The sequence below is a fragment of the Carex rostrata genome, chromosome 16 (assembly GCF_964058835.1).
Source record: "Carex rostrata chromosome 16, lpCarRost1.2, whole genome shotgun sequence".
NCBI classification, from domain to species: domain Eukaryota; kingdom Viridiplantae; phylum Streptophyta; class Magnoliopsida; order Poales; family Cyperaceae; genus Carex; species Carex rostrata.
This window is the reverse complement of record NC_135933.1, coordinates 6,951,672-7,023,760: the sequence shown is the minus strand read 5'-3', so window position 1 is coordinate 7,023,760 and position 72,089 is coordinate 6,951,672. Positions and strand designations below refer to the sequence as shown.

Below are 72,089 nucleotides of genomic sequence, written 5' to 3'. Positions count from 1 at the left end.
GAGCTACACGGACGTTTAATAAAGAGCCGTGTATAAAGGTAGAAATTGTACACGGTTTTATTTGGTTTAAATAACAGTGTAGAAAACCTTGAGAGAGCTACACAGACATTTAATAAAGAGCCGTATAGAAAAGTTATTTTAGGGTTTTGGTTATATAAAATGCCTTCTCCTTTCAGCGCCGTTTTGATCAATTAATACTCTCTCTCTCTGTTGGTTTGATTTTTGTGCACAAAGAGGCCAGATCTGAGATTTTTAAAGTTAATTTGTATCTCTCCTCTCTATCTTGCTAAGGTTTTCTTGGTAAGGTTAGTCGTGTATATATATACTTCTCTCTTTTTTTGTGCCGAATTCTCATATTGGCACAAAGTGTTTTTTAGTTAAAAAAAAATATATAATTTGTAATAGTTCTTCAGGTTTTTTGACTTATTGCCGAACCAAAGTCAAAGTAGGTTCAACTTCATCTTTCATCTGCGGTGTGGATTTTCTTGCTTCGGAGAAAAAGATAGCGAAGTTGGTCTTGCCCGCTGGCTTCGAGTGTCCATACCTTCCTATTGGTGATACTTTTGAATAGGAATAGCGAACAACTTAATTCTAAGAGCAGCAGGAGTGGAAAAAAATGAATATATCTCGGCAAGCAAAAAAATTATTTTCTTTTGGTGCCGAATTCTCATCTCGGCACAAACATTAAAAAAAAATTGATTTTCTTTGGTGCCGAATTGTGCCGAGAAGAAGAAAAAAAAATTGATTCTTGGTGCCGAATTCTTATCTTGGCACAAGCAAAAAGAAAAAAAAAATTGATTTTCTTTGGTGCCCAATTCTCATCTCGGCACAAGAAGAAGGAAAAAAAATTGATTGCCGAATTCTCATCTTGGCACAAGAAAAAAGAAAAAAAAATGATTTTTTTGGTGCCGAATTCTCATCTCGGCACAAGAAAAAGAAAAAATTGGAAAAAAAATAATTCTACACAGATATATAACTAAAGTTCGTGCATGAAGAGTTATAAAATAATAATACAAGAGAGCTACACGGATATTTAACTAAAAGTCCGTATAGCTCAGTCATATGGAGAGCGACACTGGCAATCAATCGTACACGGTTGTTTATGTAATAATCCGTGTAGCTATCTTATAATCGCACACGGGTAAATATCCGTGTGTATTTATTGAATGATTTCTACACCCTCACAGTGTACACGACAGGAAATCCGTGTAGCTCCTCCATTTATGTCCGTGTACAATCTCTTATTTTGTAGTAGTGGTTGTAGCTGAAATAGCGCATTTTTATTATATAGCTTAGCGTTCAATGTCTGAAAATACTATAGCATGTGCTATTGCGTGCGCGCTATTTAGAACGCTGATATTATCATAGCCTTAGTGGAGCATATATATACAAAATATGAGCCCAATGAATATCGTACAATGGGAGATCGAGGAGCCAACAAGTACAAAGGGGGGCATCAACAGTTGTGTTGTTTTAGACCTAACTCGCCCGGCGCATGATCTTTCTTTCTGTGATCGGGGCTTCATGACAAAAAAAACAACTGATCCAAAACCTTCTCGGAATACAACCTTTGAAAGACTCCCAGTACAAAGCAAAAGATGAATGCCACGTGATTTCATGTATGCAATTACTGTAATAGGACGGCTTCTAAAAAATATATACTGCACAGAGTTGTGATGTATATAGTCTTTATTCGATGCAAGTTATATATAACAAAGATTTAAATAACTTTTATTATGTCATAGCAATATCAGGTTAAAAAATTGTGTTATGTCGACATTGCATTGTTATATAGTGCCGATAGCGCCATGTCTTTTATGGTAAAAAGCACTGTGACACCGCTATAGCGTCTTATTTAGAATTTGAGTTAGAATATATATGTCTACGTGTGTCTATTTAAGACTCCATTCTTATAATTATAAAAAAAAAAAAATTATGTATTATACATGAGAAGGATTCAAATGTCTTTATTTTTTGTGCCTCCATCGTGCCTTCATTTTTAAAAACTTTAATAGTTGAATATTCAAAACTTAAAAATAAAAATAAAATCGTTGGATGTGATCTATGTTATTTTCTCTCTGCCCTCACAAAAAATCATCATATTTCAATTTTGTTTTTATGTAAATCAATAAGTTGAAAAATCAACGTCTCTAAATTATCCACATTAATACTTTTTTTTTACAAACTCTTGATGACAACCAAAATAAAGTTAGAATGCCATAATTTTTTTACACGTGTATTGATAAAATGATATACATCATATCCAATAATTTTATTTTGACTCTTAATTAAGTTTTAGATTTCAAAATTATTAAAACTTTTTAAAATAGAGGTATGATGCAGGCACAAAAAATAAAAACATTTGAACCCTCCTCATTATACATATATTAACAATTTAATACTTTTCTTTCACATCAATTTGAGAATATTTTCATTCCGGTAACTTTAATTTTGCTGACGTGGCATTTTTTTTTTTAAATTGTAAAGAGAACAATCTTTTACAATTGGAAGAATGGAGATGCTCATACATTTTGCATGGTAACTAAAAAAAAATATGTAACACCTTCAGATTAACTTAATTGCTAATTTAATAATCATACAACGGGCAAAAATAATTATAGAAACTTGAGTAACATTCTCGGATAAATGACTAATTTATCTAGTGTTGAACGTTTTTATAAATGAAATTGCAAGGCCACAAATTTCAGCATATACATTATGTATTGTCATGGAATTATAATATAGTGGCTCGGCAATGTACCGGTTAGTTTAATAATCCAAACAAAAGCTTTAGATATGTCAAGTTAATCATGTAATAAACGTTTCAGGGGCGGAGCCACAAATGAAGTCAGAATGGACGCTTTGTGACTTGTCTCCTGACTACGGGTGAAAACTGTATGGATAATATATATTCGATTCATATTCGATCCGTATTTGAAAACTTAGATGTGGATATTCGATATTTGAATATCCTTGTAGATAAAGATACTGATATGGTTTTATGTTTCAATTATCCGTATTCGAATAGTAGATATATATCATATATTTTAATATATATTATGAATTTTTTTAGGGTAATTATAATATCTCCACCTATCCATCTCCCATTTATCCCTCAACTAACTAACTTTCTATTTTAATTATAATTATCATTTTTAACAACATTTTATTTCTTTCCTCTTCCACCTCCATCTTTTTCTCCCACCTCCCTCTCCCACCTCCACCTCCGCCTCCCTCTCCCACCTATGCCTCCGCCTTTCTCTCCTACCTCTGCCTCCGTCTCTCCCACCAACGCCTCTACCTCCCTCTCTCACCTCCGCCTCCGCCTCCGTTTTTCCATCGATAAGCTCTCTCCGTCTCCCACCTCCCACCCTCTCCCACCTCGAAATAGTAAATACGATAAGCTCTCTCCCTCTCATACCTCTACCTCCGCCTCCATTTTTTTCCATCTATGCTTGCAGCTCCCGCTCCAACAGATGTTCTGCCGGAGATCATCCGTCATTCCATCCCAATCAAGCACGCCTCTGCCGGGATTGAATACTTCAACATGTATATATGAATTAATACTTCAACGTGTATGAATGAATACTTGAGCACGCCTCTACCGGGTCAGATCCACCACTGTCGACCGTATCAAAATATTTTTTTATCTGTGGATGTAATTAATCCCTTTCATATCTATGTTCTCTTTCCTTATAAAGTAGAGAGTTATTTGCAAAGAACAAAGCTTTATTAATGATGAATTAAGCCACTGTGTACTAAGAAATAATATAAAAAAATTGAAAAAAAATAGAGGTATACGAATGAATAATTGATGTCTTAGAATGAATACTTAATATCTTAGGTATGAATATTTGCGTCACAAGATATGAATACTTGTGCAACAAATAACTCGAAAGTATGTTATCATGTATCTCATTTTAAAGATAAAATTGTGTAGAAAGCATTCGTGATTTTAGATTTGCAAAATCCTCACAAATTGTCAGAAATATTGTTTAAATTGAACAGAGAATAAAAAATCATCTCTAAAAACGTGTAAAAGATGGATGAGTGATGTGTCCAGTTTTTGTATTTACACTTGCACGACGATGATGAATACTTTCACAATTAGATATGAATATTTGCGTGATGAGATATGAATACTTGTGCAACGGACAACTTGAAAGTATGTCATCATGGATCTCATTTGAAAGATAAAATTATGTAAAAAATATTCGTGGTTTTAAATTTGCAAAATTCCTCACAGATCGTCAGAAATATTGGTTAGATTGAACGGAGAAAAAAAATCACCTCTAAAAACATGTAAAAAATGGATGAGTTATGTATTAAGTTTTTATATTTGCACTTGCACAATGAGGATGAATACTTTCTCGATGATGATGAATACTTGTGCAACGGACAACTCGAAGTATATCATTATGGATCTCATTTGAAAAATAAAATTATCTAGAAAACATTCGTGGTTTTAGATTTGCAAAATTACTCACCGATCATTAGAAATATTGATTACATTGAACGGAGAAAAACAATCACCTCTAAAAACGTGTCCAATTTTTTTTTTAAAAATACTTGATATCTTAGGCATGAATACTTGATATGTTATAGATGAATACTTGCGTGCGCCAATTGTAAAATCTTTCAAATATTAGATGGTTCTCAAATAGTAAATTGTCTCCTAGGTAGTTAGTAGTTATTCAAGTAGTTAATTACTGGGGAATAAATGAGGGATTGTTACGAGGGGATAGTTAGGTGCTCCCATTTTTTTTTATATTATTCATTATTATAATTAGATAAATATTGTGAAATTTAATATTTTTTATCTTATTTTATTAAATATCTGATTTGATCTGAATCCGTATTTGTATCATTTGATATGTCTGATATCTGCTCCGTATCCGTATCCAGAAAATGAAAAAAAAAAAACGAAAGATGTGAGTATGGTTTTACCACTATCCACTCCGTTTTCACCTCTTCCTGACTCAAAATTATTTCAAAAATTATTTCTATTTTGTTGCGTTTTAAAAAATTTATAAAAAATACTTGATATTAAAAAAATTATAAAATTATCTCTCGTTCTATATTTCTCCTCAAAATACGTCTTTTCTCTTCGCTTTTCTCCTCAAAAATATATTTAATATTTAAAATAATTAGAAAATTATGAGTTATACTAAAAATTTGTACCACTCTATTGCTCTGGCCTATTGATTGAAGCTAAAAAGGATATAGTGGCTCCTTTCAAATCAAAACCATCCATGGTGCGCGCGTTGAGGCACCAGCCTGTAGAGCAATAAAATTTGTGGCGAGTAGAGACCGTACACGTCCATTTTGTGGTGCACATATTTATTTATTGTTGGCGCCAAATAGAAAGTCAAGTGTGTATGCGGTTTTATTTTTCTTGTGTTCACCTACCAAGAGGCCGTTGCTTTGTGCTTTTTATCCATGCATGTGTTCCACGCCTAAAGATGGAGAGATCAAAACACTAGTTTTAATTTGTTATTCAAGATAGGAATTCAGATAATGATCCATGGCATGCATTTCAAGTAGGACATATCAAGGTGCAATAATTTTTTTGATCACTACTACAGAATAAGTGATTGTACATGGATATAAATAGGAGAACTCACGGATTTTCTGCCGTGTGAAATGTGAGGGTGTAGAAATATCTGAATATTTATACACATATATTTACCCGTGTGCGATTATTGAGAGCTACACGGATTATTACATAAACAGCCATGTATGATTACTCTTTCTACACGGACATTTAGCTAAATGTCCGTGTACGATTACTCTTTCTACACGGATATTTAGCTAAACGTCCATGTAGCTCTCTTATTTATTTATTTTTTTATGTTTAAATACCTTTCTATACGAACTTTAGTTAAATGTCCGTGTATAATTGTTTTTTTTTTTCAATTTTTTTTTAATGTTTAAATAAACTTTCTACACGAACTTTAGTTAAATGTCCGTGTAGAATTGTTTTTTTTTTCCAATTTTTTAATGTTTAAATATCTTTCTACATTGACTTTAGTTAAATGTCCGTGCAGAATTGTTTTTTTTTTCCCTTTTTTTTGTAGCTAGCCTTCAATTTTGCTAGCCATTTAAAATTAGAATTCCAAAACAAAGAAACATTAAACAGAGGCCTTTTAAACTCAAAATTCCAAAACTATACAACAGTATAAATAATTCATGTACACTAAATTATACAAAATTATACAAATCCATATTGAGCATTACAAAATTTAAATTGAAACCACCTTGCCCACATACATCTGACATCGTCGATCTGCACCTTGGTGTAACACTTTTGCTTTAGTCCATACTACAATTATAATTTGGTATTAGTTAGTAACAAGAAAAGGTAGATGCAAGACACTCGCAAATATCAATTTCTATTAATAAAATGAAAGTATAAGTAAGCACAATATGAAAACCATAGAAAATACTAACATATTACAATTGGTGCAACATATATATATATATACATAGCCTTTTGTACATGCAATCCCATGTGATAAAACATAACATATACTCTTCAGGATCCAATACAATATTTGTATAAAAGTTTTATCTTTACCACTTAGTAACCATGTGATCAAGGTTTGGCCCAAAATTCGTGTTGCCAAAACGCTTGGTTATGATCTAGTTTGGACCATAATTTCATACAAAACTAAGGCGTATTAGATCCAACATATCAAAAAAGGAGCTCCCATGTGATCCTGTTGGGTTTTGCCAGGTGCTGTAACCGGAAACCCGTTTAGGCTTAAGTTGCGGAATGACCGTAGAACAAAAATTTCTACAGCCAACTTCAGCTCAGGATTAAACGGGGTATGTCAGGAAACTTTCCAAGGCGGTCCACCTTCAGTATTCCTTTGGCATCAAAACCCAATTTAATCCTTTTACAGATCTACTCCTTGATTGATTTCTAAAACTTTAATCTACTTACCAATTAAATAGATTAATATAACATATTTATACCTTGTTTCCAAATCACAGTTGGAATGCAGACCGAGCGAGTAGATCCCCACCAGGGAAGGAATCGACTCGGAGTATCACACGTGTGATACCTCTATCGGTTATCCACCAGGACTAACCAGAGAGCGGTTTGTTTCTTCTGCCAGAAATACCGTAAACCGCGGAATTCTGCAAAAACACTATTCACGGGGAAAAGACGAAAACTCGTAAACACGAATTTTCGGTTGCTCAGTTTCATCAATATGCAAAACTGACATACCGCTAAATTCGGTAAAACACTATTCATCGATCCCGTAAATATTCTCCACAACAACCCGCAAGATTATACGTCAACTACGTATAACTTTCTTTTCTCAACCGAAACACTATTTGGGAGAGAAACCGAGAAAGAGAGAAAATACCGATTCGATTCTGCACAAAACGATACAAGTGAATTAGTGAATTTCTCTCTACATGCACCCCTCTATTTATAGGCTTTTGAGGAGGTTTGCAAAAGACCGAAATACCCCTCAACTTATGCCTATTTACAAGATATGCCATTGAATGGATAAGGATGACATGTCATGTGGATAAGATCGATGACGTGTCATCTGGATAGGATCGATGACATGTCATGCGGATAAGCACGAATCTGAAAAGACCCGAATGCCCTCGGCCCGAACACAAATAATGTTTGTATAATTATTCTGAACAATTATATATATTTTTCTGCGGTTGTTTGTTTCGGTATCGATGACGTGTCATCTGGATAGGATCGATGACATGTCATGTGGATAAGACAAATCTGAAAAGACCCGAATGCCCTCGGCCCGAATACAAATAATATTCGTATAATTATTCTGAACAATTATATATATTTTCTTGCGGTTGTTGTTTCGGTAATTTATACAACGTGTCCTGCACATTTATAAATTAACCGGTTAACTTTTATACAACGTGTCACACACGTTTATAAATTAACCAATGTTTTTGCTTGTTATTTTTACATAACATTTATAATTTAATTATAACACGTATAATTAATTATAACCATCTTACTATTGATCATAACCAATTTATAATCAATCACAATAAGATTCTCCGATTAACTCCTATATGGTGTGACCCAATAGGATCTGTGTTATGTTGGTAAATAGAGTTAAAACTGTTTTAACTTCTATAATCATGGGTGGCATCTGGCAACACATCATGACCATCCAATTACACAGATGATGCTGTACAGTACAATATCACGATCTAGTAAACAATTTACTTGTGTCTGTTATTCTGTCTCATAGCTATCAGATTAGTTTCAAGGTAGATGTGTGTCATCCTTGCTAACTGAATCTTTTCTTGATCTTGAGCAGATTATCAAATATAATTACTCTTGTAATTATACCGCTAGCAGATAATCTTACTCTATCAAGGGGCCCAGTGACTCCATAGCTCATATAGAGATACGAGGGACAAATAGTATTCTTGGTAAACTATCACTTCCTCAGCTAAGCTATACATATGGAAAAGCTACCGTTATGACTGTTTTTTACGGACAGCGGTAGATAACAATCACACATACATATTTCTCAGTGGGAACAATAAATACCTCATACTGTAGAACGTGACACTGAATGAAAACATAAATGACACGAACACAATTCTATTTAATGTTTCATTCAGGGTCTGTCAAATACCATGTTCCTAGAACATGTATCTATGTGATTAAAATGACATCTCGTGTCAGGTGGTTTGTAAAACTTAACCATCTTTCAATCCACATACTAACCTTATCGCGGTAATTAGTGTTCCTGCTAATTACCTTGGTCAGTGACTTTTTAAGAGTATATATTATCTATATTATGGAGTTTCACAATTTCAGTCATGAACTCGAAATGATCCATAAATTCAATAATACTCAAGGCAACAAAATGATATTAATCATCCAATTCATGAACAAAGCTTTATGATAAATTATCGTATTATTGACTTTTAGATTATTACACTAACAGATCCACGACATGATGCCTCTTGGTTAAAGATCTCCAACATATTGCATCTCCAATAAGAATCCATTCATCAACATATATATGTGCATACATAATAGGGAATAAAAATTGTCCTTTAAAATTTTCATCCAAAATTGTAAGAAAATATTTATATATAAAATTAGTTGAATCTGTATAGCTTTTATACGAACCATTGAAAATCAATTTCGTAAATCCAAAATAAAATAGCAAAATAATTTAAATCTTATAGTTCTGAAGTGCAGACATATATCTTTAGGCGGAAGCGTTAATACTGATATTCAACGGTTTTCCTCAGATCTGATGATGGAGACCTTAGGCGTTTTCTTTACTTCTCACTTTCAAAAAATGGTCCACAATACACTAATTATTTACATTATCTTAACAAATCAAGCATGCATGCACTAATTAATAATTAACCTAAATAAGCAATAATAAGTAACATAAAATTAGAGGAAGAAAAGAGAAATATATATATATAGGGATGGGCTACGGTGAGCCATGAAGTAAAACGCGTTGGTGATCCATGGCACTATATTTTTATTTTGAAAATCCAAATGACCGATCCGAACCGCTCAACATGATCTCCATATTGAAATGTGCTTGGAGACCAAATTTTACATTTTTTGGAATTTGTTTACTATTTATTAAGCATTTTTTAAAATTCCTGATCCAATAGTCCAGAAAATTTTACTGTTCACAGCAAAACCGTAATTTTCAAAAATGCTTAATAAATAGTAAAAAAATTTCAAAAAATGTAAAATTTAGTCTCCAAGCACATTTCAATATAGAGATCACATTTAACGGTTCGGATCGATCATTTGGATTTTCAAAATGAAAATACGGCGTGTAGTACAAACGTGTTTTACTCCATGGCTCACCGTAGCCCATCCCTATATATATATAGGTTGACTTAGGTGAGCCATGGCTCACGAAGCGTTTGTACTTCACGCCGTATTTTCATTTTGAAAGTCCAAATGACCGATCCGAACCGTTAGATGTGATCTCCATATTGAAATGTGCTTGGAAACCAAATTTTATATTTTTTGGAATTGTTTTACTATTTATTAAGCAATTTTGAAAACTATTGTTTTGCTATGAACAGTAAAAACAGTAAAAATTTCTGGACCATCAGATTAGCGATTTTTAAAATTACTTAATAAATAGTAAAAAAAATGTAAAATTTGATCTCCAAGCACATTTCAATATGGAGATCATGTTGAACAGTTCGGATTGGTTATTTGAATTTTCAAATCACAAAATATGAGTGTGAAGTAAAATAGTCGCTTTACTTCGCAACTCACCGTAGTCCATCTCTCTCTCTCTCTATATATATATCTATAGAGAGAGACTAATATGCATTCGAATGTATATGGGCCGAAATACATACGGTCCAAATTCGACTTTTCAAAATTCAAACGGTCGATCTGAATCGTTCATCTTGTTCTCCATATTAATATGTGCTTGGAGATCAAATTTTACATTTTTTTTGAATTTTTTTACTATTTATTAAGTATTTTACAAAATTGTTGATCCAACGGTGGCTTAACAAAACAGTAAAATCAGCAGCCACCGTTGGATCAACAATTTTGTAAAATACTAAATAAATAGTAAAATAATTCAAAAAAATGTAAAATTTGGTCTCCAAGCACATATTAATATGGAGAACAAGATGAACGGTTCGGATCGACCGTTTGAATTTTGAAAAGTCGAATTTGGACCGTATGTATTTCGGCCCATATACATTCGAATGCACATTATTCTCTCTCTCTCTCTATATATATATATATATATATATATATATAGGGATGGGCTACGCTACTCCATAGAGTAAAATGATTTGGTGCTCTACGCCGCCATATTTTTATTTTGAAAATCCAAACGATCGATCTGAACCGTTAGATGTAATCTCCATATTGAAATGTGCTTGGAGACCAAATTTTACATTTTTTGAAATTTTTTTACTATTTATTAAGCATTTTTTAAAATTATTGATCCGATGGTCCAGAAAATTTTACTGTTTTTTATTGTTCACAGCAAAACAGAAATTTTGAAAAATGCTTAATAAATAGTAAAAAAATTCCAAAAAATGTAAAATTTGGTCTCCAAGCACATTTCAATATGGAGATCACATCTAACAGTTCAGATCGATCGTTTGGATTTTCAAAATGAAAATACGGCGTGGAGTACAAACGCGTTTTACTCCATGGAGTAGCGTAGCCCATCCCATATATATATAACCTTAACAAGATAGAGAGGAGAAATACAAATTAACTTCAAAGATCTCAAATCCGGACTCCTTGTGCGCAGAAATCAGACCAACATTTAATACAGAGAGAGAGTATTAATTGATCAAAACGGTGCTGGAAGGAGAAGGCATTTTATATAACCAAAACCCTACAATAACATTTATATACGAATTTTTAAGTATAAATCCGTGTAACTCTCTCAAGGCTTTCTACACTGTTATTTAATTAAACATTCGTGTACAATTTCTAATAAATGTCCGTGTAGCTCTCTCAAGGCTTTCTACATTGATTCTTTAATAAATATCCATGTTGAGATCCCACAGATATTTCAGGCTTCTAAAAAATTACAATTTCTACACGGTTTTTATATAAAATTATCAAATTCGTGTACAATATGTAGTGTACAATGACTATTTTTGTAGTAGTGGATGCTATTCATTCTCTGAGCAATGAACTTGATAAGTACGTAGTTTCTATTTGTTTCAAGAAGCATGCCATCTCTTAAATTTAGAAGACAATAGTGTTTTTTTTTTTTTCTAATTCCTCCCTTTATATAGGTTATTTTGCACACAGATTCACAAACTCGAGACAGTCAATTCATGCCAAGAGGTTACAAACAAGCCTAAGGATATCCAGCTCACTAGGAGGATCAGAGGTGAGAGAGTTTTGATCATGTACATTGTTTGTCTGAGTAGAGAGATCTGTTTGGTAGTGGGTTGGGTTTGTGCAAGATCTGTTATTGGATTAGTATTTGCTTAATTTCATCTTACTATTTAGACTTTGGATGTTATAGGCCGGTGACATAAATATATAATTGAATGATATATGTATGTTTTTTTTTCCTTTTTTGAAGTAAAATCTTGTATTTATTTGATTGATGAAATGGATCTAGTCTTTTTTATTGAAATATAATATTTTAATTGAAGTGGTGTTTTGATTATGTTTTAGTATGCAATAAACATTCTACAAAAGAAAATAAAAATAAAAATATTAACACCAACTGTTCATTAAGTTTTCCAACCGATGGTAAAGATAGTCAATATTATCTGATGTTTAGTTTTTCAATCGATGATAAAGATAGTCAACATTATATGTTGTTAAGTGTTTCAACCGATGGTGAAGTGACCAACACTATCGGTTTTTAACCGATGGCATATGTACATACTTTTTCTATCGGAACGATAGCCAACGGTTCAACAACAGATGGTAAAGTGTAATTTGAACTGATGGTGAATGTCTTTTTTGTAATAGTGTACCTGAGTTTAGCTAGATGTAATTTTATTTAAAGAAAAGATTGCAAAATAGGAGTGGGGCCGTCAGGGCGGTCTGATTTGGACGCAGTTATTCGATCTGCATCAAAATAATCAAGATTCATGTCGACAATATGTTTCACATGAATATTTTAGATTATTCATACAAATTTTAATGTGAATCCGACGGTTCCAATCAAATATCATATCAAATTTGATCCAATGATCGAACCGTCCCTATTCCCCCAAAATAATGGAGCACTGTGCTGTGTGAACTTAATTGACGGATGCTATATATTTGTCCACAAAACCACGCAACAGCAAAGTAATGAAAAAAAATGAATAAAGGCACTCATCAGATCCAACGAACCAAAGACTCTCTTGTTCTCCAGTGGTTTGGATTCAACGGTTAAAAGCGCGCCATTTTTCTATTTTTCACTATGAGACGCTTCGTTGTCGCGCCGCAAGAGTAGGCCCCACCAAGTTGTCCATTTTTAGTAAAGATTTTATTTCAGCTCTTTTTTCTTTCCTTCGTGAATTCTGAGGGTTTGCGGTTTAACATTTCTTTCTGCATATATACCCCTGCCAAACTTTTATCGAAGAATGAAACAAATTTTCATGAAATGTCCTTTGTTCCTCCTCCCCCTGTTTCTTACATATAATTGAAAAATATTTTTCAATATTGAAAAATAAAGGAGATCTCAGATTTAATTAATCATTATTGATCTAAGGTCATGATTTAATCAAGTGGATGAAAACATCTGTTCCTTTTGTTACTTGAAATAAATAGAAAATAAACGATACACTACTGTGCACAAGAAGCTACCCAGAAAATTAGAATTAGAAATCAGTACTGCCTTCCAGCAGCTTCCGCTTCATTTAATTGAACGGCTCTATTTGAAGCTTGTAATATAAATAGATACTTCGAACACTTGTCAATAATTTTTTCTCTCCTCAAAACTCAATATTTTCAACATTAAAGATTACATTTATAGATTATAATTTTGACATCAGTGCCCATCCGAAAACCACCAAGACTTTGGGAAAGGAACAAATTAAGAAGGGGACCAATGACGCTTGTATATTGAAATATAGATAATTTATTAACTTTTACTTTTATGCAGCTGATATTCTAAATTCCACGTATCGCTGCGGTACAGGATATATAATGCAGAAAATTTTGGTTGAAAATTTAGAATGCGTCAGATGCATGTCTCCTATATACATATATATACGTACTGCATTATAGAATTACACAAACTCACCGTTGAACTATTCAGGGAATATATAGACAGATGATACTGATATAGCATTACACACTACTTTACAATAATTAATATTAGGTAAGATAATTACACAGCTCCAAACTGTCCAAACTGACAAAACAACCTCTTTTATTCTTTCTAATCTCATGATATGAAATATCTCCACTTATTTACTTCTATCAATTATATATTTATTAGCCTGTAACATGAATTATAAGGTTTTATACTTTCATGCAGTATGTGCAAATACATTATCCACATTATAGGTTTATAATATCTCAAGGATGGCCTCCAGCACCACTGCCATACCCGGATCCATAACCTGATCCGTACCCTGATCCAGAACCTGATCCATATCCTTCACCGCCGCCGCCACCACCACCGCCACCTCTACCATATCCTTCTGCATTGCCACCACCTTCCCCATATCCAGATCCATAACCCGATCCATAGCCCGACCCACTACCACCACCACTTCCGCCGCCTCCACCAGAGGCACCGCCACCCACACCATACCCTGATCCAGATCCGTTCCCACTTCCGGATCCATAACCATCACCATGACCTTCGCCACCACCTCCACCACCACCGCCGCCGCCGCCTCTACCATATCCACCTGCGGCTCCTCCTGAGCCCCCGCCTTCTCCATAGCCCGAGCCAGAGCCATAGCCAGAACCACCATTATGGCCATAACCACCACCGCCTCCACCTCCACCTCCACCACCACCTCCACCACCACCTGAAATTCCTAATCTAGCTGCATTGGACAAGCCTATGCAAAAAAGAGCTATCAAGGCAATAGCTACAACTTTAGTGTAAGCCATTTGTGCTTGGTTTAGCTAGTGAGGACTGTGGAATAAGTGTGCTTAATTTGCTTGATGGTTGTGAGTTGAAGCAACGCAAGGTATTTATAGAGGTTTAGCTAGGACCATGCAAATAGTAGGTGAAAAATAATTGGTGGTGTGAATGGTGTGACTTGTTAATGATAGATAGTGCCTTATCTTGACTAAAGTTGCCACAATCCCTCCAGGTGTTAAAAAATAGTTGTTTATTGCTGCTTTGTTTTTTAAACACAATTGGTGTTACATCAGTGATATTAGTGACAAACAAACAATCTAATATACTGTTGTATTGGAGTTCAATATATTGGTTTGATTATTCTATATTTAGCAAACTGTTGTCCAATTAATTAAGTAATTTGTGTAAGCTTTAATTGACATAAATTAATTGAGACGACATTAATTTTCACTAAACTCATGGGGTGCGTGACAGTATATAATGAGCTACTTACTCTTGTATATATTCAAATCATGGTGATTGGTTATTGGGAGAGAGAAGAGGAATTTTTTTTTCTAACTTTTCTAAGAAATAAAATCAACTACTTTGGACACTATTTTAAAGGGAAAATGTCATTTAACTACGATATGTTAATATTTTTGTTGGCTAAAATATATTTCATATATATTGTTTAGTGTTTACTGTCCTGTGTACATTAATTATATAAGGTACTTGTCAATAAATTTGATTCTCAGAAAAAGAGAGAGAGAGTTAATTTATAGGTATACACTAAAAATATTTAGAATTTAATATTCTTATTCAAATTATATATGAATCAAATTACTACACCACCCTCCTTGCATTGACCCTCTAAACAGAGTGGTCTAAAATAAAATCCCTTAGGCTGTGTTTCAGAAGTTTAAGTAGAGGGGGAAGGGAGGGGAGGGGAGGGGAGAGGACGGGAAGGGAGAAGACGGGAGGGAGAGGGGAAATTTTAAGATGTTTACTTGCTCCAGAAAAGCATATCGAGAAAAGGGAGGAACTGGATATTTTTTTTAATTTAACTTATATTTTACCTAAAATTACTAATTTACCCTCACATCAACAAAATTCGACGGAGGCAGGAAGGATATTACTGGTAGATACGCTGGTGGGGCCCCTTTTCCCTCTGCTACTCCCCGATTTGGGAGGGACGAAATTAATGGGTCTAGAGTAATAAAGTTCCTCTGCCTCGTTACTTTCCTCTTCCGTGTTTTTTCTTGTGGAGCGAGTAACATGTCAATATTTCCCCCACCTTCCTCTTCCTTTCCCTCCACTTCCTTCTTCTGGAGCTGACCCTTAACGGATGGACCGGTGCAACGAACCATCTCAGCCACTTATTGTGATCTTCATATCAAAATTTTGTAGAGATCAAATTTTATATTTATTAACAAAAAATTACTGTCTTTTGGCTATGAAGAAAACATTGTTATTGGATTGTGTAGAATCCTTAGATTAATTGATTTCCTTCCTTTAATGTAAAATTTCAAAATATATATCTAGAAAGAGAAAATGCTGGATAAATTTCGGTATTTATGAAGACAAAATTTAAAATCCCAAATCATATACATTTTTGATTGAGCAAAAAAAAAGGAAAAATGAGGGCCTTGATTTGAAAGTCCAGTCCTTTTCTCGAAGTCCGTGTTATCGTAAGCCAAGGATCGTGATCTCAAAGTCCGGTCCTTTTCTTTATTTATTTTTTTTAAAAGAAAAGAAAAAATTAACCTTTTGAGTTGTGACGGGATTAAAAAGTCATGTTTTTCTTAGAAACGGGATTTGAAAATCCAATCCATTCTCTCTTTTTTTTTTCTTGTTTGTGTCAGAAAAAAGAAGGTTATTATCGAGATATTATTATATTATGCTTCTCAAATTTCACAATTGTTTAACGTTTTTTACAAGTTCAATCTCTAATTTTATATTTATTACATAAAAAAAGTCAGCTTGAGCTGATCAATTTACCCATGCATGCTCTAGAGATGAAGGCCCGTCTTCTTTTAGGGGGAATTTCACGTATATCCCTCAAAAACTTCAGAATTACATATTTTTCTCTCTAAACTTTAAAATTACATATTCCCCCTTTAAACTTCAAAAACTTACAAATTTACTCATTTATTGTCTTTTATGTAAAAACTCATTTTACCCTGTAACATTATGCAAAATGCGTATAAAAAATTAATAATTGAAAGAAATATACAAAAAAAATTGAATGTATCTTTTAATCATAGGTAACATGTAACGAACAAATAGTATTTTATGAATAGACGAGCAAGATAATTAAATAAAATTAAAGTGAAATGTGATAAATAGATTATCTGAAAATATATATAACTGAGATAAATTAAATATGTATAATGAAATATTTAGAAACAAATATTTGAAATTTAGAATTGGTACGAGATAGATATAATAGGAAGCTAATATTTGAAAATACTTATAATCTTCTTTTATGTAATTGAGCTAATTTGCCAAGTTTGAAAATTTATAGGATTATTATGAGAAAATGAAAAATTAACACACACAAAAAACAAATTGGGTAACGTGGCATTAAAGCCACGCGTGAGCCGCTGGTTGACACCCCCATCTTAATTCCTCTTGATTAAATGGTCTTACTCTTTCTCTCTTTTAAACTAGCTAGCCACTTTCATTTATATTTTTATTTGTTTTTTTTTTTTTCCGTGAGGCAACAGAGAAGAATCTATCGATTTGAACTAGCCACCTGAAAAACTTAGTAATTGGATTGGTTTTTCAATCTTTGTTCTTCTTGGAAATTAAAGTTGGCACTAGGTAGTTCTTGTCTTCCACTATATATATTGTTCTTCTTTAATCCGAATTAGGATTTTGATCAAATCTGAAAATCAACAAGTAAACTTGCTAAAGAAATTAAAAGGATCATTGGGTTAATAACTATATAATATATATTTCAAGGAATATTGATTTAACAGAATGGATAAAACAAGCTAAAATTTTGTGGGAATTTAGTTAAAAACTTGTTTATTAGTGTATTCCAATCAAATTGCTTAAGGCCTCTATTTTTCTCCTATGCTCTTTAATTAAATCAATAACTGATAATTATTGTATTGACTTGATTCCCGGACTTGGGTTTAGAGGTCAACTGTAACCGTATATTTTTGGTATCGAACTGTGGTTTAAATTGCTTCCTAATGTCTTGCTAAGTGGTTTGCGGAATGTTCGATATAATCTGAAAAAATAGTATTTATCTGTATCAGATGAATTCAGTTACTGGTATATCTATATAATTTTCAGGGTGATTGTAAAGAAAATTGGAAATTCATTTGAACTGGGATTTAGGCTCGGCTAAATAAGACATAATTGGATTTAAATATTATAACACGTATATTGTTATGTTATAATAAATTGTTATATGGATTGACTAAAATATATGTACTATTCTGAATAGGAAATAATTACAATAAAGACATATAAGATTGAATGTTCAGGACGAACAGACTGATAGCGACTTCGCTTGATTGCCCTACGATATCAAGTGCGAGGTTATTGGATTAGTCTGAGATTCATGACTAGGAATTAAATCGTAACTCGCTATGCATTTTGAATATTTGATTGACTGCATTGATTAAACTGTTGCATCATATGCATAGTCCAATACAATTGAAACTGAATTACAGGTAAGTCTGTTGACTGTCATGTTGATATTATTTATCGATTGGATAATTCTTATTGCAAATGATTGATTGAGACCACAGTGATTGAATATTTAATACTGTAATCCTTGAACCTCCATATAGTGGAGAAAAAGGATTAATATATCGTAAAGTCTAGTAAGCTACTAGACTTTACTCCAGGACCCTTATGCGCATATGGTGAATGGCCCCAACTGAACCCAGTACTGATTGGGTAGGGGATATTGAATAAATTGTGAATTGTGACAGTGAGACTAATAAACTGTGGTAACTGTCTTATCATTGATTTTCTTTCTGATAATGACAGTATTGTGATATTGATTTTGTATTGTTTCTGTTAACAAGTTGTCAGGATAGTTAAAACGGTATAAGCTCTGACACGACAAGTACATGTTATGGTATCTATCAGTGTTACAGGACTAGAAATTGTAAAGTTAAGGAATCAAACATTACCAGAGTTAGTGGTTGTAAAGATTAGATTCTAAACATTACCAGATTTAAAAGAATTAAAAGATTTTGATCCAAACTATTTATTCTGATAAGATTCTTAGACTTCTAATTTATTTATGTATTTTTTGTTGTTCAATTTGATACTGTTATTGAACATTTGCATTCGTCATTATGAAATAAACTGTTTATTTCTCGTGCGGTGATTTCATTCTGAATATGGATTTCCTTCGAATCCAATAATCTAAGTGACAATCAGCACTGAGAAATAATTTATTATTTCTCACTTGTTTCCCCTTGTGGGTTACAGGTTTATTATACAAAGATAAAGAGCGTTTCTGGGTAATTGACAGTAGGGCCACCTAAAGATATGGGATTTGGGTTTATTATATCTGACAGGTTGCAGAGAGTATATCTCTAGTATCATCCACTATAAAATATCAGATAATTATTGTTAATTATTTGGGATGTGGCAAATTTATAATGGATGCTATTGGCAATGCATAAAAAGATCCATGTCTTGTGTTACGTAAATTGTTATGGAAAATAGAAGCGGTAGGATCGTCGCACCTCCTGATCGGGGGTGTGACATACCCTTTATTAAAAGCATAAAAAAAATGTTGCATGTTTAAGAAAAATGTCGATCTTAGATTTGATCGGTCTTTTAGGACAAATGGTTCATTTTTTTTTTTACTTTTAAGTTTTAGCGTATATGTGGTGACATTTTGATATACCCTTATATATGTATCATAAGTTGAGAAATGAACTATTTGTCCTGGGAAATTAATCAATTATAAGACCGACATTTTTCTTAAACATACTACATATTTTTTTATGTTATTGATAAATGATAAAAGGTGTATTTCATAAATTTAAAATAAGTTTATTATAAAAGAAAATAAAATGGATCAATGAGTTTTTGAAGTTTATAGAGGGGTATACGTGCAATTCACCCTTTTTTAACATGAGAAAACAGGTGAAATACACGAAGAAAAGAAGAAGCAATACTTCAATATATTATTCTGTAATCAGATTTGCGTGTGGAACTCGAGTGTTCTTAAGTTCATCAAGAAATTTGGTGAGTATAATTTCAAAAATTATGGAATTGATTTCATATAATAAATTTAAATTATTGAGACTAACCTATGTACTTCACAAGTGATGTGTTTGCATATAAAAATTACAAATTTTGAATTAATTTAGTATAAAGTCAAGCAATAAAAAAAAATATTTAAATTAATTTTAACACATCCATGAGTTTTTTATTATTTTTTATCATTTGATTTTATACTGAATTAATCCGAAAATTTATAAAAATTACATGTAAACCTACAACTTATGATATAGATCGGTTTAAGGAGCTTGAATTTTTTGTTTGAAGTCAATCTAATAACTTTAAGAATTAAGTGCAGTCAGAATTGAACTTGAAAATACTCTAATATTACTTCAAGTCATGACTACATAACAATGGCTCTTTGTGATCTCCCATCCCCCAACCTTTTATGCGCCAATAGAACCTCCCTCTTGTTTGGTCATGTTGAAAATAATAAAAAATCTATTCCCTCCTAGCAAACGGATAAATGAGTCAATTTAAAATTTTAAAAATAATAATGATATTTTAATGAAGAGAAATAAACAACAGAAAAATGCCGAATTTTAATGAGCAACTTTGTTTTAACGTTTTGATGAAAAGAATAAGAAGTTTGCAAATTTTAATGAATATGATAGCAATTAACTTATAAAAGTTTCTTTACCTTCTTAGGTCATTTGCACTACCTAACAAACACGCACATGTAATCCGTGGCCACATTAATTATTTTATAAACTTATAAATCATTCCATCATATATATCAGCATAATTGGTAAATATATATATATGCAACCTTAAATGTAAAATTATGTCATCGACCATATGAGATTGCTTGGTGGGAACTCCACCAATATAATTATTTTTATAATTCAAGTCGCAATTGATTGGATCCGAATTTGGCGCGCTGAGACTCTGCGCTTTGTGTCAATCTAAGAATTGAAATGGTACAAGCTCAAGGAGGCATGATGTTCAAGGAATGGATGGCTACATTCATTTGCACGGCTTGGCACATCTGGAAGTACAGAAATGAGGTTATTTTCAGGGATGCAGTTTCGAGACCAGACTCGATTGCTTACAGAGTATTGCATGATAGGAGGTTATGGCTAAAATACTGCTAATAGTATTTCTTTAATCTCTGGCTAAGAATTCGGACCTATCTCTAATCTAAATGGTCCAAAAACAATGTATGTGTAAATATTTCATTCAATAAAGCACATGGCAGCTACTGCCAGGTTTTCAAAAAAAAAAAGACATTTCGTATATTCTCTGGTCGTCTAGTCAATTTTCAAACCTAGCTACGTGGAGTACAAATTTTCATTTACAGGAATTTATTAAAAATAATATCGAAAATGGCTTGATTGTTTGAGAATTTCGATCTCACAATCAATTTTGAAGAAACATTTTAGAAATAAGAGGAGGGTTGTGAGGATTATTATGGGAGGACCTTTTTTTTTTTTTTTTTTTTGAAAAACATGGTAGTAGCTTCCAGTTGGTAACTCCTGCATCACTATTTTATTATCTCTTCTACATAATTTAAAGGTATGATTCATTCATAATCCTTCTACAAAACAACTCAGTTTTTAGATAAGATCATGAGAAGATACATTAAAGGAACTGAATTATTTATTTAGTTTTTAGAAGTATTTAAAGAAATCAAGTTAATGATTCAGTTCTTTATATGGTGTTAAATACTGCCGTTGTTTATTCATTTTTTATATATTTTTATTAATTTTATAAATTTAAAATTCTCTACGTGAAGGCGAGGTAAAGTAAATATGACCTCTGTCAAAAGAATAAATAAAGTTGCTAATTACTTTACCCAGTGCTAGAGTTTGTCAACGGGAGATTTGGACAGTCACTTTCTCTTCAAAACTTTTTTTTTTCTTATAACTTTATCTTCAGAATTAGTTGTACCAACTTTACTACGTACTTCCGCGTGATACGCGTCGTTGCATAATTTAATCTTTCCTTGATAAGCTGGTCCATAAATTATACACATGGAGCTCGTTCAGCAACCTCCACTGAGGGATTGAGAATTAAGAAATTCATATTGGTACCAACATTTGGATGAAACAAGAAATAGAGGACGAATAGAATTAATCTCAAGTTTAAAAATAGTAGCTAACTTAATTTTTGATTGAATTAGTATAATAGTGAGTTAACTTATATAAGACAAATAAAGAATAGTGAGTTAGTACTATTTTTGATCCAGTCAAATATCTAATAGTTCAAAAGAATAATGTTATTCTTGAGTTATATGAAATCACGAAATATCTTGTAGCGGAAGACTCTTGGATTGAAATGATTGTTTTCATGTTAATTTGTTGAATATATACGTTCACTAACTTGAAACGTACTTTTTCAGATCACTGTCTGAAAATAGACTATGACTATATCAAACAATTCAAGTTTTTTAATAAGCAAACTTAATTACAAATTTTCAAACAAAAATAATTTAATATGTAAAAAATACAAATTAAAATCTTTCTAATAGGATGAAATATGAATTCTACAGAAGTCCAACAGTTCTATGTATTATGGACTAAATGAATATACTGACTGAAAACTGCGCATGAAACAGTTAGGACCATACTCTAATCATACACGTGTAGGATTCAGCATAACCCATTTTGCCCACGCTATCTGACCCGCCAGCGCCCAGAAACATCGATACTTAGGGATCCGCTACCATCCGGAAGGGAGCTAATAGGTCCTCTGTTTTTCTTCTGCGATTCTTATTTTAGTCGCATTTTTTTCCAGTTTTAGGTTCAATTTGACCCGTTTCTGAACCGTATCGATCTATTCTCAATGTATAAGATCAATATATATTCCATTACTCAATAATTTCATTGTCACATATTTTTCTTTTATTTTAATCCCATCAGTATGTATATATAATATACTAAGAGAAAGTTAGATTTTTGTGTTTGTGTATTTTTTATGTGAATTTTACTATACTTCCAATTTATTCTAAAGTAATTAGAAAAGTTTCTCTATTAGTTATTTTAATTAATCATTTATTGGATTAATTAAATGAACTAGTTTAATGATGATGCAGGCGGAACTGCTTCTTCCATTTTCTGTCTTAACTCTTAAGGGATTAAGAATTAAGCAGAAACCTGAAAACTCTAAGTTTGATTTAACAGTAGTCATAAAGGGAAAAAAATATATGTTTAATAATTATTTTGCAGCGTTGATTTTGTCAAAGAGCATACCAGAGCATTAATCTAATAACTTTATGCTTCGGAGTGAAGTAAAAACAAAAGAAAAAACCCAAAAAAAAACAAATACTAACCCAAAAAACAAACAGAGACAAAATTTGGGCCAACTATGCGCGGCCCATTGACTGGGTCATTGGGCCTAGGGCTGTGCAGAAAATGGGTCATTATTTTACGAAAATTGCGATATTGAAAGTGTTCGTGTGGTTTGCAATTTTCTTAATTAATAAAATGATTATGTTACTTTTCAATTTTTCATTGATGACGGAGGCCCGATAACAAGCCGTATCTACAGGTGTACTGCGAGAATTGATACGTAAACATTTGGCAGTTAGTTATACACATATAATATCGTTGATTTGCTCGTTTGAAATACTCAAAGCAGGGGAAAATTAAGAAAAAAAATTGTGTTATTATCGATTTCCGTATAATTGATTCCGACGGGATGTATTATTGATTTCAATTTGTTTAAGCGAAAGTATAATGCTTTGGTTGAGTTGGCGGACGCTGGGTAAAAGACGAAAGATAATTGATCAGTAAGTCATCAAATTGGCAACGGATGCCTCTAATTTGGGTTTCCTGTGGCAGATGCCACAAGCAACACTGTGCGGTATAAAACTGCTGGATGCGCTGATCAATTCATAAGCTTATGAATGGCGTTCAAGCAAATTAAATGAGGTGTATGAATTCCAGAATACTTGTCATGATCTCACACATGAAACGCCACGGTTGAAAACTGTCACAGAATATCCAAACTTCAAAAATTCAAACTTGACTTAGAAAATTCAGAGTGCCAGGTTATATCATCCGTGACGATTTATTAGCAACTAATAAATCTGTTTCTACATAACACCAATCATTATAGCTCCATTAACACCAACAAATTCTTAAAGTAACGCTCCAAAACCGATAAAATGGCAACAGATACTTCTCACCTGGTTGCTAAGCCACTTGAAAACCGCATCGCAGTTGTAACCGGCGCATCACGTGGCATTGGCCGGGAAATCTCCATGCACCTGGCATCCATCGGTGCACGCCTGGTCCTTAATTATGCATCCAACTCTGCCCAGGCTGATAGCCTAGCAGCAGAGCTCAATTCCCACTACAGCGGTTCAACTGACACGCCTTGCGCCGTTACTGTTCAAGGTGACGTTTCGGATCCAGATGCTGTTCGGGCCATGTTTGACAGAGCTGAACAGGCATTCGGAAGCCAAGCCCACATACTCGTTGCATGTGCTGGTATTTTAAACCCTAAATATCCGTTAATTGCCGATACAACTATTGAAGACTTTGATGAGATGTTTCGTGTTAATGCGCGTGGCACCTTTCTGTTGTGTCGGGAGGCAGCTAAACGGTTGCCGAGTAACGGCTGGGGTCGAATTGTGACCTTTTCGTCATCTATCATGGGAACATTGCTCCCTGGATATGGTGCATATACGGCCACAAATGCAGCAGTAGAGACAATGACAAAGATCCTTGCCAAGGAGTTACAAGGGACAGGTGTCACAGCAAATGTCGTGGCACCTGGCCCCGTAAAGACAGATTTGTTTTTTGGGGGGAAGGATGAGGATTTTGTGAAAAAAGTGACTGAGAGGAGCTCAGGCCGAATTGGCGAGACCACCGACATTGCGCCGGTTGTTGGGTTTCTGGTGAGCGAGGCGGCTGGATGGGTCAATGGTCAGGTTATACGAGTCAACGGTGGTTTTGTTTGAGCAACTTGATGATGTTGGATGAATGCTGAACTTTAAATTATATGAATATGTTGTTTTCTTTTATTTTGTAAAATAGAATAAAAAAATTATTCAGAGATTAGTCGATATAAGTTCCATAGTATGCGCAGGCTGATTTGAAGAATATCTATTTACTTTCATGCTTTGCAATAATCATTGTGCATGATTGCGCCTAGTAATCTCTACCAGATCAATTTCTGAATAGATTATAGATTAACCTTCACTCACTGTTAATCTGAGTTATGCTGTTTTCAGAAGATTTGGTTTAAAATGTGTGCAATGGATCCTAAGGCCTTCACTCACTGTTAATCAGACCCCTTTATTTCAGTTTTCTGCTGCACCATGTTATCTATTCATTGCAACTGCTGTAACAGCACTCATGTACTTGCTATATCAACGACAACCTATGGGTTTTTAATGTAAAAAAAAAAACAAAAAATAGATTGACCTTAAAAAAAAAACCTTTGAATAGATTTTTCAAATTATTTGCTTCACTCTGTGCAGATAAGAATGAAGAATGAATTTGATTCAGTTTTGAAGAGCATATTTGGAGAAATTAGAAGAATAAAGGAAGATATACAGAGAAAAACTAATAGGATAAAGAAAGAAAAACTAAGAGAAACAATGAGCTTGCATTATTGATTTTGTATGATTTCTTATAACTAACATCCATACAGAAATTTTAAGTATCTATTGGACAGTATATTTAATTTCTTTCTCAATTGAACGTCGGGAGAGTTTCTTTCAAAAAAATATATAAATTTCTCTCACAGTACATATGAGAAAAACATCATATCAAATATAACCTTATGAAGTCTAGTTTTTATATAGTACAAGGTCATTCAAATCGAAGCTTGAATGAATACTAGCCAGAGGCCTCGCTACGCTTCAACAATTTTTTTCCAATACGGAGAGAAAAGTGTATAAAATATTTTTTATACATAGTGATAATGAATAAGTTGTAAGGACATAATAAAAACAGTACAACAAAATAAATTACATAGATAGTTGACATAGTTCTGTTTGAATGCTACAAAAACTGTAGTTGCGGTTCAGCTATTCCTTCTACCTGTTCGGCAGATCAGCTTTAGCTTCCTTATAGCTCCTTACCTCTCTAATCCTACTGAACAGTCCGTCCTTAGAAGAGCTTAAGGCATCTCCTTAGACAAAAACTTTAAGTAGGGTCTCCCCCCTCCTTAAGCGATTCGCCTCCTTAGCATCTCCTTAAGGGGGCGTTTGGTTTGAGTTTTCGGGAGGTGATTCCAGGCTATTGTAATTCTTATTTCTCTTTACAACTATTTTCAATCTTTACAATTAAATTATTTCCTTATTTCTCTGTTTTCTCCATTTCATTTCTCATCTTCCTCCATAGTTTCGACAATGAAAATGAAAACTATAATATATTTCCAGATTTTGTTTAGGGCTACTGTATTTTTGTGAATAGATGAATAGCATATCTTGTGCTGATGGAAACAATCATATCTTTCCGATCTGAATATATATGTAGAGAAAATCCTTATTTGAATAATTTAATCATATCTTTCTTAATTTTGTTTATTTACATATTATTTCTCCTCTAAATCATTTAATAACTTATTCTTGCTTGTAGAGAAAATTAGATATTAAATCACAACGATACTTAAAAAAATTTCATATTATATTTGATCCCTTTTTTTTCATTTGTTGTTGTTTCTTTTATTGTTATTTATTAATTATTTGGATATCTATTTTTTCTCATTTGTGTCTTTTATATTTATTTAAATATATTTTTCTTAATTTTGTGTGAATGTCAAACAAAAGTTCTCTTTATATTCTATTCAATCTTATAATATGTTCCCGTTGTAACGCACGGGTACGATACTAGTATATATATAATATATTGTCTATATGATTTTCATTGACCTGATTATTTATTATAGTTTGTATTTTGATCAATGACAGTTGTAATATTCATAAAAACAATTAGAATTCAATTAACCAAAATATAATGATGCTATAGACATGTTGACTTGTTACTGTGTTACATTTTATCCACTCAAATATATATGTCATTATGTTTTAAAACAAGATATATCTTAAACAATCACCGATCTATCATTTCCAATTGTGTTTTTTTTTCATCCAATATATTTTTCATCTGTACTTATTTTTGTAACCATATTATTCCAACTCCAAGAATAATGAATATGATGTTGAATATAAAAAATAGATATATAAATTGGCTAATAATTAATTATAATAATAATATCACTAAATTATATTTTAGTACAAATACATAGGCACACAGATTACACACATCCCTCTCCTCCCAAATTCAAGTCACAACATAATTCCTATTGGATTTTGATTTTGGATTCCTATAATAGAGGACACCCATAATATTAAGCCGTTGTCTCTGTATATCTTTTTTTTTTTTGAAAATATTTGCAGAAGCTGCGAAGTCGTGAGAGAGAATCAAACCGTTGTCTAAGTATATCACATAGTATTTAAAGTGAAATAATAAAATTCGTTGTCCATTAAGTGTTGTTGTCCTATTCTAAACCAATAATATTTTCATCGATAATAAAAGCATGAATAAAACATTTTTAAATATTTTCAAACATCAATAAAATATAAAAAGGGAGAAAACTATAATAGAAATCATAAATAAAATCTAAAATTTTAAAATAATAACCTACTATTAAAAATAACAAAATGTATTTTTTTAGGGTTTAGGCTTTAGGGAATATTGTTGAAAATACCACGACATACATTTTTTTTCGGAATATTGTTGGATCAAGGAAATAGATTGTCTTTATTTCGTTGATTCAATATTTTATAAGAATAACATATTAGTATTCTTCTTGTTTGGCAGATGTTGTAAAGTCATGAAAAATAATCAAATTCTCTACTTTTAGATAATTAACAGTTTTAGAACTTTTTACTAATTAATTGTCCTACATTCCCTTTCTCTTAGTATTCTTCTTTGAATCAACTTTTTTTAAATAATGATTTTTTTTTTGTAAAAAAGGCATATGCCCGTTTCATATATATGAAACTGGTAAATTACAAGCAAAGATCAATGTTTAAACGTGCCCAGCGAAGCATCCCAATTAAGCAGATAATAAGGCCTAACAAAAGCAATATTATAGTGCACGCAGGCACTCAAAATAACCCAAGTAGAAATAGGCAGCAAGCTTAATATATCACAACAAAAAGCAAGCTTGCAGATAAGTTTGATAAGAACATAAAAAGTAAAACAGCCTTCAGACTTCATCTTCAGTGCCAGTAACCCATTCCAGCATCAAGACATCATCTGGATCCACCACCTGCAAAGGTATTGCATCAATATCCTGTGGAACCCAGTCCTGCACTGCTGTTCGGATCTCTTCCTTAGCATTACCTGTCAAATAATCCACAAGAGATAGAATTTGTAAGATCAAATTGCGTGCTGTGTAAATTCTGGTGTTATTGAAACACAAATCATTACGATGTTTCCAAATACTCCACACAACTGCACAAGCTATTATAAGAAAAGCAATTTTCAAACATTTGGGTAGATTAGATGCAAAGTTTATGAGATCCTCTACTGATTCCCATTGCTGATAAAACTGGCGGCAAGATCCCATCCAAGCCCACACCTGTTTAGCATAAAAACATCTAAAGAATAGATGATTAGAGGTCTCATTACAAGTACAGAATTGGCATATAATATCTCCTGTCCACCCTTTGTTTTGCAAAAAAAAATTTGTGAGAATTCTATGTTTGGTAACTAACCACATGAATGCTTTAATTTTTGGGGGAACCGGGAGATTCCACCAGGTCAGAGTATGAGGTGGCAGCACCCCTCAAAAATTGAGAAAATGGTACATGGATCGAACGGTTGATAAGCCGAAATTGTATCTATTGAAACCTAGGGTTTGTTATGTAAATTAAGCCGAGTTTTGATTAAATTAGGTTTGATTAGGTTAGAAATGTCCAAAAGTTCAAGTTACTTTCCTAGTTATGTTTATTTTGCAGGTAATCAAGTGCTCAGAGCTTAACGGAGCAAAACGGGTGATTTGTAGCAAGTCAACACGAAATTTGGAGCATCTTTCACATTTATTGCGGACCGAAATGAAGTTATTGTGGGCCGCAACATTATCAGACAGAGCCAGCTTTCAGACAGCATTTTCTGAACTTTTATTGCGGCCCGCAAGGACCTTTATTGCGGCCCGCAAGGACCTTTATTGTGGCCTGCAAGGACTTTTATTGCGGCCCGCAATGACCTCTCCAGATTTTTCTGCACAGTCTGTTAACTGCCTCCACTCATTGCGGCCCGCAATAAGGCGGTTCAGAGCCCGAATTTGCTATTTTTAGTTAGTTATTTCTAGGTTTTACAAGGGGTTATAAAAGGGGACCTGTAGAACAGATTGAGGACGATTTTTAGGGAGAGAATTTCTGGTTTTGAACAAGGAAAATAAAGGAAAAGCAAGAAGAGAGAAGAAGGGAGAAAAGAGATCATTGATCAATCGGTTTTATTATTTTCTTTCCTTTGTAACTCTTTTACTCTTTTTGATTTCATTTGTGTCTTAGCCATGACTAGCTAAAGGCTTTTCTAGGGTTGATTAAGGTTGTACTTGAAACTTTTGTTATGATTTAGTTAGTTTTATTTTATATATTCTTGTTCTTTGTTATGATCTATTCTTTATTTTAATTGATTGTGAAGACTTAATCGAAATCGCATGAAATCCTAGGATTTGGTATTTGCAATTGAGAAATTGAATATTAGGTCCAGACCATAAGGAATAGGGTATTTGATAGGCTAAGTACCGAGAGGTGACGCTTGTCTTATACGGGCTTTACCCAATAGTTTAGATAAATTGTGCCAAGTACCGAGAGGTGAAAGACGGTTTTCTAGATCAATTGGGACAGTAAGAACTTAATGACTTTAGATTAGAGTAGCCAAGTACCGAAAGGTGACGTTTATTCTAATTTAAAGATGGTATTAATATAGAGATATCACTTTGTACCTATAACATCCAACTGTGCCTTCATGATTATAGAACAAATTTAATAAACCAATTAATCATAACACTAGTGGATAGGAATCCTAAGAAACCCTAATTTCTCATTCTTGTTAAAAATCGAATTTCGCCTTAAGACTTTAGTTTAATTCAGTTTGATCACTATCAAACAAACCACTTGAACAAACACAAAACCTTTTTATTTCGCTTTTACTAAATTAAATTGTTAGGTTAGAGTTAATATTCCAACTTGTCCCGGTGGAGACGATCCCTAAGTACTACTTGACAAGGTTGTACACTTGCAACCAAATTGAGTATCAACTAGGATTTATTACTTGTATTGTAATAATCACATCAACGGTAAATCTACCAGTGGATTCCCAACTCCAGGATATACTATCTTGTTCATGTGTGAAGGATACATTACTTATGATATGCAGCAATTGAGACCAATCGTGTAAGAGAACACCTCCCAATTCTCGTCTAAATCTGATAAGAGATCCTTGAGACAGGACAGTTTCTTGAAGTGTAATCATAGGGGTAACACATATGTCAAAAAGTAAAGGGAAAGTATTTTTCAGTGCACAGGTGGCATGCCAAACATCATGCTGTTAGTTTGTAATAATCTAGAAGTCAATAATACGATAATTTATCATAAAGCTTTGTTCATGAATTGAATGTTTAATTATATATCATTTGTTGCCTTGAATATTATTGTATTATGGATCATTTTGAGTTCATGACTGGAATTGTGAAACTCCATAATTAAGATGATGTATATTCTTAAGAAGTCACTAACCAAGGTAATTAGCAGGAACACTAATTAACCGTTACTAGGTTAGTATGTGGATTAAAAAATGGTTAAGTTTTACAAACCATAGACACGAGATGTCATTTTAATCACATAGATACATGTTCTAGGAACATAATATTTGACAGACCTCGAATGAAACATTGAATAGAATTGTGTTCGTGTCATTAATGTTTTCATTTAGTGTAAAGTTCTACAGTATGAGGTATTCATCGTTCTAGCTAAGAGATGTGTATGTGTGAGTGTTATCTAACGCTGTCCGTAAAAAACAGTCATAACGGTAGCATTTCCATATGTATAGCTTAGCTAAGGAAGTGATTGTTTACCAAGAATACTATTTGTCCCTCGTATTTTATACGAGCTATAGCATCACTGGGCCCCTTGGTAGAGTTAGATTATCTGCATGCGGTATAATTACAAGAGTAATTATATTTGATAGTCTACTCAATATCAAGAAAAGATTCAGTTAACAAGGATGACACACATCTACCTTGAAACTGATCTGATAGCTATGAGACAGAAGAACAGACACAAGTAAATTGTTTACTGGATCGTGATATTGTACAGTACAGCATCATCTGTGTAATTGGATGGTCATGATGTATACTGCCAGATGCCGCTCATGATTATAGAAGTTAAAACAGTTTTAACTCTATTTACCAACATAACACAGATCCTATTGGGTCACACCATAAAGGAGCTATTCAGAGAATCTTACTGATTAATTATAAATTGATTATAATTAATATTAAGATGGTTATAATTAAATTATACGTGTTATAATTAAATTATATTTGTCGTGTAAAATGACAAAGCAAAAACTAATGGTTCTAATTAGTTATACTTGATATAATTAATTGTAATTAATTGTACGTCATTTAGAATGACAAACAGAAACACTGGTTAGTTTATAAACGTGTTTGACATGTTGTATAAAAATTACCAAACGAAAACCGCAGACGAATATAATTGTACATGACAATTATACGTATTTGATTTGGATAGTTACTATTTACTATTCCTTTGGGTTAATGGGTTTAGGATCCATTAAACAAATCCAACCAATATGAAATAGCAAAATCCAAATTGGATACCTCCCCAAAACTGCCACAAAAGGGCATTATGGTAATTTTGGCAACTTCGGGGGTATTTCGGTCTTTTTGCGAACCTCCTCGAATGCCTATAAATAGAGGGGCATAGGTGAAAGAGAAAACTCACTAATTCACGTGTTAATCTGATTACTTCGTTAATTGGAATTTCTCTCTTTCTCGGTTTACGGTTTTTCAGATCGGTGAATAGTGTTTTACCGAATTTCGCGACATTTCGGTTTTGCTTATTAGTGAATCTGATTAACCGAAAGTTTGTGAATAGTGTTATTACACCTTTTTGGTGAATAGTGTTTTTGCTGTATACCGCGGTTTATAGTATTTCTGGCAAAAGAAATAAACCGCTCTCTGGTTAATCCTGGTGGATAACCAATACAGGTATCACACGTGTGATACTCCGAGTCGATTTCATCCCTGGTGTAGCTCTTCTCGCTCGGTCTGCATTCCAACTGTGATTTGGAAACAAGGTATAAATTGTTATATTAATCTATTTAATTGATAAATAGATTTAAAGCTTTAGAAAATCAATTATGGAGTAGATCTGTAAATAGGATTAAACGGATCTTCTTGATTCATTTAATCCGTAGCTTAAGTTAGATGTAAAAATTTTGTTTTACTCTTTCCGCACCTTAAGCAAATAAATGAGTTTGAACCGTCAAAACCCCAACATACTTAATCAATGGGTTTGAACCGTCAAAACCCAACACATGCCACAGACTAACCTGTCCCTGACTACCAGGTTCTACCGTAATGCTCAATTGACTTAGCTGTTCTTTCTGAGTGATGGCTTGCCAAAAGGAGGAGTAAGGCATTGGATGAGGGGAATCGTAGTATTTTGCCTTAACCACATCCTTCCACAAGCTATGATATGTGGGATCTTTAAATCTCCACAACCATTTGATCAGCAAAGACCAATTCATTTGTTGTATATCTAAAATTCCCATACCCCCAAATTTCTTTTTCATACACATAGTAGGCCAGTTACACAGTGCATACTTTTTTTGGTACTAGTTCCTTGCCACACAAAAGACCTCCTAATTTTATCTATTTGTTTAAGAACAGTTTTAGGTATCTGGTATAGGGACATAGCATACAGGGGTACTGCTGACAGGACAGCATTGACCAGTGTCAATCTACCCCCCAGAGATAAAAGCCGACCTTTCCAATTTTGCAATTTATTAGTAATTTTGTCAACAATAAAGCCCCAGTTTAGGACTGAAAGTTTTTTGTTATGCAGAGGTACCCCAAGATATTTAAAAGGAAATTTAGAGAGTTGACAACTAAAAATATGGGCCAAGTCATTAGCAACATCTGGAGAGATATTAATGGGATACAGTTCAGATTTATCTAAATTCATTTGAATTCTTGACAACCCCTCAAACATGATCAAAGCCCACCATGCTGATGCAACACAATGTGGAGATGCTTGTAAAAATAAGATGGTGTCATCAGCATAATGACAGTTTGTTATAGCAGTATTGTTAAGGCACGGTGGACCTAAACCAGTAATCACTGAGTGTTGTCTACCTGATTTGAACATTTTACTTAAGGTATCAGCAGCTAAATTAAACAGGTATGGAGACAGAGGATCCCCTTGCCTAACTCCTCTTTTGCAAAAGAAATAAGGAGTTAGTTTGCCATTAATATTAATGCAAGAGTTAGAACTATATAACCAAAGTTTCATCCAAGCAACCCATTTAGGATTTTTTAAATAATGATAACATTCATCAAAATAATCCTTAAAAAACAAACATTTTATCAAAGTAGAAATTTTTAAATAGTGCTTCTGCAACATTTTATAAGATATGAAACATCAACTACGACAACGTTTATGCTACAAATAAAATATTTCAGGTTTAATGTTACATATTTAATTGTTCTTTTTAAACGCCACACACTTACAGATATAGCCAATAGTTTAGTCAATGAACGTGCGTATACGATAGCATTAAATAATCGTTATCAATTATCCAATTAAATCAATTCTCACCAATCCCTCGCCTTTAGCACTAACACCCAGGCAGTCAAACACACTCCATCCACAACTGGAACCAAAGACAAAGACACACTGATAGGAAGAAAGAGTGAGATCAGCCATGGCGGCGACTGAAAGCAGCTACCGAAGCAGAAATCTGATCAGAGAGGCGGTGGACACCATACAAGTGATCGATGCGCACGCGCACAATCTGGTAGAGGTCGAATCGGAGTTCCCTTTCCTCAGGTGCTTCTCTGAGGCTGAAGGAGAAGCTCTCTCTTTCGCTCCCCATTCTCTCTCTTTCAAGGTAATTAACTAATTATCGTTGAAAGAAGATGCTTTGTTCAAAACGGAAAGAATGTATTGGTCGGACCGGTGGGTTAACCGGTTCAACCGTTAGTTTTTCATACGGTTATACTATACATAAAAAATAATGTCTACATATATTTTGGTGAAAATTGATAGGCTATAAAAAAAAAATATGAGGTCATAGCATAAGTTATCTTTAGTTATGGCCAATTTAGTGAAATAAGCAATTAATCTAAACTGGTGTGCTGTTATATGGCATTAATTCAAATAACTATAAGGAGACTTTCATTTCAACTTATCAAAAAATATGAGATGATAGCATAATTTATCTTTAGTTATGGGCAATTTAGTGAAATAAGCAAATTAATCTAAACAGTGTGCTGTTATATGGCATTAATAGGTGATTGCAACAGATATAATGGCTAGATCTGCAGGTAGACTGAAAAGCACAAATTAGCTAGACCAGTTCATGGACATCCCATGACGGGTTTAACTCATAAGAAAGCTTACAAAATTAATAAGTCCTTATGTAACATGAATCCCCAGACTGGATAACTAATGGTGAACCAAAATGCAAAATATGGTACCAATGAATATAATCTTCTTGCTGGTGTACAACCAGCAAATATCACAGAATTTCAACATTGATTAATATTGAAGATTCAATGCAGTCCTCTGACTAGAAACATGCTTGTGTGCTTAATACTTACAGTACAAATCATAACGAACCATGCTTGTGTGCTACTTACCGTACAAATTTTGACAAACCATTATCTCACAAAACAGAAAAAAAAAAAACTTTGACTTGAGCATTTATCAAAGACCTTGAAAGCATTCATTATCAATCATATATATTAACAAAGGTAAACCAGCACAGCTTTAACATGATTAGCATCTCTTAGTTGTTTTGTTTGGATGTGGTGAGTTGTTGCCTGTGCTTGTGGAAATGCTTTTGCAGATGCTAAAACAACAAAGTTTTAACAATTTCACAAATGTCTTTGATTATTTGTATGCTATGGTCAATTTCAAATTTCATGAGAGAACAGAAGGGAAAAAATTCAAAAGAATATGATATGCGAAGAGAAAGGTCGAGGATCGATCTCAGTAACCTGTTGAGAACCGGTTTTTTTCAACTAACCGGTTCATCGGTTTTTATAAAAAACCCGGTCAATTAACTCGGTTTTAATTGGTTTGAGCTCATACACGGTCTTTTTAATTAACCAACCAGAATGAACCTCCAGTTCCGGTTTATTCCGATCGAACCGGCCGGTCCGGTTCTGATAACACTGAACAGTAGATAAAGTTTCTTTGAATTCGCTTGTAAATTATAAGAACATAGAGGGACAGAACTAGAAAATTGAGATGAATGGGGCTGGAAAATCTAGTGTAATGTAATTTCATTTTATAAGAAAGAGCTGAAATGTATTGTTGCATACAAAAATTACAAAATTTAAAGGACAAACTGCAATTTTAAAATTAAAGGGGGGCCTTAGCCCCCCTTTTCTCTCACTACCATCCGCCCTGAACATATATATCTTGTATGGTTAACTTTTCCATTTTCTAATGCCGCAAGGATACATAAAACACTTTTTTTTATCATGACGAAATATTATTTTATTTGGATGAAAACACAGAGAAGCCTGAGGGACATTGCTGAACTGTACAAATGTGAGCCATCACTAGATAAAGTGGAAGACCACAGAAAATCTGAAGGGTTGGTTTCTATCAGCTCAAAATGCTTTGGGGCTGCAAATATATCTGCAGTATTTATTGATGATGGCATTGTGTTCGACAAAATGCTTGACTGGCAGTCCCACAAGTCTTTTGTCCCTGTCGTTGGCAGGATATTGCGCATCGAGCATTTGGCTGAAACTATTCTCAATGAAGTCAGTAATCCTCCTTTATACTAATATATAATTTTCATGCGGGTGCCAGTCTTTATGTATTTACCCTTTCTGGCTCTGGGTTATTTGATTTCCTAAAAAAAAAAAAAAAAAAAAAAAACTAGTATTGCTAGTGTTACTATACCAATATGTCTATGGCCTGCTAATATAGCAATCCTCCGTGACTTTGCCTTCTGTAACTTTTGTTTTCTTTTTCCCCAGGAGAAATGCAGTGGATCGAAGGTGACTTTGGATTCATTCACTGAAGTTTTAGTGACCAAGATTAAATCATATCCTTTAAGTGAAACTAATGTAAAATTATTTTTTGTCAATCCCCAAATCATCTTTCTTTAGTTATTGTGTCTCCTGAACTTGATTATACAGTTACTGATAAAATAGTGGGCATGAAGAGCATAGCTGCTTATAGAAGTGGGTTGGAGATTGATCCATGTGTCTCTCAGATAGAAGCTGAGAAAGGCCTTCTTCAAGAGCTGAATGGTATACCATGGTGTTATTTAAATTATGCTTGACATTCTACTGAATAAAAAAAAAAAAAAAACAGCCCACAAGTACTGGAAATGATAAATAATTTAAATGTAATTTTAAAAAGAAGTAATGAAAAGAAAACCAGGCTTTTGACCTGTTGTATCGGCATGTGTCATAGCTGACAGGTTGATTTTATATATCAATATTTTCTGATGTACTTTTGCCCTTTCAGGTAGTAAGCCAATAAGGATAACAAATAAGAGCTTCATTGATTATATATTTACACGTAGTCTTGAAGTAGCCGTGTCCTTTGATCTGCCCTTGCAAATTCATACTGGGTAATATTTAAACTTCTTTCTTGTCTAGCTTAAATTTATGTAGTTACTTATATTGTGTCTGTGCTGTAATAATATTCAGATTTGGAGACAAGGACCTAGATTTGAGAAAGAGTAATCCTTTACATCTACGGACTATTTTAGAGGATAAGAGATTTGCCAAATCTAAAATTGTTCTACTACATGCGTCATATCCTTTCTCTAAGGAAGCATCATATCTTGCCTCAGTTTACAGCCAGGTCTATTAATAAAGCAATCCAATCTTTTATATCTTTTAATGGTTAATCTCATTGCTTGAGTTAATGACAACTCCATACTTATTGAAAAAAAAAATATATATATAGGTTTATCTCGATTTTGGATTGGCTATACCAAAGCTTAGTGTACAAGGGATGATCTCTTCTTTGAAGGAACTCCTAGAGCTAGCACCCACTAAGAAGGTACAATACTAATCAAATTTATCGATCAGCTTATTAGTTTTTTCTAAACTGCACAGCTTTTGGACAACGGAATAATTTAGGATTTAATAGCAAAATAGATTAGAACTGGCTGTCTTTAAAAATAATTTGCATTATATTCTTCCAACAAAATGCCAGAGACACTGACTTCGATTAAATCGAACTCCTGCGATTAAAATTTCTTAAAATTTACAATATCCATTCTTGAAAGCATATATTTTATCATATCCATTTTATTTAGGTGTTTAGTAACATCCATTTTATAGGTGATGTTCAGCACTGACGGGTATGCATTTCCTGAGACATTCTATCTTGGTATGTCAAAAATATTCAAGAAGCAATATCCTATATTTAATTTTTGTCTAATTCAAAAATATAAACTTATGGTTTACATGTATGTTTTTTAAATAATTATTTAACAGGTGCAAGAAGGTCAAGAGATGTGGTATTTACTGTATTATCAGATGCCTGTGGAGATGGTGACCTAACACTTCAAGAAGCCCTTGAAGCAGTTAAAGACATATTTAGAGAAAATGCATTGAGGTTGTACAAGCTAAACAGCATTGCTGGGTTGATAAATAGCGAAAACATTTTCCCACATAATATTGTTCCGAAGTATTTCAATGATAGCCAAAACGGAGAAGATGTGGTTTTTGTTCGCCTTATTTGGGTCGATGCCTCAGGTCAACATAGATGTCGAGTGAGTATACCAAGTAGAAGAAAGTCGACTTTTTATGCATATCTTCATTAAATTTGAATTTTATATGTTCATGTTTCCTGTATCTCAGGTTGTACCGGCCGGCCGGTTTTATGAGGAGGTTAAGACCAAAGGTGTAGGTCTTACTCATGCATCCATGGCTATGCTTTCCTTTATCGATGGACCTGCTGAAGGTACCAACCTAACTGCTGTTGGTGAGATTCGGCTTGTACCTGACATGACAACCATATCTAGGATTCCTTGGTAAAACCAACTTTCTCTCGCATTTTTACAACTTATTATCTCGAAAATATGAAGATCATTCAAATTGGGTACTAGTATCCAGTAGTGAAATCCTAATAAATTGTTTTTTGAAGGTTAGTGGCTTCAATCCTAATAAATTGTTTGGTTCAATCATCTCTCATATCCCTTTTATGGCTAGGTCACCCAAAGAAGAAATGGTATTGGCTGAGATGCATGTAAAGCCTGGAGAAGAATGGGAATACTGCCCTAGAAGTGCTTTGCTACGGGTCACCAAGTTCCTCCAAAAAGAGTTCAGCTTGGTAAGAAAATTTTATTGTATGGTGAATATGGTACATAAATAGACTAGTAATTTTATTTGATCTAATACAGAGTAAAGGGAAATAAGGCTTCGTCTTTTTTTTCTTATTTTTACATAATTGTAGGTCATGAATGCAGGATTTGAGAATGAATTTTACATTCTTAAGAAAATAACGAGGTATTCATATTGCAAACTTCCAATCACCTGACAGTTTTTTTTTTTTTTCCGTTGATATTTTTCGTTTTGTGTGGTAAATGGTTCTCATTTGAAATCTATATATATAGAAATGGAATAGAAGAGTGGGGCCCTTTTGACTTGGGCCCATACTGTTCCTCCTCATCATTCGACACTGCATCTTCTATCTTGCAGGAGGCATGTAGTTTTATTCAGTCTTTGAATATTTCAGTTGAACAGGTATGACTCTGCTTCCAATTTCTAGACTCGACGGATTACTATAGGTTGTGAGATTTAAATCAACACAACATAGGCTTCATTGCAAAACTGATTGTTAGTTGAGACTCAATTTGGTTGGATCAAGGATGAATCATCGCCTGATTGAGGGTTGATTAAGGCTAATTATAGATAAAATTCAACTTGGGTTAAATTAAGCTTAACTGAATTTACAACTGCAACTGAACTATGACTTGTGGATTAAGTACAAATTTACAGTATTTCACTTGCTGCATGCAGCATGCTTATGATGTGTTTCATTTAATTTTTATTTTGTCTCATGACAGTTGCATGCTGAGGCAGGAAAGGGGCAATTTGAATTTGCATTTAAGTACTTGCCGTGCAATTTAGCAGCTGACAACATTATTTATGCACGTGAGGTCATTAGATCAGTCGCAAGGAAGCATGGGTTATTAGCCACCTTCCTTCCGAAGTATGTCTTTTGAAATATATATTCCAATTTGCCTTTGTAGATATGAAGTACATTTTTCAGTTTGAATTAGCTTTCCTAATCTTATATAGTATTTTGTGTCTTGCATGTATTGTGTTCTAATATACATTTGACTTTAGATGCACCTTGTTTAACTTGTTATCCTTTTTATATGGAGCTTATTTTGGCGTACCTTATTAGGTTTAACTATTTGACAGAAAAAAAAAAAAAGTTTTTTGTTTTCAATTTCTAGAACCTCAGGCCATCTTCATATTTCTAAAAACCATGCAGAGTCTATCAATTTTTGTGAATTGTTAATATAAAAAATCACAAATGTTTTCAACAAGGCAAGGCCGCAAGGTCAATGAGCAATTATTGCAGATCAAACATACAATGTTGTGTTGTTGAAATATAAGTTACTAATAGACAATATGTCCATTACACCTTGTAGGTATTACTTGAATGATATGGGATCGGGTTCTCATGTTCACTTAAGCTTAAGTGATAATGGACAGAATGTCTTCATTGGATCTGAAAACGACCCAGAAACCCATTATGGGATGTCAAAGGTTGGTCAAAATTTTCTGGCTGGAGTGTACAACCATCTCCCTTCTATCTTAGCATTTACAGCTCCACTACCAAACAGGTAATTTGCAATTTATTTCATTTTTTATTTTATAAAAGTGGAGCAAAGTCCATCTGTTTCCATTAAACCAAGAAAGTTTTACAGATATTGGTACCTAATAGCTGGTACAGATTTAACAATTACAAAAAAACCCTAATGAGCTAACTAAATTTGAAATTTATTTCATTTCTCCTTGTAAGGGCCAGTTATAGTATAGATCCACGGTACTACAACTACAGAAATCCTAGTTTCAAACCAAGGATTTGGTTTCACACTGGTACTGGACCTGACTGGCTAGAAATGGGACCAGAATCACTATAATTCCACAAACAATTTTAAAGTAAAGGATAAGTTGGTTTTTCTTCCTTTCATAATCAGCATTGTATTTTCGTATCATTGTTGTTTTGGTTCGTAGTTATGATCGGATCAAGCCAGATACATGTAGTGGTGCTTACCACTGCTGGGGCAAAGAAAATAGAGAGGCTCCTTTACGTACTGCTTGCCCACCTGGGGTCCCATTGGAGCTGGTTAGCAATTTTGAAATCAAATCCTTTGATGGGTGCGCGAACCCACACTTGGGTCTGGTGTCTATACTAGCAGCCGGTATCGATGGCTTAAGGAGAGGCCTCACCTTACCTGAACCTATAGGTACGAGAAACTTTCATTTTGTTGAAACGTGAGTAATTTTTTGTGCCTCTGTTTTGATAAATGGAATGTTAGCAGTTCATGTCATGTCAGGATGGATTTGGATGTCTCCTGGATTTGTCTCCCGTTGGAAAATATTTTTGGAGTAGTTTTGATTTTGTCTATAGTTGACTAATAATTAGTAGATAAAATATAACAAAATATTCAAATATCCCATATAAAAACCAGCATATATGTGTTATGTTGGATGTAAGTATGTGGATAACTGGATATAGTTACATACTTACATGTCTATTATATAAAGTGGAAAATCAGAAAAATGAGTTGTATTGATTTTTTTGTTCTCTTGGGCTTATATATGCGTTATATTTTCATTCATAACTCTACAATTCTCTATAATTTCTATCTTACCCAAAGGACCCTATAGTCCTATAAAATGCATAAACATACATAAATCTCAACATATAAGAAGCCATGTCAGGTGATGTCTCTTCAGGCTAGGTCTTGATATGACCCCATTCACATCTTCTCCGCATTTGGTATGGTTGCTTGAGAATTATATTTGATTTTTTTGCTATTTCTTTGAACAGAGACATACCCATTAGATCAGAGTGCAAACCTTAAAAGGTTGCCGAAGGATTTAGGAGAAGCTGTGTCTGCACTTGAGGGAGACGATATATTTAAGGAGTTTATTGGTGAAAAGCTCGTCACAGCTATCATTGCCATCAGAAAGGTATGATATTATACTTGTATGTATTTATGAGATTGAGAAGGTTAATTTTGCATATCTATTGTGCTGCAAATGATGGTTTGAGCTGCATTGGTCCACTAGCTGATGGCATAATGAATTATCTGTAGTAATCTTTAAATAATAACAAGGCATTTGGTAGGTGGGTGATATTAAAATAATTTCATGAATACAATGGAAAACATACTTAGAGATAGTAATGAGCTGGGTCTGGTTATCTTTAGGTTTGGATTGGTTTTTGTTGAGATTTATGTTATGTTTATGCATTTATAGAAACTATAGGCATCTTTTGGTAATAAAAGATTATAGAGATTTGACACCATATGTAAAATGTAACGCCTATATAGACACAAAGAGAGCAATGGAAAAATCACAATTCATTTTTTAGAACTATTTTCTATTTTTTCAGTTGGTATCAGAGCTAATTTTTTGAAACTCTAAAAAAAATATATATATATATATACTGTAGTGCTACAGTAACCGCGCAGACTAAGGCAGAGAAGGCCATCGCTGACCATGCTGACCTCCGCCCCACTGTCGTCGGTCAGCCCAGCCTCCACCTAGGCCGTCACTGGTTGGCGCGGCCGCCTAGGATGCTGCTGGCCGGCCCCGCCTCCGCCTAGGTCTGTTCTGCCTTTGTCCAGATCTGCTGCCTAGCATCAGATCTGCCTTTCACTAGCCGCCGCCTAGCACCAGATCTGTTCCTCTCGGCCGAGCACTGTAGCTCCGCCCTTAGACCACCAGCCACCGCTCTCTTTTCTTTCTTCTTCTTCTTTGGCCGTTTCTCCTTCTTCTAGACCGAACCAAGGTAAGGTTGATCTTTGTTGCTTGATTTGGCCGGCATGGGAGGCCTAAATCCCACGATACCTGAGAAGCGGGTTTTGGTTCGGGTTTGAGCTTGAGTCTTGATGTGCTAAATCAAGATCGGGTTAAAAGAAAAAAGAAAGAAAGGGGGGAGATAATGTAGATCCATTCTGGGTGCGAGATCGGGTCTAAAAGAGTAGGAGGGATTCGGACTAAGATCGATATGTGAGGCGTAGATCTGAGTCGGATCAATGTCAGGTGAGGAGATCGGGAATGAGGTGACCGGAAATGCGTTCGCAAAGGTTTGTGCGAAGCTGACCCCTGATGAGATGGCTATCATGGTGCGAGCGTTGGCCATGTACCAAGCTCCTGTTGAGAGCAAGCCGAAGCCAGTTAAGTTGGATCTTCAATCTGTGGAGATAAAACTAGATGGGCCAGCCTCATATTTGAGCTGGTCGCGTCGGGTTAAAAGGTATCTAGAAGGAAAGAACCTGGATGGGTATATCACAGGTGAGATGGTAGTGCCAGCAAAGGGCTCGGTTGGGTACAGCGAGTGGAGGTCCACAAATAGTCTGCTGCACACTTTGCTCCTAAACTCGATAGGTGCATCTATTGCCAAGACGGTTGATGGCATAGAGGCCGTGAGTGATGTTTAGGGGAAGTTGATGGGGATCTATGCAGGGATCGACAACAATATGAGAGTGTTCCAAATCGAGAGGGAGATAGAGGAGGTAGCACAGAGAGGTAGGTCGATTCAGGAGTATACTGCAGATCTAGAGCGACTGTGGGCAGATTATGACCATTTCTCTCCTGTTGAGGGCTGTATGGATCCAAATTGCAAGAAGGGTGTGAGAGATGTCCAGAGGAGGACTATGCACTTTCTGAGGCATCTGGACTCAGCATTTGAGTAGAGGAGTGCAGTGTTGCTTGCTCAGTCGAAGATTCCTTCACTGGATGAGGCGATCTCTGCGATGATACAGGAAGAGAGCCGTATAGGATTACAGGTTGGGACAGGAGGACTTCCAGGAGTGAAGTCAGCACTAGCGGCTTCCAACTCAGGTAACACAGGGTACAGGGGCGAGACTCGACAGTGCTACAACTGTGGTGAGGTAGGTCACCTGAAGCAGGCTTGCCCTAAGCCACCAAAGGAGAGAGATACAGGTGGGAGGGGGCAGTCTGGGAGTCGTGGTCGTGGTCATGGAGGTCAGAGGAGTGGAAAAGGAGGCAACCGGGCACATCTGATGGTTGCGGAGGAGGAAGAAGCTGGTGGGGGTCTTACAGCAGAGGATCAGGCACTCGTGGAGGCCTATTCTCAGGCACTTAAGAACAAGAAGAAACTGACAGTTGATGATGCGTGTCTACCTCTTCTTCAGCCAGGGGTAACTTTGTTTCTCTTGCCTACTCAGCCACAGGTAGTTGTGATACACTTGCTCTAGCTTCTATACCCACTAGATCACCAGATTGGATAGTCGACTCTGGTGCATCTCGCCATGTGACTGGTGCTGCTGGGGAGTTTTCTTCATGTACTCGCCTAGCAGTTCCAGAGAGCATTCAAACTGCCAATGGTACGGCTCATCCCGTAGTTGGTAAGGGTACTGTGAAATGTACCAATACTTTGACTCTGTCTAATGTCTTGTATGCTCCTTTTTTTCCTGTGAATCTCTTATCCATAAGTGACATTATATCACAACTAAAATGTGTTGTTTTGTTTGATATTCCTAAGGTGATTTTTCAAGAGAAGGGGACCGACAGGCTGCTTGGGACTGACACGTGGCATAGCGGGCTGTGGTACATGGATAAGGAGAGTATGGACTCAGCCCTCTCATCCATCGTAGAGAAAGTTGGAGGAGTTGAGAGGAGTGTGGAGGACTTACTGCTGCTCTATCATAGACGCTTAGGTCATCCTTCATTTCCTGTTTCGAGTAGGTTGTATCCGCCTTTGTTTGAAAAAGACTAATAAGGAAAAACCGGTGTGTGATGCATGTGAGTTAGGCAAGCATACTAGGAGCTCTTATGCTAGTTCTGCTAGTAGGAGTTCTTGTGTATTTGATTTGATTCACTCTGATATATGGGGACCTTGTCCCACAACTACTTTGAATGGGTTAGATATTTTGTTTCTTTCATTGATTGATTTTCTCGTGTGACTTGGCTTTACTTAATGAAGAACAAAAGTGATGTGCTTGCTTGTTTCAAAGATTTCCACAAAATGGTTCAGACTCAATACGATGCAATGGTGAAGGTATTGAGGTCTTACAATGGTACACCAATAGAGCATTTGGGGAGTACTTGTCATCTCAAGGGATACAGCTTCAGACCACGTGTCTGTACACACCAGAGCAGAATGGGGTAGCAGAACGGAAGAACATGCATCTCCTTGAGGTAACTCGAAGTATGATGATCTCGATGAATGTCCCAAAGTACTTATGGGGGCAAGCAGTTCTGACAGCAGCCCAATTGATCAACAGGGTTCCCTCGCGGGTATTGGATTGGAAGTCTCCGATTGAGATGCTGAAAGGTAAGAATGGAGATATTCTTTCTCTTGAAACCTTTGGATGTGTGTGCTTCTTGTAGGACAACAGATCGAATGTGGGAAAACTAAATTCAAGGGTTGTGAAATGTATCTTTGTTGGGTACTCGGGGACTCAAAAGGGGTATGTGTGCTGGAGCCCTGTGAAGAAGAGACTATTTGTGAGTATGGATGTGACATTCTGAGAGCTCGAACCATACTACTCAGAGGCGGCATCACCCTTTGGAGACTCGCTTGATACAGGAGGTATGAGGCGAGAGGGGGAGAGTAGTAGTGATGGTGAGAGGAAAATGGTGAGTGTGGGTGGTGTTGGTTGGCCAGTTATTGAGAATTCGGATATGGTTGAGCCAGAAAAGGAGGATTCGGCTGTGGTTGAGCTGGAAGTTGAGAGAAATGAGCCCAAAGGTAGTAGAACTCAGGCTCAGGGGGAGTCCAGATATAGTAAGGTGTATGTCAGGAGAATAAAGCAGACTGAAGGAGCCGTGCCTACAGTACCACCAGTGCCAAGTCCCTTGTCCCTGCCTACCCCGACTCTTGAGACACCTACACTGTCACACCCTAAACCAGGAATTCTGGAATAAGGTGTGATCAACCTCGCCTCGTGCTTAATTAATCATTAAGCACGCAAGGCTAATCATAAACATAATAATAAATCAAACAGCAGCGGAAGCATAAAATAAAGTATCAAGCATCAGTCACATAGCAAATAAATAAACATACACATACACATCTTAAAGTTCGATCGATCTCGAATCCAAAATAACATCAACTATAGAAGGGGATACATGATCTATTGAGCCCGTATATATAAGACAAGAAATACGGGACTTGTAAACCTAATCAAAAGTCTAACTCTATCTAATCAAGCGGTGTGGCCCTCGGGAACAGCTCCTGCTGCGGATCGCCAGATGTTGTACCTAAAACCCACGAAACAACTTGTGGGTGAGCGACTAATCGCCCAGTATGTGACCAAGAATTATCCCCTCATGGTTCCTCTACGGTCAAAGCACTTTTATTTATAAATCGCGTTCAGTTATGAATGTAATTCAAAATATGCACTAGTGTGAACCTATATCAATATCCAATAGAATTTACAATACTTTTAAATGATGTCATGATGCGGTTAATCTATTATGCCAACATGCAAATAAACTCAAAGTCAAAATACAATATCGGATAAAATTCAAGTCGGAATCCAGTACTCCTAACATTGTGTGCCCCAAATAATAATAATAATAATAATACGGATTAAGTAAATCACCCCGTGCCGTGCCAATAGGATCAAAAGATCCAACCAATATAATCCAAGGACTGTGTTCATAGGTACAATGATACACGTTGCCTAATGACATAGAGCATTGCCCACAAGTTATACAACACACTAGTAGATGGTTATATCAAAATCCGGTGTGTCATCTCACCTAACGATTCATCACCCAAACATATAAAATAGGAGAAATCATACAATGCATGTCGTAAAATTGTTAATCTCTTCCCTCATGAGCAGGAGAGAACTCATCCGGCCCCGTGCATCAAGGCTCGCCGGCCTTATGCATCGCACATCATTCCACAAAGCCCGCATTGGGCCTTTGGAACTTCCGTTCTAGGCAAAGTAGCTCCTAATGTAGGGAAGGAATAAATCCCGAATCGTCCGTGCCTCAGGGCTCGCATCTGGCCTGCACGTAATGTTAAAATGAATCGAAAAAGATATATAATCAAAGTTTATACATATAATATAAATCCTAAACCCATCCGAGAGTCAAGTGACGCTCGGCTCAGTGGCTGTCGGGCCGTCCTATGCCAAGTGACACTAAGACAGAACGAAATCACTCGGCTCTGCTCAGCTCTCACCAATGCATGCGTATGCACGTAAAATAATAATAACATATCGTCTTCCACGAGAAGAAGACAAACTAATAACCTAATATTCTAATAATACATATATATAATATTATTTAATTATTCTACTCCTAAAATACAGTAAATTCGAGTTTTTCAGGGTTATGCAATTCTACTTATAGTGCAGAAATGATAAACATGCTCTACAGTTTTAATGCAACTACTTAAAAATAAAGTGCAGATGTCAGGTCAGATGGATCGACTGGTAAGAGTACGCCCACGAAAGAAATAATTCAGATATCTCACACCTGTAGGGCTGGAGTCTCTGTGGCTAACCCTCAGCGAAGTCAGCATGCTCCGCGTGTGCTCTGAACTGCGGGTCAGTCGGATCAGCCCAATGATCGGGCTCATACGGGATATGCTGATCTGAAATTACATAATTATAACTAATTAAGATCTACTCTAAATTATTCTAACCTTCGCCCCAATTAATGTGTAAGTCAAATTCTCGATTATTTCGATTTTATAAAATTTACCAATTCAATCAGTCTGACTGAACTGGTTAGTCAAATATTAATTATTTACTTTGATCTAAATTAATCTAATTTAATTTTAAAATAATTTATATTTTTAATAATTTAATTTGAAGATAAATTGCTTGTAAAAATTCTAATGTCGAAATATTCGCAAAAATAATCATTTGTTAGTTACGGTAATTTTAAACGTGTCTTACCTAGGGGTGAAAACGGAGCGGATACGGAGCGGATAATGCTAATACCATATCCGCATCTGTCGGATAATGAGTGGATACGGATACGGATACGGATAGTAAACGGATATCAAAATTCAAAACCAAATCCGCCTTAAACGGATACGGATACGGAACGGATAGTCCACGGATACGGATTCGAATACGGATATAAAACGAATAATGGTCGGATAATTAAGATATATGAACTTCTAAAATACAAATATTAATTAAAACATTAAATATAAATATTAATGAACTTATAAGAGATGAAAGATAATCTATTCATATAATATATATATATCAAATAAGTGTATGGTAACAAAAGATGTTGTGGTGTAGTGGTTTGAAGCTTGGTCTTAAGGCATTGAGATGGGAGGACATGGGTTCAAATCCCACCTATAGCAAATATTTATTCCTCTTTTATATGGGTTTGGCCAAATTATCCGAATCCGGATATCCGCTCCGTTTAGGACTCCGAATCCGTATCCGTATCCGTATCCGGATCTTTTATGGATTTCCGAAAATTATCCGAATCCGTATCCGGGAATTATCCGAATCCGAATTATCCGGATTCGGATTATATCCGGATACGGAGCGGATATCCGCCGGATAATCCGGCTCCGTTTTCACCCCTAGTCTTACCTATTAATATATCATAATTACTTATCTATTTGATTTATTTTAGCTTTACTCTAATTATTTTAAATCGGTCGAAATGCGATTTCAAAAGTTAACTTATGATTAAAAATTCCTAATGCTACTATTTTTATAAACATGCATAAATTATGTAATTATTACTAAACTAATAAGTATTAAAATATACTTTTAGTTATATTATAATTTAGATACGTAAATTAGTCTTACAAAATTTTAGAGAATAAATGTTTATCTATTTTACGTGTTTTTCTAATTATTTCTAAATCGAGCAATTTGTTATTTTATAACTAATCTAATTCTACGTGTAATTAGTCGTTTCGAATCTAAGTCAAAAATAAATATTTTTCGTTGCTAATTAATTGTCCTTTATTAATTAGCAACGAGTTTTTGTACAAGTTCGAAAATGTTTAAAAGAAATATTTTAATTTAAAAACTTATTATGAAACTTTTATTTTATTTTAAATGTGTTGGTAGTGTTTTAGTTTGGTTTGTTTCAGGATCATACAGGTGTCTAATCGAGTTATTTTAGTATCTGCTCAAATTATGTTATGAGCTATCATTGAGGCATCAAGACCTTGGACAGTATAATCATTTCCCGAGCTATTTAGGTTTACTTAAGCGTCCGATTTTATTCGATTCCTTATTTAAAACCTAAATTTTAAAGCCGCATTTTATCCGACAATTATGCATCTTGGCTTTTAAACCAAATTCCATAATTTTATTTCACATGTCAATCAAAGCCCACTTAATTTATTTCCAAGGCTTATAAAAATACAAGCCCAATTCACTCATGGCCCAATCATAATAATTCACATGCATGGCCGGCCATAGCCTCAAATAAACTACATCTTACAAATTGGCCCCTTACATTTATACAACTCACATAAAGCCTTATATTTTACAATTCAGACCCCCAATAAAATTTATTTTGCAATAGGGTCCCTGCCAGTTCAATATTTTGGTAAAACATACGAAACCAGACAGTCACAGTACCAATTTCGAATAATTAGCACAACATCCCCAATTCAACAATGCACATGACAAGGCATCACAAGGCAGTAGCAAGGCACAAGCCAAGCAACACAACACACAGACAAGGCAGCAACAAGGCACAAGACAGCACAGCCCCCAGGTCAGAACTTTGCCGAGAAAATCAACAACTCGAGCAAAGGACAAAACTCCGATCATATAAACGAGCATTTTAGAATTTACCATGATTAGAGCTAGCACGAGATGGAGGCAACTAGAACGGCTGGTTCCAAGGAACGTCACCTAGCCTCACAGTCATCAAGAATTCAAACACCGGGTTTTTAACGGCAAGCGCCAAGAATCAACGAGCACAAGGTGACAGATAGCCAAAGGAACACAACCCCAAAACCCTCGGGTCTCAAGAGCTCACAGAAAAATGGAAGGAGCAAGAGGGAGTAGTCTCAACTCATGAGCGAAAGAGAACCAGGGAAACCAAAGAGAGAGACAGAGGGAGTCTATATACTCGGAAAGGAGAGAACCACACGCAATAGGCAGTACGGTCGGCTGATGACGGAAAGACAGTGGCTACTTTCGCTGTTTCCCATTAACTTCGACGGGACAACGAGAGAGAAAGAGAGCGGGGAAATCAAACCAACAGCATCGCCTCCATTTCCTTCTCTTTGAAGGAACGAAAAAGAGAAAGAGAGAGTCGGTGGGGTCCGGGGATCAGTCACAGAGGAAGGTGATGGGGTTTGGGAGGCAACGAAATAGAAGGAGAGGAGGAGGTCGCGTGGACATGAGAGAATCTCACGAATGATTATAAAATTATTATAGGTTCTATACTTTATTTTATTTTTAAATCTCAATTTTTTTTTAATGTACAAAATTTTCATAATTCATTTATATTTTGAAATTTTAGATTCGTTTTAATCAATCAGATTTAATCTGAACGATTGTTAATTAAATTAAAAAAAAATATTTAGGTGTAATGATCGATTTAGCAAATTAATCCACTTTTAAAATTTCGGAATATAACATACACTATCCACCTCAGACCCAGAATACACAGGTGATATGATTCCTCTCTCTACTCCTCCCACTCCCCTACCAGTAAGGCGGACTGTTCACAAGAATACGGGCATTCCTCCTGACCGATATGGTTTCCCACATAATATTGCTCAGTTTATCTCTTACTCACACATATCACATGTACATGGAGCATTCATTGCATCATTAGACACTGTCTCTATCCCTAAGTGTTGGCAAGTTGCTAAGGGAGATCCGAAATGGAAAGCAGCCATGCTAGAAGAGCCCGGGGCCCTCGAAAAGAACAAAACCTGGGAGCTTGTGTCACTACCACCAGGCAGAAGGCTGTTGGATGCAAGTGGGTCTTCACAGTGAAGCAGAATCCAGAGGGTCTAGTTGAGCGCTACAAGGCTCGGTTGGTAGCGAAATGGTACAGTCAGACCTATGGCATTGACTATGATGAGACCTTTGCACCCGTGATGAAAATGAGCACAGTGAGGACACTGGTTTCCATGGCAGCGAATGGGGGATGGAAGTTACACCAACTCGATGTGAAGAATGCATTTCTTCATGGTGATTTGTTGGAGGATGTGTATATGGAGGTTCTATCAGGGTTTCGCACAAATCAGGCAGTAGGTAACGTGTGCAGGCTCAAGAAGTTGCTTTTTGGGTTGAAGTAGTCTCCTCGGGCCTGGTTTGATAGATTCAGGAAGGCTATGGTAGGCATGGGCTATCAGCAGATCAATGCCGATCACACGGTATTTTTTTGACAACATGGTGGTCACATTACTATGCTGGTTGTGTATGTCAATGATATAATCATTACCGGGGATGATGAGGGAGAAATTGCATAGTTAAAGGCAAAATTGGGGAAGGAATTCAAGGTAAAGGATTTGTGACAGTTTAGGTACTTTTTTGGGATTGAGGTGGTTTGTGGAGCGGAGGGGGATTGTTCTATCCCAAAGGAAGTATGTCCTAGACTTGCTCATAGAAACAGGCATGTTGGGATGCAAGTCTGCAGCTTCTCCAATTGATGTGAAAGCCAAGACGAGTGCAGAGGCAGGAGAACAGATTGATCGTGAGAAGTACCAGAGACTGGTAGACAGATTGATCTATTTGAGTCATACTCATTCCGATATCTCATTTGCAGTGAGCGTGGTGAGTCGCTACATGCATGACCCTAGGAAGGGCCATATGGACGCAGTGTATCACATTCTGAGGTACCTAAAGAGTGCACCAAGGAAGGACTTGATCTTCAGGCAGAATGGGCACATGAACATTGAGGGCTATTGTGACTCTGACTGGGCTAGTTGCTTTGATGACAGGAAGTCCACATCGGGCGACTGCATGTTTGTAGGGGGTAACTTGGTCTCTTGGAAGATCAAGAAGCAGCCGATTGTTGCGAGATCAATGGTAGAAGCTGAGTATAGGGCCAAGGCATTGGGAGTTGCTAAGATGTTGTGGTTGAAGGGATTATTGGAAGAGCTCAAGGTGAATCACGGAGCTCAAATGAAGTTCTGGTGCGATAGCAAGTCAGCGATCAGCATTGCCAACAATCCTGTGCAGCATGACAGAACCAAGTATGTGGAGATTGATAGGTTCTTCATAAAGGAAAAGTTGGAAAGTGGACTATTGGAGCTGAGTCACGTAGCTACTGGAGATCAAGTAGCTGACTGCCTCACGAAAGAACTTAGCTCAATAGATCTAGTTAGGTTATGTGACAAGATGGGTTTGATGGATATCTTTTGCCCATTTTGAGGGGGAGTATTGAGATTTATGTTATGTTTATGAATTTATAGAAACTATAGACATCTTTTGGTAAGAAAATATAGATATTTGATACCATATGTAAAATATAATGTCTATATAGGCACAAAGAGAGCAATGGAAAAAATCACAATTTATTTTTTAGAACCATTTTCTATTTTTTCAGTGTTTTGTCCTGTCAGTTGCCAGGTTAAAATAGATTCCAAATCCATCTTACTTTCTTAGTTTTCGGGTACTTCCAACTGGTGAATTTGGGAAAATGCAAGAAAGAATTACGATCAACAAAAATTTATTAAACAATACTTCCTCAGCAATTTAATAAACTGTGCTATTTGATATAAACTACAAATAATAGTTATAAGTCAATGGCAAGTAACTTAATTTATGTATACACCCGCTGCATGGGTGTTTGTCAGGTCAGCTGTGTATGAAAAGGCAAGAATTACCTTTGCGTGATCCTGAGTGTATACAAAATAGCATTGTATACAACCAAAGCTCGGTAGCAGGTTCTCTGATTTAGGATCTGATTAACTGTTTTGTTATTGTATATATTTCAGGCCGAGATTGACTATTATACGAAGAACCCAGAAGCATACAAAGATCTAATTTATCGCTATTAGGCTCAGATGCTTTTTTTGTTCACAAATGCTTCAGTCGATGCATGCAACGTTTTGTGAATTACAGTATACTAGCCGCGGGCCTCGCGTTGCTTCGGCAGCGGTTGTCAAGCCTTATGGAGAAGCTTTTAGAGATTTTGATCAAGTATATAAGAAGAATAACATGATAAAGAAGTATATAGAGAAAAGGTAGAACAAAAAAGTACATGAAATTATACAGAAGTTATAGTTTAGTTATATTAGAATCTTGTATTACATCATTGTTATATTCTCTTGTTATTGCTTGAGGTGATTCCTATTACCCATAGAGGACTGAAACTCTGTCAAATTGAAAAATTGCTATAGCATGCCTATAGCATTTTTATTGTTGGGATGTATATCCAACGTGAAGCTAAAAAGAGAAATAAGTCAAGATACTAAAAAGAGAACTGAAGATACTGACAAAGACTGCACTCAAATGTGCATACTGAGTCAGATAAGCACTTTGTCTCACTGACAACAACATTGTTATTGATACAAATTGATACAATAATAGAACCAGTGAGCTACTAAGTCACTTCAGAAAACAAAAAAACAAAAAAAAAACAAAAAAAAACAAAAAAACAAAAAAAAAAAAAAACTGAAGAAGAAAGAAAGATAGTATCTATCTCTGTACATGTAGACAGAGGCAAGAAGACTTCATAGCTTAGCTGGCTACGACTGTTGTGCTAAACAAATAAAAGAGCATAAATATTTTAATTTTTAAATTGCAATTCAACAAAGAAGTAATTGGTTTAACAAAAGAAGAAGAAAAAAAGCAAAAGACGAAGCTTGTACCAGCATTTACCATGTCTTTTTCAGGTCCGTTGTCAGGTCTTTGGAATGCACAAAGTACATATTGAGCAGAGCAAGAACAATTCAAGCCCGCACAACACAGAATTGGTTCATCATCTAACAACACTGGTTTGGTTTGGTCATGGTAAACACTACATTTTACACATCTCTCTCTCTCTCTCTATAAACATATATCTTCATTCTTATATTATACACGTAGTTGTCCTGATCCGCTAACAGCTGAGATTGAAATATGAACTTTCAAATTGAATATCAGCCCTTCAATTACATAATATATCTTGTTTTGATTAAATATATCTATTTTATGTGTAGAAGTCTAAGTTTAGTCAAAAATAAACTACCACAAAAACTATTACATGGTTTGTCACTATTAAAATTGAATGAATCCCTAGCGATTCATTTTCTTATTTCTCTTTACAACTATTTTCAATCTTTACAATTAAATTATTTTCTTATTTCTCTGTTTTCTCCATTTCATTTCTCATCTTCCTCCATAGTTTCGACAATGAAAATGAAAACTATAATATCTTTCCGGATTTTGTTTAGGGCTACTGTATTTTTGTGAATAGATGAATAACATATCTTGTGCTGATGGAAACAATCATATCTTTCTGATCTGAATATATATGTAGAGAAAATCCTTATTTGAATAATTTAATTATATCTTTCTTAATTTTGTTTATTTACATATTATTTCTCCTCTAAATCATTTAATAACTTATTCTTGCTTGTAGAGAAAATTAGATATTAAATCACAATTTCTCCTCTAAATCATTTAATAACTTATTCTTGCTTGTAGAGAAAATTAGATATTAAATCACAATGATACTTAAAAAATTTTCATATTATATTTGATCCCTTTTTTATTTGTTGTTGTTTCTTTTATTGTTATTTATTAATTATTTGGATATCTATTTTTTCTCATTTGTGTCTTTTATATTCATTTAAATATATTTTTCTTAATTTTGTGTGAATGTCAAACAAAAGTTCTCTTTATATTCTATTCAATCTTATAATATGTTCACATTGCAACGCACGGGTACGATACTAGTATATATATAATATATTGTCTATATGATTTTCATTGACCTGATTATTTATTATAGTTTGTATTTTGATCAATGACAGCTGTAATATTCATAAAAACAATTAGAATTCAATTAACCAAAATATAATGAAGCTATAGACATGTTGACTTGTTACTGTGTTACATTTATCCACTCAAATATATATGTCATTATGTTTTAAAACAAGATATATCTTAAACAATCACCGATCTATCATTTCCAATTGTGTTTTTTTTTTCATCCAATATATTTTTCATCTGTACTTATTTTTGTAACCATATTATTCCAACTCCAAAAATAATGAATATGATGTTGAATATAAAAAATAGATATATAAATTGGCTAATAATTAATTATAATTATAGAGGAGGGTTCAAATGCCTCCATATTTTTGTACCTCCATTATGCCTCCATCTCTCTCCATTATTTTCAAAGTTCAAACAGTCGATCTGAACCGCTCAACCTAACCTCCATACTAAAATATGTTTGGAGACCAAATTTTATATTTTTGGGAAATTTTTTACTATTTTTTTAGATAGGTACAAAATCAGTAAATCTGAACCATCTAAAAACAGTATTTTTGTACCTATCTAAAAAAATAGTAAAAAAATTCCTAAAAATATAAAATTTGTTCTCCAAACATATTTTAGTATGGAGGTTAGATTGAGCGGTTCAGATCGACTGTTTGAACTTTGAAAATGATGGAGAGAGATGGAGGCACAAAAACATGGAGGCATTTGAACTCTCCTCATAATTATAATATCACTAAATTATATTTTAGTACAAATACATAGGCACACAGATTACACTCACATCCATCTCCTCCCAAATTCAAGTCACAACATAATTCCTATTGGATTTTGATTTTGGATTCCTATAATAGAGGACACCCATAATATTAAGCCGTTGTCTCTGTATATCTTTTGTTTTTTTCAAAACCTTCGCAGAAGCTGCGAAGTCGTGAGGGAGTATATCACATAGTATTTAAAGTGAAATAATAAAATTCGTTGTCCATTAAGTGTTGTTGTCCTATTCTAAACCAATAATATTTTCATCAATAATAAAAGCATGAATAAAACATTTTTAAATATTTTCAAACATCAATAAAATATAAAAAAAGGAGAAAACTATAATAGAAATCATAAATAAAATCTCAAATTTTAAAATAATAACCTACTATTAAAAATAACAAAATGTATTTTTTTAAGGTTTAGGATTTAGGGAATATTGTTAAAAATACCACTACATACATTTTTTTTTCGGAATATTGTTGGATCAAGGAAATAGATTGTCTTTATTCCGTTGATTCAATATATTATAAGAATAACATATTAGTATTCTTCTTGTTTGACAGATGTTGTAAAGTCATGAAAAATAATTAAATTCTGGACTTTTAGATAATTAACAGTTTTAGAACTTCTTTGAATCAACTTTTTTTTAAATAACGATAACATTCATCAAAATAATCCTTAAAAAACAAACATTTCATCAAAGTAGAATTTTTAGATAGTGCTTCTGCAACATTTTATAAGATATGAAACATCAACTACGACAACGTTTATGCTACAAATAAAATATTTCAGATTTAATGTTACATACTTAATTGTTCTTTTTAAATGCCACACATAAAAATCCGTAGAATTGCCGAGTCTGTTACAGTCTTACAGATATAGCCAACAGTTTAGTCAACGAACGTGCGTATACGATAGCATTAAATAATCGTTATCAATTATCCAATTAAATCAATTCTCACCAATCCCTCGCCTTTAGCACTAACACCCAGGCAGTCAAACACACTCCATCCACAACTGGAACCAAAGACAAAGACACACTGATAGGAAGAAAGAGTGAGATCAGCCATGGCGGCGACTGAAAGCAGCTACCGAAGCAGAAATCTGATCAGAGAGGCGGTGGACACCATACAAGTGATCGATGCGCACGCACACAATCTGGTAGAGGTCGAATCGGAGTTCCCTTTCCTCAGGTGCTTCTCTGAGGCTGAAGGAGAAGCTCTCTCTTTCGCTCCCCATTCTCTCTCTTTCAAGGTAATTAACTAATTATCGTTGAAAGAAGATGCTTTGTTCAAAACGGAAAGAATGTATTGGTCGGACCGGTGGGTTAACCGGTTCAACCGTTAGTTTTTCATACGGTTATACTATACATAAAAAATAATGTCTACATATATTTTGGTGAAAATTGATAGGCTATAAAAAAAAAAATATGAGGTCATAGCATAAGTTATCTTTAGTTATGGCCAATTTAGTGAAATAAGCAATTAATCTAAACTGGTGTGCTGTTATATGGCATTAATTCAAGAGGAGGGTTCAAATGCACCCAAATTTTTGTGCACCCAAATGCACCCTATTCTTTTTCTCCGTTTTCAAAGTCCGAATAGTCAATTCGAACCGTTAGATGTGATCTATATATTAAGATGTGCTTGGAGACCAAATTTTACATTTTTTGGAATTTTTTTACTATTTATTAAGCCACTTTGAAAATCGCTGATCCAATGGTCCAGAAAATGTAAAATCAGCCATTTTCAAAGTGGCCTAATAAATAGTAAAAAAATTCCAAAAAATGTAAAATTTGGTCTCCAAGCACATCTTAATATATAGATCGCATCTAACGGTTCGGATTGACTATTCGGACTTTAAAAACGGAGAAAAGGATTTAAAAAATAGGATGCATTTGGGTGCACAAAAATTTGGGTGCATTTGAACCCTCCTCTTAATTCAAATAACTATAAGGAGACTTTCATTTCAACTTATCAAAAAATATGAGATGATAGCATAATTTATCTTTAGTTATGGGCAATTTAGTGAAATAAGCAAATTAATCTAAACTAGTGTGCTGTTATATGGCATTAATAGGTGATTGCAACAGATATAATGGCTAGATCTGCAGGTAGACTGAAAAGCACAAATTAGCTAGACCAGTGCATGGACATCCCATGACGGGTTTAACTCATAAGAAGGCTTACAAAATTAATAAGTCCTTATGTAACATTAATCCCCAGCCTGGATAACTAATGGTGAACCAAAATGCAAAATATGGTACCAATGAATATAATCTTCTTGCTGGTGTACAACCAGCAAATATCACAGAATTTCAACATTGATTAATATTGAAGATTCAATGCAGTCCTCTGACTAGAAACATGCTTGTGTGCTTAATGCTTACAGTACAAATCATAACGAACCATGCTTGTGTGCTACTTACCGTACAAATTTTAACAAACCATTATCTCACAAAACAGAAAAAAAAAAAAAAACAGAAAAAAAAACAGAAAAAAAAAAAAAAAACAAAACAAAACAAAACTTTGACTTGAGCATTTATCAAACACCTTGAAAGCATTCATAGCATTCATTATCAATCATATATATTAACAAAGGTAAACCAGCACAGCTTTAACATGATTAGCATCTCTTAGTTGTTTTGTTTGGATGTGGTGAGTTGTTGCCTGTGCTTGTGGAAATGCTTTTGCAGATGCTAAAACAACAAAGTTTTAACAATTTCACAAATGTCTTTGATTATTTGTATGCTATGGTCAATTTCAAATTTCATGAGAGAACAGAAGGGAAAAAATTCAAAAGAATATGATATGCGAAGAGAAAGGTCGAGGATCGATCTCAGTAACCTGTTGAGAACCGGTTTTTTTCAACTAACCGGTTCATCGGTTTTTATAAAAAACCCGGTCAATTAACTCGGTTTTAATTGGTTTGAGCTCATACACGGTCTTTTTAATTAACCAACCAGAATGAACCTCCAGTTCCGGTTTATTCCGATCGAACCGGCCGGTCCGGTTCTGATAACACTGAACAGTAGATAAAGTTTCTTTGAATTCGCTTGTAAATTATAAGAACATAGAGGGACAGAACTAGAAAATTGAGATGAATGGGGCTGGAAAATCTAGTGTAATGTAATTTCATTTTATAAGAAAGAGCTGAAATGTATTGTTGCATACAAAAATTACAAAATTTAATGGACAAACTGCAATTTTCAAATTAAAGGGGGGCCTTAGCCCCCCTTTTCTCTCACTACCATCCGCCCTGAACATATATATCTTGTATGGTTAACTTTTCCATTTTCTAATGCCGCAAGGATACATAAAACACTTTTTTTTATCATGATGAAATATTATTTTATTTGGATGAAAACACAGAGAAGCCTGAGGGACATTGCTGAACTGTACAAATGTGAGCCATCACTAGATAAAGTGGAAGACCACAGAAAATCTGAAGGGCTGGTTTCTATCAGCTCAAAATGCTTTGGGGCTGCAAATATATCTGCAGTATTTATTGATGATGGCATTGTGTTCGACAAAATGCTTGACTGGCAGTCCCACAAGTCTTTTGTCCCTGCCGTTGGCAGGATATTGCGCATCGAGCATTTGGCTGAAACTATTCTCAATGAAGTCAGTAATCCTCCTTTATACTAATATATAATTTTCATGCGGGTGCCAGTCTTTATGTATTTACCCTTTCTGGCTCTGGGTTATTTGATTTCCTAACAAAATAAAAATAAAAATAAACTAGTATTGCTAGTGTTACTATACCAATATGTCTATGATCTGCTAATATAGCAATCCTCTGTGAATTTGCCTTCTGCAACTTTTATTTTCTTTTTCCCCAGGAGAAATGCAGTGGATCGAAGGTGACTTTGGATTCATTCACTGAAGTTTTTGTGACCAAGATTAAATCATATCCTTTAAGTGAAACTAATGTAAAATTATTTTTCGTGAATCCCCAAATCATCTTTCTTTAGTTATTGTGTCTCCTGAACTTGATTATACAGTTACTGATAAAATAGTGGGGATGAAGAGCATAGCTGCTTATAGAAGTGGGTTGGAGATTGATCCATGTATCTCTCAGATAGAAGCTGAGAAAGGCCTTCTTCAAGAGCTGAATGGTATACCATGGTGTTATTTAAATTATGCTTGACATTCTACTGAAGAAAAAAAAAAAAACAAAACAGCCCACAAGTACTGGAAATGATAAATAATTTAAATGCAATTTTAAAAAGAAGTAATGAAAAGAGAACCAGGCTTTTGACCTGTTGTATCGGCATGTGTCATAGCTGACAGGTTGATTTTATATATCAATATTTTCTGATGTACTTTTGCCCTTTCAGGTAGTAAGCCAATAAGGATAACAAATAAGAGCTTCATTGATTATATATTTACACGTAGTCTTGAAGTAGCCGTGTCCTTTGATCTACCCTTGCAAATTCATACTGGGTAATATTTCAACTTCTTTCCTGTCTAGCTTAAATTTATGTAGTTACTTATCTTGTGTCTGTGCTGTAATAATATTCAGATTTGGAGACAAGGACCTAGATTTGAGAAAGAGTAATCCTTTACATCTACGGACTATTTTAGAGGATAAGAGATTTGCCAAATCTAAAATTGTTCTACTACATGCGTCATATCCTTTCTCTAAGGAAGCATCATATCTTGCCTCCGTTTACAGCCAGGTCTATTAATACAGCAATCCAATCTTTTATATCTTTTAATGGTTAATCTCATTGCTTGAGTTAATGACAACTCCATACTTATTTAAAAAAAAAAAAATATAGGTTTATCTCGATTTTGGATTGGCTATACCAAAGCTTAGTGTACAAGGGATGATCTCTTCTTTGAAGGAACTCCTAGAGCTAGCACCCACTAAGAAGGTACAATACTAATCAAATTTATCGATCAGCTTATTAGTTTTTTCTAAACTGCACAGCTTTTGGACAAAGGAATAATTTACGATTTAATAGAAAAATAGATTAGAACTGACTGTCTTTCAAAATAATTTGCATTATATTCTTCCAACAAAATGACAGAGACACTGACTTCGATTAAATTGAACTCCTGCGATTAAAATTTCTTAAAATTTACAATATCCATTCTTGAAAGCATATATTTTATCATATCCATTTTATTTAGGTGTTTAGTAACATCCATTTTATAGGTGATGTTCAGCACTGACGGGTATGCATTTCCTGAGACATTCTATCTTGGTATGTCAAAAATATTCAAGAAGCAATATCCTATATTTAATTTTTGTCAAATTCAAAATATAAACTTATGGTTTACATGTATGTATTTTAAATAATTATTTAACAGGTGCAAGAAGGTCAAGAGATGTGGTATTTACTGTATTATCAGATGCCTGTGGAGATGGTGACCTAACACTTCAAGAAGCCCTTGAAGCAGTTAAAGATGTATTTAGAGAAAATGCATTGAGGTTGTACAAGCTAAACAGCATTGCTGGGTTGATAAATAGTGAAAACATTTTCCCACATAATATTGTTCCGAAGTATTTCAATGATAGCCAAAACGGAGAAGATGTGGTTTTTGTTCGCCTTATTTGGATCGATGCCTCAGGTCAACATAGATGTCGAGTGAGTATACCAAGTAGAAGAAAGTCGACTTTTTATGCATATCTTCATTAAATTTGAATTTTATATGTTCTTGTTTCCTGTATCTCAGGTTGTACCGGCCGGCCGGTTTTATGAGGAGGTTAAGACTAAAGGTGTAGGTCTTACTCATGCATCCATGGCTATGCTTTCCTTTATCGATGGACCTGCTGAAGGTACCAACCTAACTGCTGTTGGTGAGATTCGGCTTGTACCTGACATGACAACCATATCTAGGATTCCTTGGTAAAACCAACTCTCTCACATTTTTACAACTTATTATCTCGAAAATATGAAGATCATTCAAATTGGGTACTAGTATCCAGTAGTGAAATCCTAATAAATTGTTTTTTGAAGGTTAGTGGCTTCAATCCTAATAAATTGTTAGGTTCAATCATCTCTCATATCCCTTTTATGGCTAGGTCACCCAAAGAAGAGATGGTATTGGCTGAGATGCATGTAAAGCCTGGAGAAGCATGGGAATACTGCCCTAGAAGTGCTTTGCTACGGGTCACCAAGTTCCTCCAAAAAGAGTTCAGCTTGGTAAGAAAATTTTATTGTATGGTGAATATGGTACATAAATAGACTAGTAATTTTATTTGATCTAATACAGAGTAAAGGGAAATAAGGCCTCGTCTTTTTTATCTTATTTTTACATAATTGTAGGTCATGAATGCAGGATTTGAGAATGAATTTTACATTCTTAAGAAAATAACGAGGTATTCATATTGCAAACTTCCAATCACCTGACAGTTTTTTTTTTTTTTTCCGTTGATATTTTTCGTTTTGTGTGGTAAATGGTTTTCATTTGAAATCTATATATATAGAAATGGAATAGAAGAGTGGGGTCCTTTTGACTTGGGCACATACTGTTCCTCCTCATCATTCGACACTGCATCTTCTATCTTGCAGGAGGCATATAGTTTTATTCAGTCTTTGAATATTTCAGTTGAACAGGTATGACTCTACTTCCAATTTCTAGACATGACGGATTACTATAGGTTGTGAGATTTAAATCAACGCAACATAGGCTTCATTGCAAAATTGATTGTTAGTTGAGACTCAATTTGGTTGGATCAAGGATGAATCATCGCCTGATTGAGGGTTGATTAAGGCTAATTATAGATAAAATTCAACTTGGGTTAAATTAAGCTTAACTGAATTTACATCTGCAACTTAACTATGACTTGTGGATTAAGTACAAATTTACAGTATTTCACTTGCTGCATGCAGCATGCTTATGATGTGTTTCATTTTAATTTTTTTTTTGTCTCATGACAGTTGCATGCTGAGGCAGGAAAGGGGCAATTTGAATTTGCATTTAAGTACTTGCCGTGCAATTTAGCAGCTGACAACATTATTTATGCACGCGAGGTCATTAGATCAGTTGCAAGGAAGCATGGGTTATTAGCCACCTTCCTTCCAAAGTATGTCTTTTGAAATATATATTCCAATTTACCTTTGTAGATATGAAGTACATTTTTTGGTTTGAATTAGCTTTCCTAATCTTATATAGTATTTTGTGTCTTGCATGTATTGTGTTCTAATATACATTTGACTTTAGATGCACCTTGTTTAACTTGTTATCCTTTTTATATGGAGCTTATTTTGGCATACCTTATTAGGTTTAACTATTTGACAGAAAAAAATCATGCAGAGTCTATCAATTTTTGTGAATTATTAATATAAAAAATCACAAATGTTTTCAACAAGGCAAGGCCGCAAGGTCAATGAGCAATTATTGCAGATCAAACATACATTGTTGTGTTGTTAAAATATAAGTTACTAATAGACAATATGTCCATTACACCTTGTAGGTATTACTTGAATGATGTAGGATCGGGTTCTCATGTTCACTTAAGCTTAAGTGATAATGGACAGAATGTCTTCATTGGATCTGAAAACGACCCAGAAACCCATTATGGGATGTCAAGGGTTGGTCAAAATTTTCTGGCTGGAGTGTACAACCATCTCCCTTCTATCTTAGCATTTACAGCTCCACTACCAAACAGGTAATTTGCAATTTATTTCATTTTTTTTTTATAAAAGTGGAGCAAAGTCCATCTGTTTCCATTAAACCATGAAAGTTTTACAGATACTGGTACCTAATAGCTGGTACAGATTTAACAATTACAAAAAAACCCTAATGAGCTAACTAAATTTGAAATTTATTTCATTTCTCCTTGTAAGGGCCAGTTATAGTATAGATCCACGGTACTACAACTACAGAAATCCTAGTTTCAAACCAAGGATTTGGTTTCACACCGGTACTGGACCTGACTGGCTAGAAATGGGACCAGAATCACTATAATTCCACAAACAATTTTAAAGTAAAGGATAAGGTTTTAAGGTTTTTCTTCCTTTCATAATCAGCATTGTATTTTCATATCATTGTTGTTTTGGTTCTTAGTTATGATCGGATCAAGCCAGATACATGGAGTGGTGCTTACCACTGCTGGGGCAAAGAAAATAGAGAGGCTCCTTTACGTACTGCTTGCCCACCTGGGGTCCCATTGGAGCTGGTTAGCAATTTTGAAATCAAATCCTTCGATGGGTGCGCGAACCCACACTTGGGTCTGGCGTCTATACTAGCAGCCGGTATCGATGGCTTAAGGAGAGGCCTCACCTTACCTGAACCTATAGGTACGACAAACTATAATTTTGTTGAAACGTGAGTAATTTTTTGTACCTCTGTTTTGATAAATGGAATGTTAGCAATTCATGTCATGTCAGGATGGATTTGGATGTCTCCTGGATTTGTCTCCCGTTGGAAAAGATTTTTGGAGTAATTTTGATTTTGTCTATAGTTGACTAATAATTAGTAGATAAAATATAACAAAATATTCAAATATCCCATATAAGAACCAGCATATATGTGTTATGTTGGATGTAAGTATGTGGGTAACTGGATATAGTTACATACTTACATGTCTATTATATAAGAAGCCATGTCAGGTGATGTCACTTCAGGCTAGAGAAGCCATGTCAGGTGATGTCACTTCAGGCTAGGTCTTGATATGACCCCATTCACATCTTCTCCGCATTTGGTATGGTTGCTTGAGAATTATATTTGATTTTTTTGCTATTTCTTTGAACAGAGACAAACCCATCAGATCAGAGTGCAAACCTTAAAAGGTTGCCGAAGGATTTAGGAGAAGCTGTGTCTGCACTTGAGGGAGACGATATATTTAAGGAGTTTATTGGTGAAAAGCTCGTCACAGCTATCATTGCCATCAGAAAGGTATGATATTATACTTGTATGTATTTATGAGATTGAGAAGGTTAATTTTGCATATCTATTGTGCTGCAAATGATGGTTTGAGCTGCATTGGTCCACTAGCTGATGGCATAATGAATTATTTGTAGTAATCTTTAAATAATAACAAGGCATTTGGTAGGTGGGTGATATTAAAATAATTTCATGAATACAATGGAAAACATACTTAGAGATAGTAATGAGCTGGGTCTGGTTATCTTTAGGTTTGGATTGGTTAAAATAGATTCCAAATCCATCTTACTTTCTGAGTTTTCGGGTACTTCCAACTGGTGAATTTGGGAAAATGCAAGAAAGAATTACGATCAACAAAAATTTATTAAACAATACTTCCTCAGCAATTTAATAAACTGTGTTATTTGATATAAACTACAAATAATAGTTATAAGTCAATGGCAAGTAACTTAATTTATGCATACACCCGCTGCATGGGTGTTTGTCAGGTCAGCTGTGTATGAAAAGGCAAGAATTACCTCTGCGTGTTCCTGAGTGTATACAAAATAGCATTATATACAATCAAAGCTCGGTAGCAGGTTCTCTGATTTGGGATCTGATTAACTGGTTTGTTATTGTATATATTTCAGGCCGAGATTGACTATTATACGAAGAACCCAGAAGCATACAAAGATCTGATTTATCGCTATTAGGCTCAGATGCTTTTTTTGTTCACAATTGCTTCAGTCGATGCATGTAACATTTTGTCAGGACCTTGAATGTATTTGTTCTTCCTTCTGCTTTCTTTGGACAATTTTGTTTTAAGGTAATAAACCAGTACCACAGATAATAACAAATCAGTATCAGAAAATGAATAAAATAGTTTTTCTTCACTTAAATTATGAAATAAGTGCAATTTTCTTTCATCACTTTTCGATTTATTCATCCTCCTTGAATGCTATAAACATTACATTTGACGCACCTACTGAAGAGATTACTCGGAAGAGCGTACCTGGGATATCATGTGTTTACAAGTAGAGTTAGTTATATTTGTATATAGTGATCAGTTATAAGATGACGTACATTTCTACGGAGATACAACCTGTCTCATATGACGATAGGTCTCTGAGTTTCAAATTGCGCCAACAAATTATTCTACTCTGATATTTAGGTTACTATATGAAAAAATTAATGGCGCGATGAAATAAAATTATTTTTACAGGGACAATGATTTGATGTTTTTGAGAGGGATATGTGAAAATTATAATTGTTGTTTTACGTATACCCCTTAAAAACTTTAAAATTACATATTTCCTCCTCTAAAGTTTAAAATAACATATTTTCCCCTCTAAACTTCAAATATCACAAATTTACCCATTTTATTGTCTTTTATATTAAAACTCATTCTAAATTTATAAAATACCAATTTTACCATTTTATTAAAAGCATACAAAGCCCATCAAACTCAAAATTGAATCTGAACAATTTTTCTACCGTCCAAACTACTTTTAAATATGCTTGCACAAGATCAGCACGAATCTTGATGCGAACACACACGTATATTGATGTGACGTGCACAGATCTTAATGCGATGCGCACCAATCAATATTGTTTTAAGATCCGTGCAAGCTAGATCAACACGAAATTGAAGCACTATGCACAGATCTTAATGCGATGCACACAGATCAAACGGTAGAGGAATCCTTTAGATTTAAATTTGAGTTTGATGGGCTTTATATGCTTTTAATAAAGGGTAAAATGGGTATTTTTAAGATTTTAGAATGAGTTTTAATATAAAATACAATAAAATGGGTAAATTTGAGAGTTTTTTGAAGTTTAGAGGGAGAAATACGTAATTTCAAACTTTAGAGGGGGAAATACGTAATTTTGAAGTTTTTGAGGGGGATACATGAATATTTTGCGTGACTTTTTGGAAAATCTTAACCGTTCAAAGATGTTCTGCACCAATCTCAAAGCTCACACAATACTGGCCCCCGCGCTATCCCCGAATAGGCACCGGACACGTAGGTCACGCAAAATATGAGATATCTCAGGGGATGCGCACTCGTATATTGTCGGAGTATTCATGGAATGTTGCAATGATTTGACTGAAATAAATAATAAGATGAGAGTATTTGTGGCTGTGAGGATAAACTGAAATCAAGCTACGAGTTTATGATATAAAATAAATTTTAGATATTTCTGAAAAATTATAATTCACTTAATTATCTCATAAACATTACAACTTATTATATATATTCAATTTCATCTTCAAATAAATGTTCATCAATTTTAACTCCGACTCTCCCCTTGTGAGTTTCTATATATTTTAGGACTTAAAATTCCTAGATGAAAAATTGTCAAAATTTAAAAATATATATTCGATAAGTCTTAATTTCGCACTAGCTATTGATGGAAAAAAAAAATGAGTGAAAATTTTGATGATTGAATTTAAATTGTACATTTGAACAGTTAATTAAATAGCAAAGAGACTGCGGAGATTCGCAAAAATCAGATCAATATAGTATAGGGCGAGAAGAAGAAGAGGATAAGGACGAAGCGGATACAGTTTCGTGGCACAGCACTCCAATATATACTCCAATATAAGCTCATGCACTTTTTGTTGCACCTGAGAAGAAGCTTCCCTTTAGCGACATACAACATAACCACAGCAATAGATCAACCTCGATGTTTGATTATAGTAGCTATTATATTAATTTTTATACCTAAAATTTTTATATTTAATTTATATAATACAAGTGGTGAATTAATAATATAATATAATAAGAATGTCATATTCTTGATTTTTGAAAATTACCGTATCGCTATATCCGTATTGTATCCGATACGATACTCGTACCCGTATCCACGCAGCATAGCGCTGAAGTGAAATAAGATGTTTTAGTTCTGACTCGTGTATAGGACTGTCAACGAGCTGGCTCGTGCCGAGCTGGGCCTTGACTCAGCTCGTTAATTATGACCTGAGTCTAGACCGAGCGAGCTGGACCTAGGTCTCCCTAGCCAAAAGCCTTGGCTCAGCTTGTGACAAGTCAGCCCAAGCTAGCTCGCGAGCTGACGAACTGGCTCACTGGACTTTATTGGACTGCTGTTATATAAATTCAAAAATATAAAATAAAAAAGCTCATTCATACATGCAACTGTCAAGCCACTAAATATTATAAATACATGCAACAGCCAAGTCAAATCATGCAACAACCAAGCCAATTCATACAACATATAAATTCATGCAACAGCCCACTAATGGGCCGAGCTGGTTATGGACCGAGCTGATCTCTGACTCAGCTTGTTTATTTTGGTCCGAACTTAGACCGAACTGGCTCGTTAACAGCTCGGTCCACTATCGAGCGAGCTATTAGCAAGCGAACTAGAGGTGAGTCACGAGCTAAGAGCTTTTTTGCCAGCCCTACTCGTGTAGGTAGAGGCAAGGGTTCGGAAGCCATCCAAATGCCTTTGGACTAGACACTGTCCGAAGCCTCTTTACGTCTGTTAACTACTCTCCCACTCCGTTAAACAACAAACAAAAATCCTTCTATTCGTCTCTCTTCCAAATCGAATCTCTTCATGTTAAATTATAGATCTCATTATTTAATTAATATAGAAATAGAAATTTACTTATTTACAAAAATAGATAGATAACGGTAACGTGTACCTTCATTACTAAAATAGGAAATAGTACCAACGGCTAGTTTTTTGGAGCTTTGTAATTATAAATAGAAAATCTTGTAATAAGAAGAATACCTTTTTTTCTTAATATAATTTTCTCTCTTCATTTTATACTATCTATCTCTAAAATTCAACATGGTATCAGAGCAACAGATCTGAAATATACCGCCCAAGTACCACATAAACTAGCAAAACTAGTCGGTACCAAAAAATAGCAAAAATCTGCAAAAATCAAAATGGCTCAAGAAGGGCAAGGGCAACAAAAGCTAACACATATTTTGCTCAATAGCCAAAACTATTTATCATGGGCAAAGGCTGCATATAGAGCTCTAAATGGTCGGGAGGTGTTAGAATATATCACCGGCGAGACGAAAGAGCCAACGGTAGTAAATTCAGAAAATAAGACCGAAATTGAAAAAAAGGCAGCAAAAAATTGGAGAACAAAAAATGATAGAATCATAACCTTGCTCATGTTGTCAATGGAACCAACCGTAGCCGACCTCTTCGAGACGGCCGACACGGCGTATGAGTTGTGGGAAGCCGTAAAAACCATGTACGGGCAACAAAATAATTTTTCCCATATCTATCAACTTATGCAAGAAATCCAACAAGAAAAGTAAGGAACAAGAAGTAATACCGAGTACCTCGGTGCTCTTAAGAAGAAAAAGGCCGAACTTCGGACTTACCGGCCTCTAACCACAGATCTGACCACACTTCAGAAACGAGATGAAGAAGATGACATCTTTCAATACCTCGCCGGGTTAAATCCGAGCTATGAAGCGGTAAGGTCTCAAATCATGACTACGGTACCTCTTCCCTCTTATTCTCAAATTCAAAACTTAATTCAACAAGAGGAAAGTAGGAGGTCAGTCATGGGTGGTCTACAGATCACAAAATCTGAGGAACACGAGATTCGTGGTTTAGCCGTAAAAAACCCCAATTTCAATCAAAATCGACCAAATCAAAACAAAAATGAAAAATGCAATCACTGTAAAAGAGAGGGTCACACTCAAGATCGGTGTTGGTTTCTCTATCCGCATCTCAAACCTAAAAAAATTAGAGGAGAGAAAGGAGGAGATGGGCAAAATTGGGGAAGAAACGGTGGAAAAAATAAAACATACGCGGTTTCAAACGAAGAAGGGGTCAATAGACTAACGGGTCCGAATCAAGTCGGATTGGGAACCCACATGTATCCAGGCGGACCCATTAGCCACTCTGGAGGATTCAGCGACCCAATGTTCAGACCCATTACAAATAGTGGACCCGTTACTGGTTATTTCGGACCTATTAGCCACTCTGGCGGATATGTTGATCATCTAGGCGGACCCAATAAACCAGGCGGACCCGTTAACCCATTACAAATAGTGGACCCGTTACTGGTTATTTCGGACCCATTAGCCACTCTGGCGGATATGTTGATCATCTAGGCGGACCCAATAAACCAGGCGGACCCGTTAACTCAGTTTTTTTCAGAAACGGGTCAGGTCTAGCAGGTCAGTTCCCATATGGCGCTGGCGGGTCAGTTCAACCGGGTCAGGGGCAGAATTGCGCTGGCGGGTCAAGTTCAACCGGGTCAGGAGCTTATTATAGCGCTGGCGGGTCAATAAACGGGTCAGGAGGTGGATATGGCGCTGGGGATCAAGTGCAACAAGCTCTGGAGCATCTTTCTGCGCTGCTTGGGAGCCAAAACACCCCTAGTGCATGTGGTATTGCCTCTAACTCAAAAGATTTATTTTTTAACCAAATTATTATAGATAGTGGAGCAACCGACCATATGTTTGGTAACAAACAATTGTTATCATATATAAACCCGACCAAGAATGATAAATTTGTCTTAGTTGCAAATGGCATGAAGGCACCAATAAATGGCATAGGGGAAATTAATTTATGTAACAAGTTAATTAAAAATGTTTTATACTTAGAAACATTTCCCATAAACTTACTTTCTATAAATAAATTAACACAAGAATTAAATTGTAATGCAATTTTCTCTTGTAAAAACGTCGTATTTCAGGACCGGGAAACCGGAGTCAAGATTGGTGAGGGATTTTTACAAAACGGACATTATTTATTGAACTCCAAGCAATTTAATTTGTGTGCTTCCGCAAAGACCGTTAATTTTGATCTATGGCACAAGAGACTTGGGCATCCATCCGACAAGACTTTAAGTAGTATTTTAGATTTTTAAAATTCAAATTATATGAATTGTGAAACATGTAAGTTAGCTAAGCAAACAAAACTTCCTTTTGTACCTTCCTTTAGCAAAACTAAGGCTTTATTTGATTTAGTTCACTCCGATGTATGGGGACCGGCCCCAATTGATTCATATAATGGATTTAAGTATTTTGTTATTTTTATTGATGATTTCTCAAAAACTACTTGGTTGTATTTATTAAAATCTAAAGATGAAGTGTTTGAGTGTTTTTTTGAATTCTTATGTCTTATAGAAACTCAATTTAATGCCAAACTCAAAATTTTTAGATCGGATAATGGAACCGAATTTATAAACAACAAATTTTCAAACCTTTGTAGAGAAAAAGGAATCATACATCAAACAACTTGCATAAATACTCCGGAACAAAATGGAGTATCGGAAAGAAAAAATAGACATTTATTAGAAATGACACGAACTTTACTATTTCAAAATAATGTTCCTAAAATTTATTGGTCGGATGCCCTACTATGTGCCACACATTTAATTAATAGACTACCAAGTGTGGGTTTATGTAATAAAAGTCCGTTAGAAATCATCTACCAACAAAAAATTACATATGACCATTTAAGAATATTTGGTTGCACAAGTTTTGTGCATATCAAAAGAAAAGATAAACTTGATTTTGTGTCACAAAAAACTATATTTTTAGGATACTCATATTACAAAAAGGGTTATAAATGTTATGATCCAATTAACAAAAAATTATATCTTTTTAGAAATGTTACATTTTTTGAAAATGAGCCATACTTCAAAGAAAAAGTATTTGACCAAACAAATATAAACAACCACATTGTGATGCCTTACATGGATGACTTAAATTGTGAACCAACCAATATTTGTAAAAATGAAGTTAGTGAAATTAATAATAACACAAGTGAAGGTTTAGTACAAAATAATTTAGGAATTAGAAGGTCACCTAAGATACCAATACTATCAACTAGACTTAGAGATTATGAAACCTACACGGTTCAATACCCCATAGAAAATTTTGTTTCTTATAACAAAATTTCATCCGAATACCATACATTTCTCACTTGTGTTGAAAATAAATTAGAACCAAACAATTATCAAGACGCCATTGAAAATCCAATTTGGTGCAAAGCCATGAAAGAAGAACTTAATGCCTTAGAACAAAATGAAACTTGGAAAATAGTCCTCTTACCAAAAAATAAGAAACCGGTTGGATGTAAATGGGTATATAAAATCAAATATAATAGTGATGGTACCATAGAACGGTATAAGGCAAGATTAGTTGCCAAAGGGTTTACACAAACCTATGGAATAGATTATAATGAAACCTTTGCACCGGTGGCAAAAATGAATACCGTTAGAATTTTATTCTCTATTGCCGTAAATAATGGTTGGGACCTTTACCAAATGGATGTTAAAAATGTTTTCCTTCAAGGAACACTTGAAGAGGAGGAGTATATGACATTACCACCCGGTCATAAATTGGAAAACAATTCTAACTTGGTATGTAGGCTAAATAAATCAATCTACGGATTGAAGCAATCTCCAATGGCATGGTATGGCAAACTTAGCTCTTATTTAATTTCTTGTAATTTTAAGGTTAGTAATGCCGACCATTCTCTATTTACCAATTGTGATGGAACCAACACAACTCTAATTCTAGTATACGTAGATGACATTATAGTTACCGGAAACAATTTTGAACATATCCAAACAATCAAAAAACAATTAAAAGAAAATTTTGATATAAAAGATTTAGGATACCTCAAGTATTTTTTAGGAATAGAAGTGGCATTTTCAAATAAAGGACTTTTTATCTCACAAAGGAAATATACACTTGATTTATTAAAAGAAACCGGTAAACTAGGATGCAAACCGGCCTCTACCCCATTTGATTACAAACATAAATTGAATAGTGAAGATGGTGAACCAATAAAAGATATGAACCAATTTCAAAGACTTGTAGGAAAATTAATCTACCTAACGGTTACTCGTCCGGATATATCTTTTTCCATAAGCCAAATTAGTAAGTTCATGCACTCACCCAGAACACCACATTTAGAAGCTATAAATAGAATTTTGAGATATTTAAAAGGGAATCCCGGAAGGGGCATTTTGATGAAAAACAATAACTCTAACAACATATGTGGCTATTCCGATGCAGATTGGGCCGGAAGCTTCGATAGAAAATCGACAACCGGTTTTTGCACATTTGTAGGCGGAAATTTAGTCACATGGAAAAGCAAGAAACAAAATGTTGTGGCACGTTCAAGTGCCGAAGCGGAGTATCGTGCCATGGCATCAACCGCAAGCGAATTAACTTGGATTAAGCAACTTTTGTCAGACATGGGGTTTAAAACTCAAGAACCTATGAAAATGTTTTGTGATAACAACTCGGCACGACACATAGCATCAAATCCCGTGTTTCATGAGCGAACGAAACATATAGAAGTAGATTGCCACTTCATTAGAGAGAAAGTTCAAGCAAAAGAAATAGAAACACCGTATGTTAAAAGTGAAGATCAACTTGCAGATATTTTCACCA

General features: G+C 34.7%; 3 protein-coding genes and 1 pseudogene across 7 annotated transcripts; 3 read left to right on the top strand and 1 right to left on the bottom strand.

The window, feature by feature from the left end:
* Positions 1–13,797: 13,797 nt before the first annotated feature.
* On the bottom strand, positions 13,798–14,600 carry LOC144567738 (uncharacterized). The gene has a single exon (XM_078317900.1). The coding sequence runs from the start codon at positions 14,561–14,563 to the stop codon at positions 14,018–14,020; it is 546 nt and encodes a 181-aa protein (XP_078174026.1). The 5' UTR covers positions 14,564–14,600; the 3' UTR covers positions 13,798–14,017.
* A 9,242-nt stretch (positions 14,601–23,842) lies between these two features.
* Positions 23,843–24,805, top strand: LOC144567737 (NADPH-dependent aldehyde reductase-like protein, chloroplastic pseudogene; annotated as a pseudogene).
* An 8,780-nt stretch (positions 24,806–33,585) lies between these two features.
* Positions 33,586–52,467, top strand: LOC144567201 (protein fluG-like). Of its 4 annotated transcripts, none has more exons than XM_078317275.1 (18): positions 33,586–33,886; positions 35,523–35,774; positions 35,994–36,062; positions 36,155–36,269; positions 36,490–36,595; positions 36,675–36,831; positions 36,937–37,032; positions 37,317–37,365; positions 37,473–37,750; positions 37,839–38,011; positions 38,190–38,310; positions 38,434–38,486; positions 38,594–38,723; positions 39,047–39,192; positions 39,641–39,835; positions 40,230–40,462; positions 41,050–41,192; positions 43,735–44,134. In XM_078317275.1, exons 1-18 carry the CDS (start codon positions 33,701–33,703, stop codon positions 43,966–43,968), a joined length of 2,736 nt encoding a protein of 911 aa, XP_078173401.1. In that variant the 5' UTR covers positions 33,586–33,700; the 3' UTR covers positions 43,969–44,134. The 4 variants fall into 4 exon arrangements, 3 of the variants coding, with proteins under 3 accessions (XP_078173401.1, XP_078173402.1, XP_078173403.1); XR_013515365.1 differs by lacking the exon at positions 43,735–44,134 and adding an exon at positions 52,105–52,467 and having other exon boundaries at positions 33,587–33,886; positions 40,230–40,490; XM_078317276.1 differs by lacking the exon at positions 43,735–44,134 and adding an exon at positions 52,105–52,467 and having other exon boundaries at positions 33,587–33,886.
* A 3,348-nt stretch (positions 52,468–55,815) lies between these two features.
* On the top strand, positions 55,816–64,601 carry LOC144567202 (protein fluG-like). Of its 2 annotated transcripts, none has more exons than XM_078317278.1 (18): positions 55,816–56,110; positions 58,228–58,479; positions 58,698–58,766; positions 58,859–58,973; positions 59,196–59,301; positions 59,381–59,537; positions 59,640–59,735; positions 60,020–60,068; positions 60,175–60,452; positions 60,541–60,713; positions 60,890–61,010; positions 61,134–61,186; positions 61,295–61,424; positions 61,749–61,894; positions 62,285–62,479; positions 62,878–63,110; positions 63,566–63,708; positions 64,326–64,601. In XM_078317278.1, the coding sequence occupies exons 1-18, from the start codon at positions 55,925–55,927 to the stop codon at positions 64,386–64,388; spliced, it is 2,565 nt and encodes an 854-aa protein (XP_078173404.1). In that variant the 5' UTR covers positions 55,816–55,924; the 3' UTR covers positions 64,389–64,601. The 2 variants fall into 2 exon arrangements, with proteins under 2 accessions (XP_078173404.1, XP_078173405.1); XM_078317279.1 differs by having other exon boundaries at positions 55,820–56,110; positions 58,698–58,787; positions 58,875–58,973.
* The last annotated feature ends 7,488 nt before the right edge of the window (positions 64,602–72,089 follow it).

Excerpts from the sequence above, each read along its gene's own strand:
- LOC144567738 (XM_078317900.1), bottom strand. The coding sequence starts at position 14,563 with ATGGCTTACACTAAAGTTGTAGCTATTGCCTTGATAGCTCTTTTTTGC.
- LOC144567201 (XM_078317275.1), top strand. The coding sequence starts at position 33,701 with ATGGCGGCGACTGAAAGCAGCTACCGAAGCAGAAATCTGATCAGAGAG. Across the intron at positions 36,832-36,936 it reads TTGCCTCAGTTTACAGCCAG|GTTTATCTCGATTTTGGATT; the intron begins GTCTATTAATAA and ends ATATATATATAG. Across the intron at positions 39,193-39,640 it reads TTAGCCACCTTCCTTCCGAA|GTATTACTTGAATGATATGG; the intron begins GTATGTCTTTTG and ends TACACCTTGTAG.
- LOC144567202 (XM_078317278.1), top strand. The coding sequence starts at position 55,925 with ATGGCGGCGACTGAAAGCAGCTACCGAAGCAGAAATCTGATCAGAGAG. Across the intron at positions 56,111-58,227 it reads CCCATTCTCTCTCTTTCAAG|AGAAGCCTGAGGGACATTGC; the intron begins GTAATTAACTAA and ends ATGAAAACACAG. Across the intron at positions 63,111-63,565 it reads CACCTTACCTGAACCTATAG|AGACAAACCCATCAGATCAG; the intron begins GTACGACAAACT and ends TTCTTTGAACAG.